At 39.0% G+C, this 72,089-nt stretch overlaps 2 protein-coding genes across 3 annotated transcripts in view; both read left to right on the forward strand.

The window, feature by feature from the left end:
• Positions 1 to 592, forward strand: part of TMPRSS7 (transmembrane serine protease 7) — an 85,360-nt gene extending 84,768 nt beyond the window's left edge. The window contains exon 18 of the mRNA XM_027868215.1: positions 393 to 592. Within this exon, the coding sequence (XP_027724016.1) occupies positions 393 to 563 (171 nt within the window). The 3' untranslated portion in view covers positions 564 to 592. The remainder of the gene's footprint in view (positions 1 to 392) is intronic.
• Positions 593 to 16,735: 16,143 nt separating this feature from the next.
• CUNH3orf52 (chromosome unknown C3orf52 homolog) lies at positions 16,736 to 60,319 on the forward strand. 2 transcript variants are annotated; one of them, XM_027868142.1, is made up of 6 exons: positions 16,736 to 16,936; positions 31,898 to 32,027; positions 42,378 to 42,508; positions 47,826 to 47,896; positions 55,024 to 55,229; positions 59,391 to 60,319. In XM_027868142.1, coding segments are annotated over exons 1-6 (648 nt in total). In that variant the 5' UTR covers positions 16,736 to 16,828; the 3' UTR covers positions 59,393 to 60,319. The 2 variants fall into 2 exon arrangements, with proteins under 2 accessions (XP_027723943.1, XP_027723950.1); XM_027868149.1 differs by having other exon boundaries at positions 55,048 to 55,229.
• Positions 60,320 to 72,089: the final 11,770 nt, after the last annotated feature.

Here is a 72,089-nt window from a genome sequence, read left to right on the forward strand (position 1 = left end):
CCTGCCATCAATGTCACAAACAAACATTGACATTTAAAGGTTCATTTTCCTTCCCGACATTTCAGTGACACATCAAGAAACTGTACTAGCCAAGAGTAATGTGGTCAAAATAATGCCTAAACTAGGTTACTTTTGAAATAAATGCTCTTAAAACATTAATAAAAGGCGCAGCTAGGTGGCACAGTGGATAGAGCACCAGCCCCGAAATCAGGAGGACCTGAGTTCAAAGCCAGCCTCAGGCTAAACACTTGACACTTACTAGCTATGTGACCCTGGACAAGTCACTTTAACCCCAATTGCCTAAAAGTAAAAAAAAAAAAAATACATTAATAAAACAACTAACAATTACTTGTGGGACAAATGTGACTGACACAGACATGATCTTGTTGCAGGGGGATTCGGGTGGACCCTTATCATGTCAAAGAAAAAGTGATGGAAAATGGATTTTGACTGGCATTGTTAGTTGGGGACGTGGATGTGGAAGAGCCAACTTTCCTGGTGTTTACACGAGGGTGTCAAATTTTGTTCCCTGGATTCACAGATACGTACCTTCTCTTTTATGAGTCTGGGTATGATTGCCCTGGAATTTTGAATGTGCACTATGTGAGAATACCATTAAAACGATTTAGTAATTACTAACGGCACATGTCCATTTTTCTTCAGGAAATGTCATAGAGGGCGGGGTAACAAGCAGTTTTATTCAAACAGGATTTTCCTGTAGGCATTCATTTATTCACTAACTCTTTCATGCAATAAGCATATATTTAGTACTTATTGTGTATGAGGCACTATGATAGATACTAGGACTAAAATGATAAATAGGACACAGATCTTATTGTCAAGGAATCTATCACCTCCCTGTGTACATGTACACTAGTAATTATGATATGAAAGCTCCAAGTAAGTGGCAAGGAGCAGTTTAGGCAAAGTGCTATCAGAAGAGGTCACTTTTCACTTTCACAGGAGGCACCAGGGAAGCCTTCATGGAAGAAGTGCTACTCGAACTGAGGTTTTACGCATGTGTGTTTGTGTGTGTGTGTGTGTGTGTGTGTGTGTGTGTGTGTGTGGCAATTGGGATTAAGTGACTTGCCTAGGGTCACACAGCTAGTAAGTATCATGTGTTTGAGGCTGGATTTGAACTCAGGACCTCCTCATTCCAGGGCTGGTGCTCTATCAACTGTGCCATCTAACTACCCTGCAAGGTATTTCTTATAGCACAACAGTATTCCATCACAATCATATACCACAAGTTTTTCAGCCATTTTCCAATTGACGGGCATCTGCTCAGTTTCCAAGTGTTTGCTATCACAAAAAGAGCTGCTATGAATATTTCTATACAAATAAGTCCTTTTTCCTTTTCTTTGATCTCTTTGGGGTACAGACCTAGTGGTCGTATTGATAGGTCAAAGGTATGTACAGTTTTATAGCCCTTTGGGCATGAAAGATATTTCTGAGGTAGAATCAATAGAACTTTGTAACTGATTAGACATATGGGATGGGAGGGGAAAGGTGTGGAGAGACAGAGCTAAAGATACAGAGAGAGAGAGAGACAAAGAGACAGACAGAGAAGACAGACAGACAGACACACACACATACACACACGACTAAGGACAAAATGTGGAAGACATCCATGCTCAAGGAGTAAAAGGAAATTGCCGAAGGAGACAGAAAAGTGGTCACAAAGAGGAAAGACATGAGAATGTCAGGAACCAAGGAAGGAAGGGGTATCAGGAAAAAGAAGGAAAAAGAAGACATGATTCACTGTGTCAAATGTTTTTACATAGATTAGAACACAAAAGGAGCTATTGGGGTCAATGATAAGTTTTCCAGGGACCTTCAAGAGAGCTATTTCATTGTGGGAGAGGGAGAGGATGGAAACCAGATTGTAAGGAGATGAGTTTTGAGGAGTAAGTGAGTAGTGAGGAAGTAAAGACAGTTAAGTGTAAACTATTCCCTCTAGAAGTTCATTCTGAAATGGAGAAGAGAGATTTGGCATGACAACTTGAGAGTAGCAGGGTCAAAGGAACTTTTTCTTTTTTTTAGGCAGCTGGGTAGTGCAATGGGTAGAATGTTGAACTTAGAGTCAGGAAAACCTAAGTTCAAATCCTGCCTGAGACACATACTAACTTTGGGCAAGTCATTTAACCTCCCTCATCCTCCATTTCCTCATCTTAATAGGGATAATAATAGCACCTATCTCTTTGGGTTGTAAGGATTAAATGAGATGTCATATCTGGAGCATTTTGGAAACAAAGTACTATATAAATGCTAATTATTATCATCATCATCATCATTATCATCATTAGGATGGGAGGAGGCCCGTGCATGTTTGTAGGCAGATAGGAAGAATCATTTAACAGTCATAGAACTGGAAGAGGGCAGTTAGGTGGCACAGTGGATAGAATGCTGGGCATGGATTCTGGAAGACTCATCTTCCTGAGTTCAAATCAGACCTCAGAAACTTATTAGCTATGTGATCCTGGACAAGCCACTTAACCTTGTTTGCCTCAGTTTCCTCATCTGTAAAATGAGCTGGAGAAGGAAATAGAAAACCATGACAGTATCTTTGTCAAGAAAATCCCAGTTGGGGTCAGGAAGAGACTGAAATGACTGAACAACAAAAATTTGGTCTTTTGATAGTGTGTATTTTCAGTTTTTGAAAGTATTCCACTATTTTTTTTTTGTGTGTTCTTAGTTTTGTTGGCATATAATTATGTATAGTATGTTTTTATTATTCTTTTTTATTTCTACTGGCATTATTTAGATTTCACCTTGCTCATTTCTTATTTTATTGATCTGATTTGCTCTTTTCTTATTTTACATTAGCTAAAGGTTTATTCATTTTATTAGTCTTTTCAAAGAACCAGTTATTAGTTTTATTTATCATTTCTATTTTTTGTTTCCAATTTATTTCTCTTCTAATTTTCAATATCTTTTCTTTTGTGCTGATTTTATGTTTATTTATTGGTTTTCTATTTTTTTAATGCTATATAGTTCATTAATTCTTACTTTTTCTATCTTGTCAATGTGTGTTTGTAGAGATATGATTTTTCCACTGAGGAATGCTTTAGCTGCATCCTAGAAATGTTAGTATGTTGTTTCACATAATAATTTTATTTTATATAATTATTAGTTGTTTCCATATTTGTTTTTTGACACATTATTTAGGATTCACTGTTAAGTTCAATCTGAGTTCATGTCTTTTGTTTGTGATCCCTGAAACAATGGCTATTTTTATTGTGTTATGGTCTGTAAGGGCTGTATTAACCATTTCTGCCTTTTTGCATTTGTTTGTAATATCTCTGTGCCCAATACATGGTCAATTTTTGTAACAGTTCCATGTGGTGTTGAGAAAAATGTATTTTTTTTGTGTCTCATTTCAAAAACACCATAAGACTTTTAGCTGTAGTTTCTCCATCAATTTGTTCAGTTTCATATTTTCTGCTTTTTTTAATCTTTCTGTTTCATATAGCCAAAACTGAGAAAGGGATATTGAAGTCTTCTATTACTATTTTGTTACTGTCTATGTCTTCCTGCAGCTCAGTTAATAATTCCTTTATGAATCTGAATGCTAAGACATTTAAAGCATATAAATGTATAACTGATACTGGTTTGCTGTCTATGATTCCTTTCAGCATAACTTAGTTTCCTTCTTGGTACCTTATTTTTTTAATGTTTATGTTTAATTTTTCACATAGCATGATTGCATCTCCTACTTCTTTGGATTTGCTTGATGCATAATAGACTTTTTTCTATCCCTTTAGTTTTATTTTTTACATGTCTTTGTTTTTCTATCTATCTATCATTTTTTTCATTTTGTTAGATTATTTAATCCATTCACATTTACAGTTATGAGAATTAGGTTTGTATTTTCTTCCATTTGTTTGAATATTTTTTCAAGTTACAATTTTCCTCTCATTTGCTGTAAATACAGTACTATATCTCTTCCGTTAATATACTTTAATCTTTCTTTCTTTCTTTTTTAACATGTCGCTATTCCCACTAGCTCTCTTTCCCTCATCCTCAATCCTCCCTACCTATCTTTTATCCTTTCTCTTTGGAGTTTTGATTATTAGCTCCTTTGTCTTTCCTTATTTTATCTGATTATTTGATTCTTCCCCCATCTTCTTTCCTCTCAGTCAGTAGATGTCCCCCTCTTCTCCTCCCCTTCAACTAGTCCTATTCATTATTTTTAAATTTTCATTTTTTTGCACATCTTTGCAGCTAGGATTTCTCTTCTTTACTCTCTTCCTTTTCCATCATCTCTCTGTCTATTCTGAACTCCCCTTACCTGGTTAATGATCCTGTTCTTATCTAGTCTTTCTATATTCTCTACATTCCTTATGGAGTAAAAACTTCTGAGGTGTCCATTACTTGATGCACAGTAAATTTTAAGCAGTTCTTTCTCAGGCCTTGTAGAGTTTGTCCAATGAATTTCCTTTTTTTCATTGTGCCTCCCTCCCAGAAAAATATCAATTCCTGCAGATGACAGAAAGGGCACTGTTCAGGACCTCTCCACTCCACACCCCTGATTGTGCTGTCTACCTCTGACCTTGGTAAATTCTTCCCCATTTTCCTCAAAATTTCCTATTTGGGCCTTCTTCTCCTGCTCTCCCAGGCTCCAGTTGCCCCTAGGAGTTCCAACTCCCTCCCTCTGGAGGCAGATCAAATGGTCTATTCAAGTACCAAATACCCACAGACAATACCCAGTACTTGGTCCCCATTTCCCCTCACAGAACATCTCTTCACCCACAGGAGCATTCAACAGTGGAGCTCCCTTTCGCCATCAAAACAAGGCCTCCCTCTTTCCCCTTTCCAATTTCTCCCACGCCCCTCTTTCTCACCTGTAGGTTCTCCTCTTCCTGAAAGTCCACAGGGATCACACTCCCCTCACTGCTAGCCCTCGACTCGACCTAGGCACATCACCCTCCTCTCTCCCCCCGAAGCTTCCCTGCACCCTGCCATTTTGTAACATAGAAGACATTGATTCACCTGCAGGTGAAGTGTTGTGACATTCTTTCCATGACGCCCTAGGGCCACTCGCCTCCACCTGACTATGGCCTTCACCCTCTCTCTTTGTACACATTCAGAAAGAGGTCTCTTACTAATTTCTCTGCCATCAATCTGTTGCTGCTGCTGCTTTTGGCTGCTGCATTCATCTATCTCTCTCGAATTTCTACTGTCTGAGAGGTTCAAAAAGCAAATAATCTCTTTAGGCCTGCTTTTCTTTCTAAGAATATTTTGGATATCTCCATATTACTGAACATCCATCTTTTTTCCTTTGCAGTTAAACTCAGATTTATAGGATAGTTGACCAAGGTCTATACCAGGATCTTGGAGGCCACGTGTGGCCCTCTAGGTCCTCAAGTGTGGCCCTTTGGCTGAATCCAAACTTCACAGAACAAATCCCCTTAATAAAAGGATTTCTTCTGTAAAACTTGGACTCAGTCAAAAGGCCGAACCCAAGGATCTAGAAGGCCACATGTGGCCTCGAGGCTGCGGGTTCCCCACGCCTGGCCTACACCCTCAGTTCCACAGTTCTTTGAAATGTATAATTCCATTGCCTGCTGTGTTTCCTGGTGGATGCAGAATAGTTTTTGTGTCATTCTAATTTCCTTTCCTTTGTATTTGAAGGTCTTTCTTCTGTTCACTTGTAGAATTTGTTGTTTCTGAATTGAATTGTTAAATTTCACCACCTTGTATCTTGGAGTTTGGAGCCTTGGGCTTTTTTCTGGAGGCAATCTGTGAATTCTTTCAATTGCTATTTCCATTTTTGTGTTCACAAGTTCTGGGCGATTTTCTATTATTTCTAGCAATCTGTAATCCAGGCTTTTGGACTTATCATGTTCTTTTGGGAGACTGATAATCCTTAAATCAGGTTTAAACCTCTTTTCTTCAAGAACAATATGTTTTGCTTGAATAGAGAGTATCTTTTCTTCCATTGTTATGTTTTTTTGCTTTTCTTCTCCTAGATCATCCTTCACTTCTGTATATGTGCATTCCCAATCTGTTGTTCTTTTTTGTTTCTTTGGTGTGATGCTATTGCAAATTCAAGTCTATTATTCTGCCATTATTTCTGCTACAAAAGCCATACATTCTGCTCTAATAATTCTCATTTCTCTTTTAGACCACTCATAAATAGTGGGCTGTGGTTCCATGTTCTCCTCATATTCCACAGGGTCCTCTGTCTCATCAAATATTGGAGCCATTTTTTTGCAGGTATTGGAGGGGTTTGGGGGAGAGCTTAAGCAAGTCACTGTTTTCACTCCACCATCTTTGTCTCATCAAATATTGATTCATTTTCCTTTGTTTTGCTGCATTTATTCATAGAGGCCTTGTTTACTAGATATGGAGGTCATATTTTTTTTTCTGCTCTTAGTGTTTTCCCTTAGTGTTTATTTATCATCTACTCATGCTCAAGCTCTTTGATTTTTCTTCCTCTTGAGATCTTTGGAAGTTCTAGTCTCTTTCCACCCTACTATTCACTTTCTGACTCCTTTCTCTCTCACAATGTTTTCCCTTGAGACTGGATCTCAGGGTATCTCCACCTCCACCCATACTGGGCAATCCATTGTTCACCAACTCACTGTTCTGCCCCCAGTAACTTTTGTGGGGACATAAGGGCCTCAGTTGGATGCTGAATTCTTTCCCTCAGGCTTAGTGTTGTGCTGCATAGCCCCTTACACATGTTTTGTTCCCTCTGTCCTGATTTGCTGAATGGTAAGGTCAGAAGTCAAATTGTATTGGGTTAGGAAAAGGGTGAGTTAGGAAAAGGGAGATGAAGTAAAGGCACCTTTTATAGAAAATCTTTTCAAGGAGTTTAGCCACAAAAGGAGGGAGAGAGATGGCATGATATCCAGTGGGAATGGAAGGATCAAGTGAAAGTTTTTTGAGGATGAAGGGCACATTGGCATATATGTAGGCATTATAAAACAGCTAATTGACAGTGAGAGATTGAAGATAAGTAATAGGGTGGGGATGAGAGAGGGTGCAATTTGCTAGGAGTTTGCGTTGGTAAGGGGTAAGGCTATCTCTTCATGTGAGACAAAGGTGAAGGAGGAGGTAATAGCGGAAAGCATCTGTGTGATATGAGATGAGGGGGAGAAGAGAAGGAGTTCTTGGCAAAAATCCTTAATTCTTTCAGTAAAATTTAAGCAAGGTATTCAGTTGAGAGGGTGAGGAGAAGAAACCTGAGGAAGGTTTGAGGAGGAAAGAAAATGTTTGGAAGTTCTGCTATGGTGAGTGAGATGAGTTCATTAAGGAGGTGTAGAAATATTGCCTAACAGCAGAGAGGGCCCATTAATGCTACGTACCATAAATTTATAGTAGATCTGGTCAAAATGGTTGCACATCCCCATCAGGAACAATAATATAGTTGATTTGACCACAGTTTATGGTTTCTGAGCTAGAGAGTAAGTGAGTAGGTGAGTGGGTAAGGGGCAGAAGTTGATCAGGAGGTCAGTCAGTCAGTTAACAAGCACTTATTAAGTGCTTACTGTGGCATTGTGCCAAGTTCTTAGTGAATTCCAGGCATGTGTTAAGTGCTGGTAATATGAATATAAATAGAAAGACAATCCTTACCCTCAAAGGGCTTAATATTCTAATAGGGGAAGACAGTATAAAAAAGGAAGCTGAAAAGGGGTTGGAGTAGGGGGAAAGACAAAGGTACCAGGTAAAGGGAGTGTGGTAGAAAAAGTCTAGAGTGTAGTCTGGTGAGAAATGAAGAGATAGTTGTCCTGGGAGCCCTCCTTAAATGAAAGTTCTAGGTGGAACCATCCAATAAGAGAGTAAGGCCAGAGGGGTGCATGATACTTTCAATGTGTGAATCCCAGGGCTAGAGGAAGAGCCTTGGCATAGTAAAGGAGGTTGTGGAGAAAGTGGTTGGAAAGGAGGAAGTGAAGTATGGCTGGGGCTAGTCTGAAATAATATTCTGTGAGAGGCAGTCACCAAACAGGTGAGCTGGGGCCTGAGGATAAAAATGCCTCTGATGCATAGTCTCTGGTGTGGGTAGTGAGCCAAAATACCATTAAACTGGGAGGCAGGACAGCTGGATTGCAGTCTGCACTCTTCTAGTAAACTCACTTTACAACTTTAGGGAAGTCAATTGACTTCTTTGGAGCTCAGTTTCCTTATCATTCAATAAGTACTTATTAAGTGCCTACTATATTCATGGGGCATTTTCTTGTTTACTATTTTATATGATTCCCACTATTGAAGAGCAATACATCTTAATGATAAACTACAAGTATCTATGAAAGTGACTGCATCACAGAATGAATCAATCAGGCAAATGAGCCACTTACTCCACAAATGGGAAAAACCACTATTTCCAGCATGTAGATATAAAATTTCACTATATAGATGAACCTTGAAAAACTGGTCTGACACAGATCAATGACTACAGTTCATTTTTGCCTATAATATGTAGATATAGTCCAAGGTTCATTCATTGAACATGGGAGTCTTAATTTTATCTTGTTGTCCATTTGCCATTTTAAGACTATTTCTATACTCATCTCCACACACATAAATGCATGTAGAACAACTGGATTGTTAGGACAACTATCCAGAAAAGACAAAGAAAATCTTGATATGGTCTGGATTATCTTGTGGACTAAGTCAAAGGCAAAATTGGAGCAGACTGGAGACATTCCTGCGATGCCAGGCGACCAGAAGTTCTCTAGGCGAGTGCTGAATTTAGAACTAGAGGACTGGGGTTTGTGTCTTAGCTCTGCCATTTACTGCCTCGTGACCGTGTCACTTAACCTCTCTTAACTTGAGTTTCCTCACGTGTCAAAATAATGATGGTAACTAACATTTACATGGCACTTTTAAGTTACCAAAGTTCTATATATAAAATACATATATATGTATATATAGTCATACATATTCATGTATATGTACATAGGGTTGTATGGGATATTCAGGGAGGACAAGTACCTCTTGGGTGAAGGCTGCCGAGCCTTCTCAGGGCTGCTCATCCACCTCTGGTGTCCACCTTCATCCAGCTCTCACCTGTGGCTCCAAGAAGCCATAGCATGTGCAGTGGCCACACCCCAGTAAAATTGTCATGACAGATGGGCTGAACCAGGTAGAGGGTAACTGACAGGTCTCAAATCCATTGGTGAGTTAGGGGGATGTCTACCCCAAGCAAGTGAAGACTCTCCCAGTAGAATGGGCAGATAATAATTTGTTCCAACGTCCATGAAGGCAGCTGAAGTAGGTGCTGTGGAGCACTTAGGGTTTGGTTAGACATCAGAGATGCCAAGGTCATCCACTGTATCCTGGGCCATCACCAGTCATCTTGACTTTTGTCTTGCCACTGGTCTTCAATGACTCTGAAGGAGAGAGTAAAGTAGAGGACTTTGTACAAATCTGCCTCACTTAAATCCAACTCACAAACAAGTTAAGATATCACTCCATGATGTCATTGGCCCTCTTCTAAAGGAAGGACAAACAACACTTATAATTATGCATGTATATGTATATGTATATGCACATGTGTATGTGTGTGTGTAAGTATATATACACATATATAGGACAACTAGGTAGTACAGTGAGTAAAGTGCCAGGCCTGGAGTCAGGAAGACCTGAGTTCAAATCCAGCCTCAGACATCTAATAACTGTGTGACCCTGGGCAAGTCACTTAACCCTGTTTGCCTCAGTTTCTCATCTGTCAAATGAGTTGGAGAACAAAATGGCAAACCATTCCAGGATCTTTGCCAAGAAAAATCTCAAACGGGGTCACAAAGAGTCAGACATGACTGAACAACAATAACACATGCATATGCACGTATATTTTGTATGTATAAAACACTCTTTAGAACCTCAAAATAGCCTTGTGATGTAGGTTCTAGAGAAATTACCCCATCATACAGAAGAGAAGACTGACACTCAGAAAAGTTATATGATTCGCCCATGATCACAAAGCTAGTACCGGAAGTGGAACCTGAACCAAGATCTTCTTGTTTATAAGTCCAGCACCTCTAAAATCTCTTCCAGCTCTAAACCTATGATCCTATTATTTTCCCTCCTACTTCAAACACTGTGAAAAAATGGCCACACTCACTTAACCCCATTGCCTAGTCAAAAAAAAAAAAAATGGACACACTGCACCATGGAGTTTTTTCTCAAATGCCCTCTGCTTACTCACCAACCTGTGAATCTCAATATAACTACAATCATCCCTTCCACATTGTGACTTTCCCCATCATGGTTTCAATATAACAGGTCAGCATAAGAAATTAAATGGGAATTTTGAGGGATTTGTATGGAAGCTGCAGATGACATGAGAAGGCCAGCACACAACATAGAAAAAGTTTAGAAACTCAGAAATGTATAAAATACATGTATAGTATTGTATAATATCAATGTATTTTATCTTTTAATCACATAAATATACACAATTTCTTTTTTAAAGTTAAACTAAATAAAAGTTAAAGTTTATGAAAAGAATGTGAAAGCCGGCATATGATACCCAAAGGCTAGAAATGTACAGATATCTTAAAAAGTTTATTAACTCATAAATGCATGAAATGTATATACTGTTATATATAATATTATCTGTATAGTATGTATTTTACTGTTTAATAACATAGATGAACAGCTATGCATTTTTTTTCCTTAAAATTAAATTTGTATGGTTCTATGCGCTGGTTTGGGGATGCCAAGCGTGTTTATGGCAATCTCTCATGTGATATCTCACGGTGATCTAGCGGTGACCTTTGCATCTTGAGTTTCTTGTATCTTGTGTCATTTAAACAGCTATTAAAATAAATGTCTATTAAAATCATAGGTCCCAAGCATAGTATTCCTAATGGTTTGAAAACTGCTCCCAAGAAACACAGGAAAGCAATGAACTTGAAGGAAAAAAAGTAGAATTGTTAGATGTGCTTCTTTCAGGCAAAACAACTGCTGAGGTTGCCACCTTATTTATGGCATTAATGAGTTGACCATAAGGCATATCAAGATAAAAAAGAGAAGAAAATCTTCACTGCAGCTACACCAGTGTCTGCAGAACATTTGCATAAACCATGAGATCCACATCTCTCTCTTATGTAGAAAGTGCAACATTCTTTTGGGTTCAGGATTGTCATAAATAAGGCATTCTGATAGATTCTGGCATTATACAAGAAAAGGCTACATTTTTATATGATTTCCTAAAGGAAAATGAAAGTGAAGGGTCTATTCCTACAGATATTTAGGACAGCAAAGACTGGTTTGAAAATTTTTTTTAAAAATGGTTTAGCCTACACAATGTAAAAGTAATGGGAGAGGCAGCGTCTGCCTATCAAGAGGAAGCTAGGGAATTTCCTGAAACCCTGAACAAAGTAATTGAAAAGAAAGGCTACGGAATATCTCCAGAATAGATATTCAGTCCTAAAACTGTTCTATAGTTGGAGGTAAAAAAAATGCCTCAGAGGACATACATCAACCAAGAAGAGAAGCGAACTGAGGTTTTAAAGACACAAGGGATAGAGTAATCCCACTCTTTTGTGCCAATGTCATAGGGTTCATAATAAAGACAGCCCTGATATACAATATTTCCTGAAGTTAAAACCCAGTATCCCTTTGGAACCCACTCCTTCCACCTCTGGTGTTACTCCAGTCACTCCATCAACCCGTACCACCCCTGCCCATTCTCATTCTTTCAGGCCATGGAAGATGATGATGATGAAGAACTCTATAATGATCCACCTCCGTGACAAGAATACTGTACAATTAATAAATTCATATTAATTTAGTGATGATATTAATAATAGGTTAGTGATAATATGTAATAAGGTGCTATATACAGTATACAGTATAATAAATAGGTTAGAGGTATATTATGCCTGTATATGTGTGTGTCTTTACTATACAGCAAGAATCGTATGTCTGATACATGAATGTATGTGGTCATGAGCTTTTGTCATCACCATCATCAACCAGCATTCAACTTCTTCATTTCAAGGAAGATCATAGAGATATACCACAGGCTGATGAAGAATATGAGTAGGGAATTTCAAAGGTTGTCTAAGGTGGGTTGATCCCAGGTTGGAAATAGAGAGGTCACAACTTCCATGCCAACCATAGTAGTGTAAAGCCTGTGAATTGTCTTTGAATTTCTAGCCTGGGCAAAATTAGGAGACTCAGTTTTTATAAATAAACTGACAAATAAATAAAAGAATAATGGATGGATAATAGTTAAATTAATAAATATCTAAACTAATAAATAAAGGAATATATATATACATATACAGTATGGATATGTGTATATACACATACACGCGCATTCACACACACACAAGCACACACACACATATATATATAAAATTTTTAAAAGAAGTATTCAGTTCTAGCATGGAGAAAAACCAGAGACGGATTAGGTAGTCATTCCTTTACTAATGTGGAGAAAAGGCAGGATTAGATTAGATTGAATGCTTCCTTCTAATTCACTCTGGATCTTTTTTTTGCAGTTAGATTCCCCTCCTCCCCTGCCCCATCACACTGAGCTTGTGAATGGCAGCTGGATACAGATTTCCTCACTGGTGACAAGGCAAGAAAAATTGGGAAAATCAAATAAATGATAGTGATTAGGAACAAGAAAGAGATTAGGAATCCAGGTTTATAGACCAGCTCCATTTATCATCAGTAATCAAAACAAAGAGATGTAAATCTGATATTGTTGGGCTGTATTTATGGAGTTGTGGGTACATTTCAGGGTCTGGTTTACAGAGCTTAGAGAAGACGGAAAGACTTTGTTTATAGAACTCTGGAAGCATTTATGGATCTAGTTTATGGAGCTCATGTGGCATGGAGACAAGGTTGTATGGAAAGGGTTGGGGATTTCTGGGGGGTTTCCACAAAGTCCCCATGACTCAGAGGGAACAGATTTGGCATACATCTGAGGGAAAAGGTACACAAATGGGTTGAGTCTTATTGTCCAGGGCAATATTGCTGGGACTGGGTTACTAGGTTTAGGTAAGGACCTACCAATGATGAAATCAGGGCAGGAACAAGGCTTCTTTCTCTAAATTACAGGTCTGTAACTCAATTCTTAAGATGGCTATCTTGGTCAGCAGGCTCAAGGAAAAGAGCCTCTGGTGTTCTTAATTGGATCTTTTATTAGGCACTAGGTTCAGTATAGTATCAATGCTGGGGCTTGGGCAGCAACAAGATTCATCTATTTGTTCATTCAGCAGATATTTTATTAAACACCTAGTATGTATAGTATGGGGTAGCTAGGTGGTACAGTGGATAGAGTGCCCTGGAGTCAGGAAAACCTGAGTTCAAATCTGGCCTGAGACACTGACTAGCTATGCAACCCTGGGCAAATCACTTCATACTATTTTTCTTGGTTTCCTCATTTGTCAAATGAGCTAGTGAAGGAAATGGCAAACCATTGCAGTATCTTTGTCAAGAAAAACCCAAATGGAGTCATGAACAGTTGGACACTACTGAACAACAACAAATGTATTATGTTGGGTGCTAGGGCAGATATAAAGTTAAGTAAGAAATGGTCCCAAAGAATATACCTAGAAAAGTAGAACATGGCAAATAAGAAAGCATACAGAGAAACTTTCAAAGGGTAGTGCCCTCAGGATCTTGAGTCATGTGATTCAACTCCTCATTTTTCCAATGAGGAAAGTGAAGCTCAGAGAGGGACTGAAGTGAATTGTCCAAGGTCACATGATGCATTAGAAGGAGCAAGGGGAAAAGCCACATTCCTGACCCTCAATCTAGACCTTGTTTCACTTTACCATGATTATTTTAAATTGTTCTGTTAATCTCAACTAAAGTCATTATATAAATATGAGCAGCAATGAAGAACATAGAATCATTTATTGTTGAGGCAAAAATCTCTTTGTAAACCTGGTATCCAGAAGTGTTATCCTGTCTCTTAAGTATTATAAATTCTCAGTCTCTGACTGGTTTTTAATACATGGAACTCCCTCATATGACAATTGGCTCTAACCATACTATTTTTTAAAGCATCTTCCATTGTTGGCATTTGGTATATCCAATCAGAGTTATTTTTATTGAGTTCAAAGCTGGTCAGTTGCCAGATGGTCTGAAGCCAGGGAAAGAATATATGGTGGTCAGATAGAGAACGGTATTTACCAGGGAGCCAGAGCAAGGAAAGGACTTTAAATAGGCTCATAGTGATCAAAACTGAGGGTGAAAGAGGAAACTAGACTCCTGGCTAGCCTGACATATCAGTGATACTCAAGTATTAAGGAATGATTAGGCATCTTTAACAAGGGAGATGGGAAAGGTTGCAGGCAAAGTTGAGAATCAAAGAATCCAAGTTGGGAGAGGTAGTAGCATCAGGAAACCTGTAGGCCTGTAGTAGGCATATGGCATCACATCCTAGCTAGAAGATAGTTAGAAGAAACTTGACCTTTTCCCATTTTTCTAGCCCCTTGTTTTTTTTTCTTTATGAGACCCACATCTTTGGCATTAAACTCCCATCCTCAGTGGTAGGATACAAATGATCTGACTAAAGTACAGCAGTGTTTTAGTGTCTGAGGCTAGATTTGAACTCAGACTGACTTGTTTGTGTTTTGCTTAATCTATCAATACCTTAAGCTTTAAGAAATTTGGAAAAAAAGAAAAAAACATTCCCTTGACTTAACAATGACCTTAAACCAAGGTGAGGAAGAGTCAAGATTGGGGGAACTGAGTGTAAGGCACTGATGAGGGGATTGGAATTTATTGATTTTGGATTTATTGATATTGCCATGACTTTATCAGCCAGGCTTCCTATGCCACCTGACCAGGGACAGAAGTGATGTCAGAATATGGGTGGACCTTACCCCACTGCTAGAGATAAGAGCATTCCTGTCTGGAGAAGAAGTACTGAGTGGGTAGAGAGCAAGGCAGGGCAGTATCTGTGCCAGGCTGCCCTACCCACTTACTGAGCATACCATCTAAAGCAGAATTTGAGCTTCATATTGAACTGAGGGTGTACACAAGGCTCTGTCCTGGGCCCTTTTGTCTCTATGTGTAAAAATAGCACTATCTTTCAGTGGCACCATTAGCTCCCATGGTATAATAATTACTTTTATGTAGATGACTCTAGTTCTATATATATTTAGTTCCAAGCTCTCTTAAAGTCCAACTCTGCATCACAAACTACTTATTAGACATTTCAAACTGGTTGTCCCGTTCAACTATGTCCAAAACAGAACTCATTACCTTCTCCCCTAAATTGGATGATCTCTAAGTGAGATCTTTTGAACATTACTATATGTAACAGGGTTGCCGCATAAGCATGCAGTCAAGGGTCATCCAGGTTGAACCCCTTGGAGTCATAATTGATTCCTGGATCTCCGTTGTCCCACATACCCAAACCATTTCTACATAACAGCTCTCACATTAGTCCCCTTCTCTCCACCCATAAGACAGTCTCTTCAGTTCAAATCCTCATCATAACTGGCCTACATTATTTCAATAGTCTCCTAATCAGTGTCCTTGCCTCAAGCCTTTCCCCATTCTAATTTATCCTTCATAGGGCTGCCAAAGTGATTTTCCTAAAGTATAGGTTGCACTATGTCAGTCACTATGTGAATCCCTACTGTATCTGCTCCTCTTTTTGGTATTTAAAGCCCTTCATAATCTGCCTCAACAGACCTTTCCAACTTCATTATACATTATTCCCCTTTACAGACTGTGGGATCAAATTGGCCTTTTAGCAGCTCCTTATACACTGCAATGCTATTTCCATGTCTTTGCACACACTGCCTCCCCACACCTGGCAGTGACTCCCTCCTCATTTCTGCCTCTTGGAATCCCTCCTTTCCTTTAAAGACCAACTCAAATGCTAGCTTCTACATAAAGCCCTTTCTGATCACCCCAGCTGCTATTGATGCCTTCTCTTCAAAACCTTTTATTTAATTCATATATGCTTCTCAAAGGCAGTGTGCCTTATTGAATAGGAAGTATAAACTTCAGCCTTAAAAAGTGCTGAGTTCAAGTTCCACTTGATACAAATTGGTTGTGTGACTACAAGTCACTTAAATGCTCAGCGTCTGTCCTATGTAATTCTCTAAGATCTGTATGTTGCTGAGAAGATGATAACCTGCATTTGTTGCAAGATTTTCCTCAAATAGAAGTTCCCTGTGACATTTAAATCACAGATCCAGTTCCTATCTCTTGTAGGGTTATACGTGCATATGTTATTAAACCTGATAAACCTAATCAAGAATTTTTATCTTTGTATCTCTAACACCTAGCCCAGTCCTGGGCATATAGTAGGTGCTTCTTAAGTGTTCGTTGATTATCTGTTTGATTGAAAGACTGTCAACAGGACAGAATGAAGCCAAAGTCCATAGTTTCAGAATGCCGTACCTTAGGAAGGCAAGCATTCAGATTTCTTCCGCCCATGGCAGTTTTTCTGGTTCTTTCAGCACTGCCAGGTCTTTCCGCCTATTCAGGAGGGTAATCTGACTGTCCGGGGTTAGGTTGGAGCCAGGCGCACATTGAGAAAACCAGAAAAACAGTCCTCGGGAGGAGGCGACATGTTCAAGCTCTCCCTTCACCAGGATGGGCACAGCAAAAGTTCCCAAGACAGAGACTTTGGCCCCGAGTGTAGTTCCCAAGACAAGAGACTTTGGCCCTGGGTTTCGACTGCATGACCCGCCCATCCCAGCCTTGCTCACACCCGGCCCCAAACACGTCACTGCTCATGGGCGGGGTGGGAGGGATCCTGCACAGGTGAGCGCCGGACCTCGGCCCAGAGACTTCAGTTTTCCTGGTGTCTCCCGCTCTGCCGCCTCCTGCCCGTCCGTAGCTTTCCTCTGCTCTCTCACTGGGTAGAGGAGACTGCCAGCGCCCGGCTGATGCTATGATTGAGCTCTCCAGGCTCGAACAAAACCTTGATGAGGCAGTGCCTCTGAACGGGACGGTTCCTCTAGAGACCAGTGTCCAGGTGGAGTACCCCGAGCCAGCCCAGGTAGGAAGATGAGCTTTGAGTCTCCCTTGCCTAACGCAGTTATATGAAGTTCCTGAGTTGTGGAGGTAACAGACTCAGGGATAGATTTCCTATAAAGTACTTAAAAAAAAAAAGTTTAACCATACTAAGTTGACCAAAAACAAACGAATATAAAGTATGTTGCGTATTCGAATAGTGCCATTGGAAACCCCAGGGAAGAAAGTTTGAACTCTTTAAAGAGGTACCACATCTAACGCGTCCCACAGCCTCCAGGTTTAAATTGACAAGGAAGTGACTTCTCGGCTGATCTCCCTAAGTAGATAGAGGGAGGCTAGGTTTTACGGACCAGAACTCTGAGGTTTGGAAACCCTTTTCTTCCTCAATATTGTAGGTGAATGGTGTTCTGTGTACTATCCTGGAACATTTTTAATGTTTCTTCAAAGCTGTTGAATAATTGTCTATTTGGATATAAAGGCGATGCCACAGGGCAGATCTGACATATATTAGATGTGCTTTGAAATGTAGCTGTCTACAGTTACTAAAACAAATATTTTCCTTTTATCACAATACTCTCTGTTAGAGCTACCAGATATTTTTTTAATGTGTTTTTGAAACTATGGGTGCCAGATAATTGCCATTTTAGTATAATTGTTTGTAACAGTATCAGTAAACTACGGAATTTTTCTGTTTGGGCATTGATTGGAAAATGACATTTTCATTTCTATGGTAAGTAAATGTTAAATAGAATAGACAATAAATCATCATCTTTTACATTGAACAACAGCAAGAAATAACCCAGTAACCACAACCAAAAGGGAAGCCAGAGGGTTGTGGGCTAAGAGTTGATTCTTTTTCTATTCTATCCCCCTACTCCCACCCCAGCTTTCAGTCAACAACGCTTTATTAAGCACTTAGAGCAGGCCAGTCAACACTTTCTATCCCTGGACCAGTCCACATCTCCTTCCCCACACAATCCCACAGAAGAAGACAGGGAAGGAAGATGAGATGGGAGGAAGAGCAAGAGTTATGGAGGGGATTAGTACACATTTTTCACCTGCTTAGAAGAATTGAAATGAATTTGAAGTATTCCATTTCAACCTTAGTCCTTGGCAATTTTCAGTCAGGAATTGTCTTTCTCTTGAGTTCAGCCTTAATTGTGTCTCATACATCATTAGTTTTCAATAACTGGTTATAAGACAACCATGATGGAATTTTGTGCCAAATGCCTTCTTAAACAGAGAAAAAAAATAGAGCTGTTAGAGAGCTCTCCACTTATCAGTCTAAGAATCCCTTTTTCTGTCATTGGTTCTTGCCCCACCCCCCACTCCCTGAACCCCCAAGCAGGGAGTTCAAATGTGGAAGTTCCCTTAGCAACGTGTACTTGATGTCCTGGGGCTTATATTTCCCGGAACACATAATTCTGTTAAAAGGTTTGTGTGAGAACAAATTGGCTTCCCTCTTGAATTTGAAATAATGAGAATTCTAAGAATGTTCTAGCTATTACTACATGTGGTTACAAGTACGCCTTTGGTATATCAGTAATCGAAGCTAGTGACTGGGACTGGGACTCTGAATCTTAGAAAAAAAAGATTGTCTGCCACTTCAGTCTAATATTTATTGAGTATCTATTCACGTCAAACACCATATAAACTTGTGTTTTCTCTCTGTTTTTCTTTCTGTCTCATGGTGTATGTGTGTGTGTGTGTGTGTGTGTGTGTGTGTGTGGTTGTGTATTCCAGAGATACGAGTTTCAGTCCCAGAATATCTAAGAAGCTATAATCACTTAAATTAAAATAGCTCATATTTAGCCTATATACATGTATTGTCTGTATTTGAGCTTGGACAAGCCACTTAACTTCTTTGTATCTATTTCCCCCCATTAAAAAAAATTTTTTTTTAATTTTTTTTTAAGGTAACTGGGGTCACACAGCTAGTAAGTGTCAAGTGTTTGGTTTGAGGTCAGATTTGAACTCAGGTCCTCCTGACTTCAGGGCCGGTGCTCTATCCACTATGCCACTTAGCTTCCCCTATTTCCACCCATTTTAAAAATTAGGAATAATATTTAACAGAGATGTTATAGAACTGATTTATGTATAAGATTGGACTGAGTACCTCCAACGCCCCTTCCAACTTTAAGATTCCACAATACCTGCCTACGGGTGCAGCTGAGAAGTCTGGAATCTGTGATGGAAAAAAACAAGGATAGTCATCATAATTCCTATGGGAAAGGAAAGAAGATCTTCCTGTCCCTTTCCTTATGTGGGTCTAGGAGGGCAAGAATTCTTAATCTAGGGTCTATAGCTCCCAAAGACATACATGGGTAGATTTCATGGGGTTCATGAACTATTTTTTTTCAATGTTTTGATAACTGTATTTCAATATATAGTAATTTCTTTCCTTTGTAATCCTGTATATTTTACTTAAAAGCATTATTTTCAGAAAGACCATAGGCTTTGCCAGACATTAAAAAAAACAAAGGTCAAGAATGCCCTGGTGTAATTGAAAGAGGAAACCATGACTGAAAGCTATTCTGTCTATGATCAAACAATCAATCAACCAATCAATAAATATTTAGTAAGTGTCTGCTATGTGCCAGGCATACCCTCTCAACTGGTATTTTGAAATGCTGTCACCCCAAGGATGACAACAATGCAAATAATAATAATGTAATTTTAAGGAAGTTGTCTTTTAGCATTTTCTTTTTTTAAACAAATTATTGATATCTTTGTGACATCACCAGTATTTCATCCAATATCCTTTTTCCCCACCCCTCCACCTTGCCAAAGAACCATCTCATATAACAAAAAATTGTTTTTTAAACTGACCTATCACCATTTCAATAAGAAATTTAGACTAGATGCATTCCTGTACATTTCTTCCTCTAGTGAGACTACAATAGGAGTAAATAACAACAAAAGGTGAAGGAGAATACCATCCAGTTCTAGGTTCTCTCAAATAACTCTAAGTGTCTCTGGTTAGATAAGCCTGTCACATACCCTGCAGTCATAAATACTAGAGTCTGCTACTCATGGGACTCAATTAGTGCTGGACTTGGTTTCAGGAAGGCCTTAATTCAAATCTGGCTTCAGACAGTGACTAGCTATGTGATCCTGGGCAAGTCATTGAATTTCTCAGTCTCAGTTTTCTCATCTGCAAAATGGGATAGCACCTACCTCTTCAGATTGTCATGAGGATCAAAAAAAATAAAATTTGTTAAGTGCTTTTCAAACTTCAAAGCACTTTATACACACCAGCTGGTATCATTACTGTTATTAAAATTATTGTCTATTATTGTTGTTGTTATAGCTATGGATCCAAAGAAGCAACATGGCAGAATGGAAGGAGCATTACTCTCAGAGTCAGATGACCAGAGATTGAATCTTACCTCAGACACTTACTAGATGTATGATCCTTGGCAAGTCACTCAGCCACTTTCAGCCTCAGTTTTATTATCTGTAGAATAGGCATAATTGCCCTTTCCTTACCAGGTTGTGAGGCTCAATATACATATATATGATGCGGCCGCTGCAGTGGTGAGCATGAGACCAGCTCAATGCTCTGTAACCCCGAGACGCATAGATGAGGCGGGAGACAGCAAGGTGGCAGAAGCTCCGTTTATTGAGTGCAGTTAGCTGACTTTTATGGCCCTAGTGATGCATGTTCAAAGTGTGATCCCCCTGTGATAGCCAATCATCAGGTCTGCTGGAGCTCGTGTCAGGACTCATCTCCCAGTGACAGGAGAGCCGAACCAACCGTGGGAGCTGCATGTCAGCAAAGGAGAGGTCCTGGGAGACTTCCTTATTTTTGCCACGCAACTATGTTGTGACCCTCAGCTTCTACTGATAGAAGCTAGAACTCCCATGGGAAAGTTCCCTCAACAGAGCTCTCATGAGACCGTGAGACATTCAGCCTAACATATATATATATACATATTTTATATATATATATATATACACACATATATGCATATATACATATATGTGCCTTGCAAAATTTAAAGTAGTTAATAAATATTAGCTATCAGTAAGCACTGGCTTTCCTTCCTCTATCAATCAACAAATATTTATAAGTGCCTGTATGTGAGGTGGGGAAGTGTAGGTGGTACAGTGCATAGAGTGCCAGGCCTGGAGTTAGGAAGACTCATGTTCCAAGTTCAAATCCAGCCTGAGACACTTACAGCTCTGCGACCTTACGCAAGTCACTTAACCCTGTTTGCCTCCGTTTCCTTGTCTGTAAAATGAACTGGATAAGGAAATGGCAAACCACTATAGTATGTTTGCCAAGAAAACCCCAAATGGGGTCATGAAGAGTCAGACACAATGGAAACGGCAACAACAATATACCAGGCACCATGCTAGGTGCTGGGAATAAATACAAATACAAAAGCAAGACAATAACTGCCCTAAGGCACCTTGCATTCTCTCAGAGGAGACAACATGTACATGTGTATGCATGTATGTATGTATGAAAGCATGTATGGACATGTACATACAAAACAGATCAAAATTAAATGCAAGGTGATTAAAGAGTAAGGAAGGAAAGAGACATTTACTAAACACCTACTATATACCAGGCACTTTACAAATATTATCTCATTTGATCTTCACAACAACCCTGGGAGGTAGATGCTATTATTCCCATTTTACAGGTGAGAAAACTGAGGCAAAGGTTAAGTGACTTTCCTGGGGTCACACAACTACTATCTGAGGTCAAAATTTGAACTCAGGTCTTCCTGACTTCACAGCCCCAACTTGCTGCTCTTCTGTATTAGGATGTTAAGTCATATGCCAACATGTTCACCCATCTCTAAGTTGTTGAGAAGAAGTGGGCATCCCCACTTCTTTGTTCTAGACTGTCACACAGAGACCAATAAAAATCAAGTTTTGGTATTTTTATTTAATGGGGGGAAGCCTTTGAATAAGCAGTGCATATTTTACCATCCCAAATAGTAATTCTCTGTATCTTCAGATAGGCATGAGAGCTAATGTTTTTGCTTCCAGTCTATGTACATTGCTTATCTGTCCTGATATTCTCTTTCAACTTGTTTATACTACAAGGACCATCCCACTAATCATCATAGAGCTTTTCTTCATTTCCCTTAGGGGACTCTATTTAAGAAACACTGCCTTAAGGGGATATAAAATATGTAATTTCCTTTTTCTATTCAACCCTCTTCAAGAAGTGTGACTTTTAGGGCAAAAAAATTTCTTTTTGTATGTGAACTTTTATTTCCAAGTAAGTAAATTCATAAAACTATTCACCTTAGGAGGTTATGTGTTCACTTCTCTGCCACCAGCATGGCACAAAGTGTTTTGGGAGTTCTTTAGAGATACGTTAAATGATAACTCTATCCAAGTATTTGAAAATCTATCTTGTAATGAGGGGTTAGACTTGTTCTGTCTGGGCCAGAGGGCAGAACCAGGAGTGACAGGTGAAAGTTGCAAAGTAGTCAAGTGAGGTTTGATGTTGGTAAGAACTCCCTAATACTTAGAGAGATCAAAAAGTGGAAGTGGTTTCCCCAGGCAGCAATGGTTCCTACTTCACTGGAGTCTCCATTGGAGTCCAGAGGCTGGACAAAGGGGGGCACTCCCTTTCAGTGGACTTTCCTTGGGTTGGACTTCAAGGCTGCTGAGGCCATGCAGATCCAGAATTCTCTGATTCTGTTCCAAAAGCCTGTGGTATGTCTTTTGAAATAACCTCAATGGTACAAAATCTTCAGCCTTTGAGGGTGGATTTGATGTTTTCTAGGCAACCCAGAGGCAGACACAGAGCTAGTGAAACAAGTGGGTAATTTCCCTAAGAAATTTGGCTTTGGGTCAAGAGTAGGCTATAATTAAAAAGTGATGAGATAAGGGACAGCTAGGTGGCACAGCAGATAGAGCACTGGTCCTGGAGTCAGAAGGACCTGAGTTCAAATGTGACCTCAGACAAATGACACTTACTAGCTGTGTGACCCTGGGCAAGTCACTTAACCCCAACTGCCTCACCAAAAAGCAAAAACAATAAAAAAAATAAAAAAAATTATGAGTCTGGCCGGTCTCATGGAGTGTTCAAACTGCTTCTTAAGGCCATTCCAAAAGAGGAATTCCCAAAAGGTTTTGGAACAATGGCAGAATAGCTGGAATGAGTAAGTTTATAATTCCTTAAAACCACGGGATCATAGATTTAGACTTGGATGATTCCTCAAAGATCCTCTAATCCAGTCTAGAACAAATTTTGTTTTCTGAAGTTGGGATTCAGTCAAAAGGCCGAACTTGAGGACCTAGAGGGCCACATATAGACTCGAGGTTGCAGGTTCCTCACTCCTGCTGTAGTTCAATCCTCTGTCATTTTCAGTCCCTTTTATGCACCAGCCCCTTCTAAATTGCCTGCAAATATGGTTGTTTCCTCCGTCACAGCCCTCTCCTCCAGTCGTTGACCGATGTCTCTTCTCTCTCACTGTTAAGCTCTTACAGACATCTTAATTCATGGACTCCATTTAGTTCCTCAAATGCTTCACAGAGATAAATTTTGTCTTGATGTCAGGAAAAGTATTCTAACATTTAGAGCAGTCTAAAAATGGAAGAGGTTTCCTAAGGAAATAGTGGGTTTTTCTTCACTGACAATCTTCAAACAACCTGACTTCAGACCCCACCATGCTATTGATATGGTTCTCTCGGTTTAGTGTTATTACTCAGTCATTTTTCAGTCCTATCTAACTCTTTGTGACCCCATTTGGGGTTTTGGAGATACTGGGGTGGTTTGTCATTTCCTTTTCTAGCTCATTTTACAGATGAGGAAACTGAGGCAGAGTTAAGTGACTTGCCCATGGGTTACACAGCTAGTAAGTGTCTCACGCTGAGTATGAACTCAGGAAGATGAATCTTCATGATTCCACCTCACTGCCCTAATTATTAAATCTGGTGCTCTTTTCTCAACTCTCATCTTCCTTGAACTTTCTGCAGTTTTTTGACTTTGTCATCTGCTCTGTTCCATCCTTTATTTTTTCTGTTGCATTGTTTCTGTTCTAGTTTTCCCATCTGTCTGACCATTCCTTTTCAGTATCTCCTTTTTTGAATTATTACCTAGTTTCTATTCCACAGCCCTGTCCTGGGCTCTTTTCTCTCTACTCATCTGTTCTTATGGGTATCTTTCCACAACGGATATGTGTGTGTGTGTGTGTGTGTGTGTGTGTGTGTGTGTGTAGCTAGCCCAGATCTCTCTTCTGAATCCCAGTTTTACATTTGAACATTCCTCCTAGAGACTTCCATTTCAATTTCTTATTGATACCTCAACCTCAATGTGTCTAAAACTCAATTCAGCTTCTTTGCTAACCCATTCATTTTCCAAATTTCCTTCACCCCATTGAAGGTACCATCAACTATTCTCCTGTTCATCTATATGCCTAATGTTACTGTAATTTTTATTTCATTTTTCTTCCCTTTCCACTCTCAGACAAATATCCATTCAATTACAATTTCTTCTTGATTTTATCATGACATCTCTAGCATTAATCTCTTCCCTAACCATACCACATTAGTCTTGACCCTTATTTTCTCTCATCTAGACTAGTAGTATTAAACAGTTCGACAGGTAAATATACTAACTATGCCATTTCTTAGGAAAGAGACACAGGAGGACTTCCAGCACCTCTCTCACTAACAGATTTACTTTTGATCCGGTCAGATAGGAGGACAGGAATGAAGTCATAATAAGTCATAAATAAGCTTGCTTTATTCTAGTCCAGTCTTCTGAAAGGGAATTTGCCGATAATGGGAGCACCAACTCCTACAGCATTCCCTAACAACCCTTCTTTCGGGGGCCAGGGAGAAGGGGGGGTACAACTACCCCTCATCTCAATGGGGTCAGTCGAGACCAGCACAACTTGTGCACTCCCCTAAATCCCCGCAAGCCTCAATGGGGGAAGGTTGAGGCAAACACACAGATTCCCCCTCCCAAGCCTTGATGGGGGCCGATCAAGGCACACACAGCATTCAGACTGCACATTCACCCCTATGGGGTTCCCCAGTCACTGATCAGTGCCCACTTGCTTTATAGGGCAGCAGACAAAGAAGGTATATTGCCAGCAATAGCCTCACAATTTTACATCACTTCATCCCTATATCTACCTCAACTATGCAGTAGAAACTGTTTTCCACCTTGATAGTGAGAACTCATATCTAATACCTGGAAACTAGAGATTATTATGGCTATGGATCCTGGGAAAGGAGACTGTAAGAAAGAATAACAAAAAGCCACCTTACACATACTAAAATTCACAATACTTACACTGTCTTAACTAGAAATGGGCTGTTACACTGTATATAAGGATCCCTGCAGCCGCATATTGACTTAGAAAACCACAAATTAGCATTGTGCTGTATTTTTATTTATTTTGTTAAGCATTATTTCGGGCAGCCTCAGGGAGTGGTGCAGGTCCTGTGTTTGCCCTCTCTGATCTGCTGTTTCATAGTTTACTAATTGGTCTCCTGCCACCTGACTTCTCTCTTCTAAGATTCTTTCTCCACGTGGCTACCGGAATCATCTTCTGAGGGAGCATTTCTTAGTCTTCTCCTCATTCCCCCTGCTCAGAAAGCTATCTTTTGTGACTTCCTTTTGCTTCTAGAATAAAATATGAACACCTTAGCCAGGGATTTAAAGCCACAGAGGCTATCCTTTAAGCCTAGAACGCACTCTATCCTCATCTATGACTTCAAAATTCTTTTCTGTTCAAAGCTCACTTTAGCCTCCACTTCTCTCGTGACACCTTCTCTAATCTTAAACATATCCCAGCCTTGCACTTTCTATCAGCTGAAATCTTTCCTGATTTCTCCTTTGCCTCTCTAAAGTTTCATTTGCTCCCTATTACCCCCAGGATCCAATAGAAAGCCCTTTGATGCTTTAAACTCTTTCAACCTGGCCCCTTCTACCTTTCCTTCTTCTAACACCACTCCCCTTCACCCACTCTATGATCCAGCTCTTTGTTGTTCCTCACACTTGGTAATCCATTGCTGTCCCCAAAGCCTACAAGGCTCTCCTTCCTCTTGTCAGTCTCTTAGCCTCAATTACCTTTCATACTCTCTCTCTCTCTCTCTCTCTCTCTCTCTCTCTGTCTCTCTCATTGCACCTAGTTATTTACGTGTTGTCTCTCCTATTAGAATGTGAGCTCCTTGAGGGCATAGATCAAGTTTTTGATGTTCTTTGTATCCTGGGTGCTTAGCACTGTGTCTGACCCATGCTAAGTTCTTAATGAACTTGGGGTTCTGTCGTTTGAGCAGCTCTGCCTCACTCAAATCCAATTCACCAGCAAGTCAAGACATCACGCTCATGATGTCCTTGGTCCTCTTCAAGAATGAAGGATGAACAAACCCCAACATGTGTTTGACTACTCATGACTCTTCATGACCCCATTTGGTGTTTTCTTAGCAAAAATACTGGAGTGCTTTACCATTTCCTTCTCCAGTTCCTTTTACAGATGAGGAAACTGAGGCAAACAGGGTTACATGACTGGTCCAGAGTTACACAGTAAGTATCTGAAGCCAGATTTGAACTCAGATCCTCCTAACTCCAGGGCCAATGCTCTATCCACTATACTACCTCTTAATGACTGCCCCTCTTAATGAATACTTATTAGTTAATTGAGTTTACTTATCTGTGTTCCTGTTGATTGCCATTACAGAGAATAAGATCTTTGAGGGCAGAGATGGTTTCATTTTTGTCCTTCCTTCCTCAGCACCTAACAATACCTTGTATATAAGAAGTGTTTAATAAATGTTGTTGAACTAGAAAAATACAAAAGAGGAAATTGTGGCACAAAACAATTAATTCACACAATTAATAAACAACAGAAGCAAGATTTTTTTTGTGGGAGGCAAGGCAATCAGGGGGTAAGTGACTTGCCCAGGGTCACACAGCTAGTGTGAAGTGGCAGAAGCTGAATTTGAACTCAGGTCTTCCTGGCTCCAGGGCCAATGCCCTATCTACTGTACCACCTAGCTGTCCCTAGAAGCAAGATTTAATCTCAAATCCTCTGAAATAAAACCCTCTGTTCTGTATTAATTTTTAAATAGATATTCTAATGTCTTTGATTTTAAAAAAAATCATCATACAATGTCACAGTCACATCACATAAATGTCAGAATTTGTAAGTTTATAGATAGATAAATGGATAGATAGAGTATTTATTAAATGCTCAGTCTGTGCCAGACACTGTGGTATGTTCTGGGATATAGATATAAGCAAACAAGATAGTCTCTACCCTCAGAGGACTTGCATTCCAATGGGGAAAGACAGCATATAAACAGAGCTGGAACAGGGAGGAGCTATGGTTGGTAGGAGGGAACCTGAGAGGGGGCAAGGTAGATGAGGAGGAGGTAGAGAAATCCAGAGAGAGTCAAGCCAGGAGTGATGTGACCATGGCTAGTGCCCTTCATACAATGGTGGTCTGGGCTAGGGAGTCTCCAATCAGGAGAATGGACCTTAGGGTAGAGGTTTCTCCAGGGCTGGGGAAGTGGTGGGGAAGGAGGTGGAGAACTTGGGAGAGTGAGTCAACCAGGAGGCAATACTGTATACTCGGACGAGAAATGAAATGGCTAATCGGTGGAAACTCAGAAAGATTGATGTGGAAATAAAGATATGTTCCTATGTGTCAGGAAACTCACTTGTTTAATGTCTGCTTCTGAGGCGGTATATACAGAACAGGATAGCTTGTTTGAGCTTCTAGTCAGCCTTCGTTAGACTATCCAGGGCACTCTGAGAGTTGAGTCTAACTAAAGGTTTGTGTGGGGAACTTGGAGGGCATTCAGAGGACACGATGATAAAACATGACTCTCCCGGCAACAGGGTGCACACCCAGTCTACACAAACTTTGAAAGTTTGTGAGTTTGGTGAAGGATTTCTTCTTTCTTATCACCCCAATCCGATAAAATGGAATACCATCTTGTGGCCGCTGCATTGGCTTAGAATGCAAGCTGAAACAGAAAAGGTCCCGGTGGGAAGGAAGAAGGAAGTGGCATTTCTCCTTTGGATGTTGCAGGACTGTGCAATTTCCAGTGTGGAGAGAGAAGTTAAGTGACTTAAAGGGGATTGAAAATAATAGCAACAGGCTTATTTAGTTAAGTGAAAGCGCAAAGGCTGAATAATAAACCTTCTTAGATTTGAAAATACCATGAAATTAAAACAAGTTATCGGCTCTTCTCTGTGACAACTTAGAGCAAGACACAAAGAAATGAATTTAAGCTGTATCATCAGGGATTTAAGTTGAATATAAGGAAGAGTTACTGTTGGTAAGGGTTATTAAATTCTTGTAAGAGTTACAAAAAGACCCAGGTTGAAGTGCCACCTCTGGCATATATTAGTTATGTATTTCTAGGTAAGTCATTAGTGCCCTTAGCAACTGTCTAAAACTAATTTAGCCAGGAGTGTAGACAAGTTGATGATATATATTGGTGAAGTAAGTTACCACAATGGAAATTCCCTATACTGATTAAATCTGAGGTCCATACCTCTGTTGCTGTGTACTTTCACTCATGTCTGATTCTTTGTGACCTCATTTGCGGTTCTTGGCAGATACTGGAGCCGTTTACCATTTCCTTCTCCAGCTCATTTTACAGATGAGGGTTTGACTTTGACTTTCCCAGGGTCACACAGCTAATAAATGTCTGAGGCCAGATTTGAACTTAGTAATATGAGTCTTCCTGACTTTAGGCTCAGCACCCTATCCACTGCACTACCTAGCTGCCATACCTCTTACCCAATCAAAGAAAACCAAGGTAAAACAAAATAAGACAAAAGAAAATAAGATTTCTAACAGAAATTGTTAAGTGAATGTCTTTAAAACCAGACAAGACTTTTCTTCAATTAAAAATACATTTTATTGTTAACATTTTTTTAATATCTCCTAGATTTCTACCTCTCTCCCTCCTTCTTTCCTTTCCTCACAGAGAACCATCTCTTGTAACAAATATTTTTTAAGAAAAAAGAGTAAGGGAAAAAATCAGCAAAACCAGGTGATACATCTAAAAACACCTGACTTGATGTGTAATGTTCTACACCTGTGAACCCCTTAGTTATTTCTTCAGGAGAATTGGGAGAGATATGTAGAAGTTCTTCTGTACCTGACAGAATGAAGGTATGTTATTATTTGGAATCAAAGAAATGAACTACATAACCTTCAATATCTTGGACTTTCCCTGGCCCAAGATCTTATGGGTCTATTCTGATTTTAATGACCCCAAGTCTCTCTTATTCAAGTACCCAAAACAATAACATCTTCCCACATCTGAGATTCTGACTTCCTATGTATTGTGCAAGATATTATTTGCATCCTCCAAGAATATAAGGGCTCAGTTACAAAAATTTCCACTCTGAGAAGCCTCTTGTCTAGCAAATTGTCTGTAGTTTTAGGTAGTGTTGATCTAAAAGGTGATTTCTTTTTTTCTTTTTTTGAATAATATTTTTCCCAAATACATATAAAAACAATTTTTAAGATTCATTTTTTTTAAATTTTGAGTTCCAAATTATCTTCCTCCCTCCCCTCTCTGAGATGGTAAGCAATCTGATATTGGTTATACGTGTGCAATCATGCAAATCATGTTTCTGTATTAGTCATGTTGCGGAAGACCATACAGACCAAAAAAAAAAACCCACAAAAAAAAATAAAGTGAAAAATAGTATGCTTCCATCTGCATTCAGACTCCATCAGTTCTTTCTCTGGAAGTAGATAGCATTTTTCATCACTGAGTCCTTTGGAATTGTCTTGGATTTTTGTGTTGCTGAGAATAGCCAAATCATTCACAGTTGATCACCTTACAATATTGATGTTACTATAAACAGTGTTCCCCTGGCTCTGCTCACTTCTCTTTGCGTCAGTTCACGTAAGTCTTTCCTGAAATCGTTCCCTTTGTCATTTCTTATAGCACAATAGTATTCAATTACAATCATATACCACAACTTGTACAGTCATTCCCCAATTGATGGACATCCCTTTAATTTCCAATTTTTTTTTGCCACCACAAAAAGAGCTGTTATAAATACTATACAAATAAGTCCTTTTCCCTTTTTTTGATCTCTTTGGGACACAAACCTAATAGTGGTATTTCTGAATCAAAGAGTATAGTTCCAAATTGCTCTTCAGAATGGTTGGATTAGTTCACAACCCCACCAACAGTGCAATAGTGTCCCAATTTTCTGACATACCCTCTAACATTTATCATTTTACATTTCTGTTATATTAGCCAATCTGATAGGTGTGAGGTGATACTTCAGAGCTGTTTTAATTTGCATTTCTCTAATCAATAGTGATTTAGAGCATTTTTCATATGACTATAGATAGCTTTGATTTCTTCATCTGAAAACTGCCTGTTTATATCCTTTGACCCTTTATCATTTGGGGAAAGACTTGTATTCTTATAAATTTGACTCTATATATTTGAGAAATGAGGCCTTTATCAGAGACACTTGATATAAAAAAAATTTCCCTGGCTTTCTGCTTTCCTTCTAATCGTGGTTATGCTGGTTTTGTTTGTGCAAAAACTTTTAGATTTAATATAATCAAAAATATCCATTTTACATCTTGTAATGCTCTTTATCTCTTATTTGATCATAAATTCTTTCCTTCTCCATAGATCTGACAGGTAAATTATTCCATGCTCCCCTAATTTGCCTATGGTATTACCCTTTTACGTCTAAATCATGTACCCATTTTGACCTTATCTTGGTACGCTGTGTGAGATGTTGGTCTATACCTACTTTCTGCCATACTGTTTTCCAGTTTTACCAGAACTTTTTGTCAAATAGTGAGTTCTTGTTCCAAAAGCTTGGCTCTTAGGGCTTATCAAACACTGGGTTACCATGGTCATCGACTACTGTGTATTGTATACCTAAGCTATTCCTCTAATCTACCATTTTATTTCTTCAGAAGGTGATTTCTATGACAGGACCTCTATGCAGTCCTGTACAGTAGGGATATAACACTAACCTCTAAGAAGTGTTCTTAATACAGAAGAGTTTCCCTGTATCCATTCCACCCCAGTCCCCTGTTCCAGCATGCTTATTCCTTATGATACTTCAGGCTTCACTTTGTGACTAAAGGCCAAGATGAGGTAAACTCAGTGAATAGTTTCTTGAAGAGGGACTGTAGGGGCCTTTGGGGGGGTCCTCTGATATTCTATTGAAGACTCAAGAAATATTAAATGTCTACTACATGAGGTAGGCTTTGGGAGAAGGTGAGGCAAGGATACAGAGAAGTATAGCCTTCAGTCTTTACCTTCAAAGAGTTTGGGGACAGCTAGTTGTTCTCTGTAATATAAGAATTCAGAAGGGATGCTCTCTTAGGACTGAGCGGTTAAGGATGTGCCCTTAAGGTAGTGGAATTTGAGCTGAGTCTTGAAGTTTAGATAGAATTTGGATGGTCAGGAGAGAAGAGAGGGTTTTTCAGTCAAGAGAAATGGTTCAAGCCTAAAGCTGCTGCTGTCCTCCAACATTTTCCATTCTTGAATATGGCAGAACCATAACTAGCAACACTGGTGCCCAAAACAAGAAATACTAAATGTATCCTCAAATCAACTGGTAGAGGTAGGGAGACACATATCCTGACACATCCATGTTGGGGAAGGTTAAAGATCTTAAGTTATCAGCAGGCTGAGTTAGGGAGCTCACTTGGTATACATTTGTATACTCTCAATATTTCAGGATCCTAGGGTAAAGCACAGGTTACCTAGCCGTACTTATGACTTTGGCTGCAAGGATGACCCCTTTCCCAAAAGATCAAAAGCCTGAGAGATGGTGGTAATCCTAGTATTAGCATGGTGCTTATGACTCCTGATACTCTTCATCAGAGATAAGTTTATTCTGCAGAATGTAAATTCTATGTGTGAAAATTTTCTGTTAGGTAAGTGTAAACTATGGGAAAGTCTGATAAACATTTTTGTAGATAGGTAAATTTTTGGAAGACCCCTAAAAGTCTACTTCAATCTTAGCTGATAATGCCCTTCTATTTTCTAGGCTAGACGACAAAATTGCTGGAAATTCTTCAATGAACCTGTGAAGAGGAAGTATAAACTGTGGATGGCAATTGTTTCTATCTTCATAGGCCTCATTGTAGTAATTTTTATAAGCTTGATTATCCATGAAGGTAAGAATCTAAAAAAAAAGATAATTTGATTCATATATGTATAGAGATGTATCTATATCCATACATATACTATGTATATGTGTATTCTTGAGTCTGTGTATGTATATATATATATAATTCTTACTCATCTAGGTTGGGTTGTCTTATGTTTTTTCAATGGCCTTGAAAAGGAGCTCATGATTACATAATGTGGATATGGAAGTGGTTTGGAAATTAGAGGCTTGACAAATTTATTGAGCCATTCCCCAATTGATAAATGGTTAAAGGACATGAATAGACAGTTTTCAGAATAAGAAATCAAAGCTTTCAATGATCATATAAAATGCTCTAAATTACTAATAGAGAATGTGAATTAAAATACCTCTGAGGTACTACCTCACATACATCAGATTGGCTAATATGAAAGAAAAGGAAAATGACAAATGTTGTAATGGATATGGAAAAATAGGGACACTAAGCTGTTGGTGGAGTTGTGAACTTCTCCAACCATTCTGGGAATAATTTGGAACTATGCCCAAAGGGCTATAAAACTATGTATAGCTTTTGACACAGAAATATCACAACTGGGTTTTTACCCCCAAAGAGATAAAAAAAAAAGGAAAAGGACCCATATATACAAAAATATTTATAGCAGCTCTTTCTGTGGTGGCAAAGAAATGGGAAAGTGAAAGGATACCTGTCAAATGGGGGATGACTGAACTAGATATGGTATATGAATATTCATGGAATACTATTGTGCTGTGAGAAATGGCAAAGGGAATGGTTTCAGGAAAAACTTGGAAAGACTTATATGAATTAATGCAAAATGAAGTGAGCAGAACTAGGTGAACGTGTATATGGTAACAGCAATATTGTAATGATGACCAGCTATGAAAGACTTAGTTACTCTGATCAATATAATAATCCACAAAAAATCCAAAGGACTGTGAAAAATGTTATCCATCTCTAGAGAGGTAACTGCTGAACTGTGAATGAAGACTGAAGCATAATTTTTCCACTTTATTTTTCTTTCTTTTTTTTTCACAACACGACTAATGTGAAAATATGTTTTGCATGATTTCATATGTATAATGGGTATGGTATTTCTTGTGTTCTCAATAGGTGGGGGAGGGAATAGAGGAAAGAAGAGAATTTAGAACAGGAAATAAAAATTTAAAAATGAAGAACACAGTATGCCATGGGGAGGGGATAGTGGGAGGAAAGGCAGTTAGGGACTTGGCATCATCATGTAGAATATGTTTGAGTGATTGGTTTATTTGAGCATCAGAGAAAGAGTCAGAAATTCTCCTGTTGCAACCTTTGTGTAACCTGGAAAATGTCACTTAAGCTTTCTGAAATTATTTCCTCATCTGTACAATCACGATGATATCATCTGTCCTGCCTCCTTCATAGGGTAGTTGAGAGGTTAAGATTATGTAACAGGTGAAACCATTTTGAAAACTGCAAAACTATAAAAACCAAGAAATTAAAAAGATAAGAAAGATGGGGGTGGTGAATAAATGCATATCAAATCATTAATCAATTTAATATCAATGTAGAAAGGAATAAAGACTTTTTGTAGGGAGTAACAAAAACATTCTGCTTTTCCTTAGGGATCTAATAGCTGTTTTCAGACATTCAAAGGGTCCTCATGAGGAAGAGGATCCAATTTGTTATGTTTAACCCCAGAGGTCGGAGCTAGAGTAATGAGCAAAAGTTGCAGAAAGGCAAATTTTGGTTTGATTTCAGGAAAAACCTCCTAACAATTGAAGCTGTCTGAAAGTAGAATGGGATGTACCTGGAATTGGAGTCCCCTTCCAGGAATCTTCAGGTTGAAGCTAGGTAGCTACTGGTTAGGCAGGTCAAGGTGAAGCCGGTTGGATGGTTGCTGAGTTCTATTCCAACTCAAAAAAGTGTTGTGATGTCCTAAGAATCACTGACCTTCCCTAGGAATCACAATGCATTTCAATCAATCAATCAGCATTTTTTTTTTAAAAAAAAAGTTTACTACGTACCATTTTGCCTCACGTAGTTGAACTACAGCTCTGGGGGGAAAAAGGCTTTGAAAGAGCCTGTGGTAATTCAAATGGAGCTACTACATGCCTTTAAATCCAAATCACTCTGGCTCTCCCTAATTGGCCAATAATAGGTCCCAGCCCAAGCCTCATTTGCTTACTCCTCGAATGGCTCAGAGTGAGTCAAATAGCAATTGTTTTCTGTTCTGGCCAGAACCTCTAAGGGTCTTCCCCTCCCAGATTGTTGTTTCTTTTGGGAAAGCAAAGGAGGCTGTCTTTTGTCTCAATTCTAACCTAACCTTTAATCACTGAATGGGTGTTACCTCAGACAAACTGGAGACCTAGATAGACCTTAGTTTAAAAAGACTAAGGTCTTCCGCTGCATTCTGACCCATGTCTAGTCATCTTGATTCATATTTTGCCACCGGACTCCAGTGACTCCAGAGGAGAGAGAGAGGCCAATGACTGCACTGCTCTGCCTCACTTAAATCCAATTCACTTGCAAGTCAATACATCACCTTCCCGGCGTCATTGGTCCTCTTTATTTTGTATTTGGTACCATGCTAAGCGCTGGAAGTACAAAGAAAAAGCAAAAACAATCCCTGCCTTCTAGGACCCTGCATTCTAATGGGAGAGTCTATGTATGCATATGTAACTAAACAAGATCCAAACATATAGGGATGCACTGAGAGTAGGGAGCCAACCTTTACATTTTCAGTGCAATGATTTACACCTCAAAAATCACAGCTACAAATCAGGACTTGATTTATTGTTTTGTTGATTGTCTAGCCTAAAAAAAGTGATGGAGAAAATGTTAATAATACTGTTCATTGTGTATTGTGTATTATGTACACACACACACACACACACACACACACACACACATATTCCCCCCACCCCTTTTTGAGAGCTGGTTGCCAGACACTGAATAGCACATGCCTGCATATATACTTTGTATACTAGAGGGGAAGGTATTAGTAGTTGGGGAACTGGGAAAGAACTTCTGCAGACAATAGCCTTTGAGCTAAGTCTTGAAGGAAGGTAGGGAATTCTAAGAGACTGGAGGTGAGGAAGAAGAGCGTTCCAGGCATTGGAGAGAGGGTGCAACAGCATGGAGATTATAGGAAGAGCTCCATGTAGAAGAATGGCATGTAGGCTAATATGGCTGGACCCAAAAGTAGGTGGAGGTGAGTAATGTGCAGTTTCCAAAAGTCTTAGTGTAGTTTTCAGCAATTAAAGTTTGAAGTTAAAACTGTACCAAGGGGCAGCTAGGTGGCGCAGCGGATAGAGCACCAGCTCTGGAGTCAGGAGGACTTGAGTTCAAATGCAGCCTCAGACATGTAACACTCACTAGCTGTATGACTCTGGGTAAGTCACTTAATTTCAATTGCCTCACCAAAAACAAAACAAAACAAAACAAAACAAAACTGTACCAAGATTTTTGGAATATCTTATATAAGAAAGATAAGAAGGGGGCAATTCTGTAAATGTCAAACAGAGTAGTTTATTTTTTATCCTAGAGGTAATAGGGAGCCACTGAAGTTAATTGAATGAGGAAATGATAGGAATAATATGGTCAGATTTGTCGTTTAGGAAAATTACTTTGAAGCGTGTAGAGGATAAATTGGAGTAGGCAGAGATGTGAGGCACTTGCTTGTCTTCTTCAGATACTCCTAAAAAGCATAAGAAAATAAAGAGAGGAAACATGGTAGTCTTGGGATGGTCTGGAGAGTCTCACTGGCCTCTTGTTTTGAAGATCCATTTATTTTTATGTGGTTGAATGTTCAGTCCATTTAGGGAAACATCTGTGTAGCATATCTCTACTTTATGTAAGAGACAATTATTTTCTTGCCTCAAAATAAATCCTCCCCAGTCTATGTAAGGGATAGAATCGATCATGTCACTGCAGAGTATTAACACTGTATAATTCAAAGTGTAGGCAGATATTGAATACAAATGATCTGATGATGTCACACGTTCCAAACTGTGCTCCCTTCCTCACCCCAGAGAATGGTTTGGGGATTTTATTTTTTATGACGTGTTTAAGTGATACTATGAGAAATAGATCTGTTTTCTTTTTGAAGAGGGAGTGAGTCTCAGAAGATAGCTTATGACATCACACTTTATTAGTAGACAGACAAGTTTCACAAGTCTAAAAGTCCTAGTATAGGGTGACTCATGGGAAAAATTCTAGTCTGTTGGCAGAGGTTGATGCCAGATTGCTAAGATGTTGGATAACTGGGACTAGGTCTTATAGTTTTGTAGCTTCCATAGCCCCCAGCACAATACCTCACATATTGTAGATGTTTCTGTAGCCATGCCTATTGCATTACCTCAGGGAATCAGGTTATCCTTCTCTGAGGGCCTTTGTCAACCTTAGCGCTATATAAACGAGTAATGATTTTTACTCATCCTCACCATTCAATAATATTATGCAGCTTTCTTCTTTCCCTCCTGTTGCAGGGAAGCTGGGTCTCCTTTCCAAGGCTAATCCCTACCCCAACTTCTCCTGGACCATGTTCTACCATCTTAACAGTTATCCCCCTCTCACTACTCCATTCCTTCCTTCCTTCCTTCCTTCCTTCCTTCCTTCCTTCCTTCCTTCCTTCCTTCCTTCCTTCCCTCCTTCCCTCCTTCCTTCCTTCCCTCCTTCCCTCCTTCCCTCCTTCCTTCCTTCTTTTGTTCTTTCCTTCCTTCCCTCCCTCCCTCCATCCTTCTTTCCTTCCTTCCTTCAACATTTATTGAACACCTACTGTATAGGGCAATGTGTGAGGCATTGAGGGGGAGAATATAGTCTCTTTCTGGTCTCCTTGGGTCTCCTGAGCTAAGCCATCCTGGAAGTGCTGGAACTCCTTATGGGCCTGATTTCACTGCTGATCATCATGGGAGCTTTGACCCACTCTTACTGATGTGGACCAGTTTCCTCTCCTTGGGCAATCTGGTGGTCCTCCAGTCTTCAATGCTGGGTAAATGCAGATACTTGATTGTCTTAACCCTATTGCAGTTCAGAACTCCTGAGTTCAGGGGATCTACCGGTGTCAGCCTCCAAAGTAGCAGTCATGTGCCACCATGCCCAGCCACCTTCAACAGTTTTATAAATCAAATTCGGCAAACATTTATGAAACATCTGTCATATACTGGACACACTGAAACATGCTATGGATATAAAGATGCAACAAGATACAGTTTTTGTCCTGAAAAATCTTATTTTTATAGTGGAGGACATAAGATATATTCAAATAACTGTATTACCAGTTTGAATACAGGGTGTCCCAAAAGTCTTAGTGTAATTTTAACATTAAAACTGCTTTTGGAACAGATAAACACATATACACATATATGTATACATATACACATATGCATATATACATACATATACATATGATTATAAATATATAAATACATGTATAAATAAAACACAATTCCAGCTAAAAACTTACCTGAGTTGGGCCTTGATGAACCTTGGATAATTAATATGATCTCTGGGTCTCAGTTTCCTCATTTGTAAAATAAGGAGTTAGGTATATATTGTCTCTGAAGTTCCTTCCAACTCTAAATATGTCATACCAGGAGAGGGAAGATTTCAGTGTATATTTTATGTGTCTCTGTGGTGATGGTGTAAGTCCATGCCAATCATGGGGATTGACATGAACAAATCAGAGATGGGAGAGAGCGGGTTAAAAAAAAGAGATGGCAGGTGGTCACTGTATAATCATTTTTTAAAATTCTGATTTTAACAAATACCAAATAAAATAAGCATTTATATAGACATGGAAAAACAGAAAAAAGGGACTATACACAAACCCAGCATCAAATTTGCAGGTATTGTACAGCATGTGAAGGAGAGCCATGTGAGATAAGCCTGGAAAGTGATGTTGGAGCTAGATAATGGAAGGCTTTGAATGTTAGGTTAACAAGGTTGTGCTTTGTTCAATGCCTTCTAGCATCATGACCTTGGGCAAATCATTTAACCTCACTCAGCCTCAGTTTCTTCATCTGTAAATGGGAGATAATAACAGCATTTACCCCTCAGAGCTTGGTTGCTTAATTTTGTTGTTGTTATTGTTAGGATCAAAGGAGATAATATAGGTAAACCTTAAAGTACTATATAAATCCTAGCTCTTATATGATCACCCATAGTAAGCATCAGAGGCTAGATTTGAACTTGGATCCTCTAACTCCAGATCCAATGTTGTTTCCTCTGTAGGACATGACCTACCAAGAACATTGGTCTTCTTTTGGACTCGCTCCTCAGCTCTTTTCACTCTCATCTCCCTCCTAAATGTCGTCTATGCTTAAACCTTCAACTACCACCTCTCTACAGATAGTACCCATATAGATCTATCTAGCTCCCAAGCACTTCAGTTCCCAATCTCCAAGTGTCTGCTAAACATCTTAGCTTCAAGGTCCCATCACCATTTAAAAATGAACATGTCTAAAAGCAAACTCATCATTTTTTCCTCCCAAACCTAGGCTTCTTCCATCCCCCCACCCTTCCCTCTCATTAAATAGGGAGACCTGGGTTCTGATCTCCGCTGAGTGACCATGGATAAATCTTCTAACTTCTTGAGGTCTTAGTTTCATCTACAAAACGAAAGCACTGGACCAGACGGTCTCCAAGCTTCCTTCTAACTCTCAAAATTGCTGTCTCTCAATTTCTGTCCGTGGTGCCGTCATTCTTGTCTTCCCTGGCTCCTCTTTAAACATCTCCACACCCTGCCAGTTGCCAAGTCCTGTCATTCCGTCCTTGGCAATGTTCATTGTGTCCATTCTTATTTTCCATTCCTGCTGCGGACTAGTTGAGATTCTCATTACCTCATGTTTGTACTTTTGCAATGGGCTCCAAAATGGCATCTATCTCTACCTCTAATCTTTTCCCCCTTTCAATATATTCTACGGGCCCCCGCCGGGTAATTTTCCTAAAACATCACTTGGCACATTTTACCCTGCTGCTCATGAATTGTTAGTGCTTCTTCATTGCCTAAAGGATAAACTACTTGGTCCGGCCCCTACCTAAGTCTTTAATCTTTTTTCCTATTACTACTACTTCCCACTACGAAGGATATTATGAATCCTTACTTTAGACAAACTGGTCTTCTCATTTTTTTTTTGTCTTGAAATTGTGCCTTTATACCTTTGCACAAACTTTCTCCTTTCTTGAATGTCATTCCCCTCCATTCCCTCCCCCTCTCTCCTTTCTACTCCCAGCTTGTTTAAGGCCTAACTTTCCTTTAAGGTCCATCTTATCAAATGAGATAATTTAAGTAAAGTACTTTGCAAACCTTAAAATGCCATATAAATGCTAGATGCTTTGTTATTGTTATTATCATTGTCATCATCCTTATTGTTGTTATTATCTGGGGTCCCCTTTCCTCCATGAAATCTTTTCCAATCACCAATTTCCTCTTCTCTTCACTATTGTGGCATTTATCGATTACATCATTCTCTGGGCACTTAGCACTGAACATCTTTTTGTGCATATGGCCTATCTTGTCTACTACATTTTGAGTCCATACAGAATAGGGACTCTGTCTTCCAACTTGTATTCTCTGTGCTGATGTCTAGCACATTTCCCAATACATAGGAGACATTTAATAAATGTTTGCTGAATGAATGCATGAAGTCCTATATGTGTAGTCCATTCAGTGTGGAAGACGTAATCAGGGCCTATTGGAGATTCCTCTTTAACCTTGGGCCTGTATTTGACCTTTGAAGTCATAGGATTCAAGGTTCCTAGATTTACAGGTGGAAAGGACCTTAGGTGTCCTTGAGTCTAATGCCCAGAAGATTGAGTTTTAGAGAGATGAAGTTGCCCAAGGTCAAAGATGAGATTGGAACCCAGGCCTTCCTGACTCCAAGTTCAGCATGCTGTGTATTCTATCACACTGCCTTGGAATCCATTGGAATCCTGCACATAGTCTATGTTCATTACATTTCCTATAGAAGCAATGTGACTCAAGAAAGGTACAAAGTTATCATTCTTCCTTTTTATGTCTCCTATTTGCCATTTTCCTAAGGAACTGATAAAATATTCTTTTGGGTTTCTTTACTAGATTTTTGTTACACTGAGGTTTATTCTGCTATGGGCAGCTTGCCTTTTTAATGGCCACTGCAGGTCATCACTGCCAAGTTTAATGGCTAGGTTTTGTTAAATGGGGTCACCTATAAGTGGGAACTGAGCTCCTACTACCCATTTATTTCCCATTGTCCAAGAGACAGTAAACCATAGTACCCTATTCCACTAGGGTAATGTTGAGCTAAGGGTGAATAACTGGTTATTCAACCACAGTGGCAGCTCCCAGATTTAAGCTTTGTTTTTCCTTTAAACTGAACAGATTAAAAAACAATTAGGTAATAGCAGGAGCTCGTTAGAACATAAGTAGAAACACAGAACTCATTGTCTTCAAGAATATAATTCCTAAACACTGCAGAGCCAGAGGCCAAGTTCAAAGTCTGTTTTCTGTCTGGCAAGTATTTTGTCAACATTCTAATTCCATGTATCAGTCCAAGGCAAAGACTGGTTTAAAAACAAATAAACAAACAACCCTCTCCATTTTTAAAGGTATGTTGGGGGATGGAGTGGAGTGGACAGATTTTATAAAAGCCTTTCATCTACATTCTAGCTTTAATTTTGTGGTCAAAGTAACTTCTTTATCCTGACTCCCAAATGATACAAAAGTGAGTCATATAAAATTAATTTTTTATGATAAATACATACAGCCTTTAAGAAATATCATTTCCACATACAAACAACAGAAAAAAACTTTGCATATGAAACTGTGAGGTTGAATTATACACAACTTGTTTTATGTACATAATAAATTTACCACTGTAATTCCTATACTATTCTGCCTGTTCCTGTCACTTTCAGAACTTTTCTCTCTCTGCTATATATATTTACAAATATTTAATTAAGATTCTTTTCTTTCTTTTCTTTTTCTTTCTTTTTCTTTTTTTAAATCCCTATCACTATCCTCTCCCCTCATAGCTCTGCTGCCCTAAGCAAAAAAACAAAAAACACACAACAACAACAAAAAACAGAAAAAAAACAAAAGTCTTCTTTTGTAACAAATAAGTATATTCCAGCAAGACAGATCCACACCTTAGCTGTGTCAGAAAATGTGTGTCTCATTCCGCACTTTTAGTCCATCACTTCTCTGTTAACATGTGCAAAGTATGATTTATGTATTATTAGTCTTATAGAGTCATGATGATTTACTGAATTGATCCGAGTTCTTAAATCTTTCAAAGTTGTTTTTCTTTGTTGTTAACTTGTTTCAGTTGTGTCTGACTCTTCGTGACACCATTTTGTGTTTTCTTGGCAGAGGTAGTGGGGGGGGGGTGCCATTTCCTTCTCCAGATCATTTTACAGATGAGGAACTGAGGCAAATAGTTGCCTAGGGTCACCCAGTTACTAAGTGTCTGAGCCAGATTTAAACTCAGGAAGATGAGTCTTCCTGACTCCAGACTTGGCATTCTATCCACTGTGCCACCTAGCTGCCCTATTTTTTCTTTACAGTGTAGTTATTGTGTAAATTATTTTTCTGGTTCAGTTACTTTGCTCTGATATCTTCTCATGTTTCTCTAAATCCACCTCTTTTACTTACTTATGACACAGTAACATTCCATTACATTCCTATACTATACTGTAGTATGTTCAATCATTCCCCCAGTGATGGGCATTCGTTTCTTTCCAAACAAAAAGTTATGCTATAAAGGTTTTGGGGTGGTTTTTTTGTACATACGGGTCTTTTCCTAATTTCCCTATTTATTTGATCTTTTGGGAAATCTAAGCCTACTAGTAGTATCACTGGCTTAGTGATTTGAACAGTTTAGTGACTTTTTGGGTGAAGTTCCAAATTCTTTTTCAGAATGGTTGGACCAATTCATATTTCCAGGATATTAGTGACATATAACATTTAGATACAGATTCTCCTCTCCTGGCCCTATGATACTCTACCCTGATTTTGCCATTATATCTTTGGACAGTTTTTAAATTCAGCCTGTGCTGTGGGCATCCATTAGCTAAGCTGAGTTAATACCTTTCATCCCAGAATCTGTTGTATGTGGGGTATCAGAGAATCAAAATGGGTGAGGCTCAACATTCACAAAGTGACCTTGTAGGTGAGCCTTCCTGGTGCCCTTTAGGGTCATTCATTCAATTTAAGCCTATTTCTGTTACTTGTGTTTCTAGATATACTCACTATATACAAACTCTGGCCTAACTTTGTGTTCTTTCATCATAACATAATACTTTACCTTCCTTCTTCACAATAGCCATTAGAATGTATAGGTTCTTTTAATTTGTTCTCAATGTCTATTTTGATTTGATTTCCTTTTTGTTTTTCCATTTCAGCAAGCTACATAGATGAGGATGAAAATGAAATACTTGAATTAGCATCTAATAAAACATTCTTGGTCACACTAAAGATTCCAGAAGAGTGTATGGCTGAAGAGGACACATTATTTAATGAGCTCAGTAAAAGGGTAATTGTACCTTTTCATACTCTCTAATTTAGCTGTTAATAGTTAAAATGAAGCAGCTCCATAACTGCATAACTCTGAAACTTGCTTTGGCCTTGCACATTTCCTTTTGATTTGGGTAGAAATCAAAGTTTGGAAGTGCTCTTTATAGATTTTTAAATGCCATTTAAGTATGTTTATTATTATTGTAATGAATCCCCACAATAATCTCTCTTCATTCTTTCCTCTCCCCTTTGTTCCATACTAGGTGAACAATGAATGATAGTGATTGACTTGTAGCCAAATGCATCAAGACTTCCTTGATAGGCTGGGATTGGGACTGATATTGGACTGGCCTAGAGTTTGTTCTCTTAGAACCCTTGCTACTTCTGGACCAATTCTAGAAAATCCCTAGGTCTAAAGATCTGAGGAAAATCAGATTTTTACAAAGTGAATTGATATCTTTTGTTTTTATATCACCTCCTCTTCCTTACTCAGCAAGCCATCTCTTGTAATAAAGATTAAAAGAAGAAAAAAAAATCAGTTCAGTAAAATTAAATAACATAGGAAGGTATGTTATTTAATTTGAATTTATTTAATATTTAATCTGAAGGTATTTGTGATTTTTCCCACCCATAAACCAACCCTACCACCCCCACCATCACCTGTGTGAAAAAAGGAGGAAGAAAGTATATTTTCTTATCTCTTCTCTTGAACCAGGTTTGGTTATTATAATTACACAGAGGTCCCTACAATCCAATTACTTTCTTCCTTGATAATAATTTGGAAGTTCTGATCTGTTAATCTAACCCACAGGTGGGGAACCTGTGACCTCGGGGGCTTTCTATGTCCTTGGATGTGACTTTTGACTGAGTCTAAGTTTTACAAAACAAATCCTTTTATTAAGGGGATTTGTTCTGTGAAGTTTGGATTCAGTCAAAGGACCGAACTTGAGGACCTAGAGGGCCACATGTGGCCTGGAGGCCGCAGGTTCCCCAATCCTGATCTAACCTAACACCCAAACTGATATTAATTTAGTCTCCTTAAGATGGGGAATTTCCAGAATTGGATCAGGTACCCTATGCATCACTTCTATGAGAATAGATTCTACCTGGAAGTTATGGTTTTGACCACTATCCACTCCTGAATAGTCACTTAAGAAGTTAAACAAAAACTAGACTGGATTTGGGAATGTAGTGAGACTGAATTATCATTTGACTTCAATTTGGCTCCATGTGAGGCTTCCTTTAAAGGGTAATTTCTTTTAGATTACCCTATAGACCATCCCCTTGTGCTCCTAACAATGACATTTCATGGCTCCTTTTGTGGTAATATTTGTCTCTTTGGGTAATTTGTTTTTCTTTCTCATTATTTTGTATTTCCTGTTGATAGTCTTTACTATGAAATGCTCCTTGTCATTTGTCTATTCATAACTCCTTTAGTTTAAGCTTGTATTATCTAGAAAATCTAGGCAGGAACTGAATCTGGAAACACACCCGTGGTATTTACCTTCTAAGAGTAAAATCCTGCCCTGGATTGATAACCCTCCAGGTTAAAGGCAAAAGAAATGTGAATATGTGTCACACCTTGTCTCAATGATACAGAAAACTGGCACTGCCATGAGACAACTCATTTATTGCCATCACATCCCTGTGAAGGGCATGATGGGTAGGGTGTTTCATCATTATTCCTAGTTTATAGATGGGAAAAGAAAACAAACCTAAGCCTAGAGACTCGTCCCTTCATCCCAACAGTGAAATAGGAGCAGAGAAGGGAACTAGACCCCGTTGACCTTTCTGAATGTCCAGGGAAATCGTTACAGACCCAGCCTAAGAGGTGAAAGGAGTAGAGAGGAGTGGAAGCTCTATAGATTTGGAGTCAGGGGTGGGGATGGGGCGGGAGGCGGGTGCCAAATCTTGGCCCTACCACTTACTAGCTGTGTGATGTTGGACTAGTTATTTTGCCTCTCTGGACCTCATATTGCTCTTCTGTAAAATGAAGGAAGTTGAACTAGATAACTTCTGAAGTCCCTTCCAGCTTTTAACCTATAATTCCATGTCTGCTTTTTTCTTTAAAATTTTTTCTTTCCCCAATTACTTGTAAAAACAATTTTTAACACTCATTTAAAAATTTTTTTGAGTTTCAAATTCTCTCCCTCCCTCCTTCCTATTCTCCCTTATTGAAAAGGACAGCAATTTGATATAGGTTATACATGTGCAGTCATGCAAAACATATTTTCATATTAGTCATGTTGCAAAAGAAAACCCAGACTCTCCCCCTCCAAAAAAAAAAGAAAAAGAAAGTAAAAAAAAAAAGGTTGCTTCAATCTGCATTCAGACTCCATAGTTCTTTCTCTGGAGGTGGATAGCATTTTTCATCCTAAGTCCTTTGGAACTGTCTTGGATCATTGTATTGGTGAGACTAGCTAGGTCATTCACGGCTGATCATTATAAAATATTACTGTTATTATGGGTACTCTTCTCCGGGTTCTGCTCACTTTGCTTTGTAAGTTCTTTCAGGTTTTTTTGAGAGCATCCTACTCATCCTTTTTTACAGCACAATAGTATTCCATTCCATTCATATTCCACAACGTGTTCAGCCATTCCCCAATTGATTTCCAATTTCCCTCAATTTCCAATTCTTTGCTACCACAAAAGAGCTATGTATAGCTTCTTTTGTTTCTTTCTTTCCTTTCCTTTTTCTTTCTTTTCCTTTTTCTTTCTTTTCCTCTCTTTCTTTCTTTCTTTCTTCCTTCCTTCCTTCCTTCCTTCCTTTCTTTCTTTCTTTCTTTCTTTCTTTCTTTCTTTCTTTCTTTCTTTCTTTCTTTCTTTCTTTCTTTCTTTCTTTCTTTCTTTCTTTCTTTCTTTCTTTCCTTCTTGTCTCCTTGGGATATAGACCTAATAATACTGGTATTGCTGGGTCAAAGGGTATACACAGTTTTATAGCCCTTTGGGCATAGTTTCTAGTGAGTCTCTTTTTTTGCCTTCTTTCCCTTCTTATGCCAGTTTCTAGGTAGTCTTGGAGATAGATGATTAATGGGAATTCGGGGGGAATGTAGGGGTTTCCCCTTCATGGCTTAATATACTTTTCAAGATGCAATATTCCTTAACTTTATCCCAATTACCTGCCAGGTTTTTATTCCCTCTACTATTAGTGGCTTGGTCTAAGATTCTTATATCATTTTGAACACTATTCTAAACATTCAACTGGGTACATACACCATTTTTTTGTTTTTTAGGCAATTGGGGTTAAGTGACTTGCCCAGGGTCACACAGCTAGTAAGTATCAAGTGTTTGGTCTGAGGCCCCATTTGAACTCAGGTCCTCCTGACTTCAAGAGTACATACTCCATTTTAAAGATAAGATATCAAAAAATTAGTTCCACTTAATTTCCCCACCAGTTCTTTGCACTCCCTGTATTAAGGCAAAGTCCAACCTGTCTCCGCCTTGACTAGAAAGCTGGTGATGAAATCTCTGATAGCTAGAGAGAGTCCTGGGGTAGTTTTCTAATTATCCTTTGAGTCAGAGTGAGTAACACTCTCCTTGCTTCACACTCTCGGTTAGCTATCTGGGAGAGTTTTGTCTGATTTACACACATACGTGTATATGTTTGAGAGCTAGCATGGTATGTTAGAGAGCTGGCCTCAAAGTCTTCCAGACTTGGATTCAAAACCTGCCTCTGACATGTGTACTAGCTGTGTGACCCTGGGCAAATCATTTAACTTCTAGGTGTTCTGGGCAACTTCCTAACACTACAAGTTTCAGAAAAGTTGCCCAACTTCATTGGTAGAGAGAGTTTCCTTACCTGGGAGTTCCCTAGATCAATGAAATCATGCATCTAGTCCCTATCCCTATCCCATATGTCTGTTTATCAACTGCTCCTCTCCCAGGAAACCAATATGCTTGGATTTCAGCTATAAATATGATAGCTAAAGGATCTTAATAATTCCAGGTTCTGTGATGATCTCTTATTCTGGGGAGTAAGTGGAATGTCCTGGGATATTCTGTATTGGGCTGGGAATAGAGTATGAGGCAGATTCTTCTCCTCAGGCACTATCACCCCTAGAAGTTTCTTCTTCAATGCTCTCACTAAGCCAGTGGGTCTATGGCATGTGGTCCTGAGGGCCATCCCGGCCGCCTCTTTCCCTATCTCAACCACAGGCACCTCTGTGGATGCTAGGAGGATGATTCCAGAAAAAGTCAGAGATGTGGATGCAGGCTGGGGCAAGTCTGGGAGCTAACCTGGTCCCTCATAGAGATAGAGAATAGACAGACCATATAGGAAAGTACTTTAGAGGGCCAGATAAACATAAGCTGGTCTTTATAATGATTGCTCCCAGGGTTTGGCTATGGGTCCACTTAAGTCTGAGAGGCAGAAACTATTCAGGAGAAACTTGAGGACAGCCATGGAGTAAGTACAGGGTTTAAGGGAATGCTTAGGTTGGATCCAGGAACCAAACAGGAAGGCCTTAAGTGCAAATTTAGACCAAATAAAATGTAAATGAATGTTTTGGCCGTAAGTATTAAAAAACACTAAGCTCAGTTTTGTTTTTTGTTTTTTTTTTTTTTGAAGTAGTGATCTATAAAATGCTCTGGTGCTAAAAAAGATAGAAATATAATTAATGCAGCTCCTTTCCTTCAAATTTTAGGGAATTTTTCTAATAGAGTGAAAAATACTTGATCAAAAGGTTTATCTCCTTTTCTGGCCCCAGAGAAGCAGTGTGACTCAGGTTCTGGAGAATGAGGTAGACTGAAGTCTTTTGTTAGCTGGGTCACTGCCCTTTTGTGACTTTCCATCCTATCTCTGTATTTCTGTTCTTCCTGTGGTCATGGGGTGCTCTCAATTCCAATCAACAACACTACTAAGCTGATAAGATGTCATTGTGCTGTATAAAGGATGTCATGTTGGTTACTTGGTCCCATTGGATTCAGTAGGAAATGAAATTTTTTTTAAATTGCTTTTTCTTAAATTGTTCTGACCTTATGTAATATTAATAACAACAATAGTAGTAGTAATAACAATAATAGCAATATTAGCATTTGTATAGTGCTTTAAGATTTGTAAAAGGTAAGAGTTATTATTATCATCCCTATTTTTACAGATGAGGAAGCTAAAGCAGAGAAAGGTTAAGTGACTTGCCCAGGGTCAAACAGCTAAGGATCCGAGGCTGAATTTGAATTTGGATCTTCCTGATTTCAGATCCATTGCTCTGTCCACGGTATCACCTAGCTTATGAACTTATAAATACACTGACACGTGACTAAAGTAGAATTTCTTTGGGAAGAAATAGTTTTGCATTTTAGAATGAGGAAATAATCTGACATTTCTCTTCCCTCCACAGCTCACAAATCTGTACAGTTCCTCTCCAGCTCTGAGTCGATATTTTGCTTCAGTTGAAATAGCTGACTCTAGGTAAGAATGTGGAGCAGTCTTTAGAAATTTCGGGCTCATAATGACTTTCTATAAAGGCATGGTGGCATAGTAGATAGAGGCCTGGCCTTGGAGTCAGGAAGACCTACCTTTTTCTGAAACATGTTGGTTGTGTGACCCTAGGCAAGTCATTTAACCAACCTTTCAGTGCTCCAGGCAATTTAAGAAGATGCATAGAATTTGAAGACTGACATAGGTAAGAGTTCTAAATCTAGAAGTTCCCTATACCAATGAAAATCACAGATATAGGGGCAGCTAGGTGGCACAGTGGATAGAGCTCTGGTCTTAGAGTCAGAAGGACCTGAGTTCAAATCTGGCCTCAGACACTTGACGCTTAGTAGCTGTGTGACCCTGGGTAAGTCACTTAATCCTGATTGTCTCAACATCCCCCCCCCAAAAAAAAACAGATTTAGTCCCTATTTCTTACTCCCTGTGGCATTGTTTATTTTTCCTCAAAGTTCAACCGAACGAAGGTTTTCCTCTTTGCAAGGGTCTTGTGAAGTAGATTCTTGAGTTTTTCCTGGGAAATTTAAAAATATGAAATAGCTACTAGATTATCTGAGATGATGCTTTGGCAGGAAAGTAGACTGTGAGGTCCCTTGCAGTCCAAAACTGATGTGATTGACAAGTGTTTTGGAAATGTCATTGGGTCAGGGATGTGAACATCCAATAGATGTAAGTGCTTATGAAGGGCAGAAATAGTAATACCACTGGGGAGGCAGCATAATAATGACATAATTCTGGAAATTATATGTGCTTTTGAGGAACTCAGGCATTTCTTTACCCAATATATTCAACACCCCTGGGACCTATGTGAAGGGATAGGAACGACTTTCCATTTTCCTGGAGGACTAATGGAGACCCAAAAAAGTTTACAAGCAAAAGTCCTAGTTTCTCAATATTTCAATAGCCCCTAATCGTGGCCTTCTCTGAGAAGACACAGGAGAAAAAGAAAAGATTTTTAAGGCAGGAAAGAACCTTCTTGAGAATCTAATCCAAATGGGCAGAATGGGCATTGAGGCAATGTAATATTCCCAAAGGAGTGCTCTAGTGTTGGAGTCAAGATTTAAAACCTAGCTCTGGCGCACGCTGGCTGTCATCTCTCAGTACCTCAGTTTCCTCATCTGTACTTCCCAAGGTGGTCACAAGAAAAAACACTTTGTAAGTCTTTGAATACTGATGAAATGTTGCTACTGTTGTTATTTTGCTAGACTTTGCTAGGGACTTTGGAAGAGCAGGATTGCATCGCTAGGGGGAGCTCCATAGGATCTGAGGCACTTACACATAAAAAAACAGTGTTCTACCCTGCTATAACCCTCTTCCCATTTTCATCTTACCTCACAAGGTGAAATATTGTCCTTTTAAAAAAATAGTTAAATTGTTTAAGAGACGGCTAAGAAGTGAAGTAGATGGAGTTCTGGGTCTAAAGTCAGGAAGACTCAAGTTCCAGTCTGACCATACTAGCTGTGTGACCCTGTCACTTAACCTCTGTCTGCCTCAGTTTCCTCAACTATAAAATAGGGGTAATAATAGCACCTACTTCCTATGGTTATTGTGAAGATCAAATGAAGTTATATTTGTAAAGCACTGAGCACAGTGCATGGCATATGTTAGGGGCTTAGTAAATGCTTGTTTCGTCTTATTGGGTTTTTTTTACCCAAACTTCATTTATCTCCTGTCACATTGGGGAAATGTTTTGCTGCTTCACCTGTAAGTAGAATTTCTTCTTTAATTTTAATATTTTATTTTTTCTAATTACATATAAAAGTAATTTTAACCTTCATTTTTTGTAATTTTGAGTTCCAAATTTCCCCGCGTTCTCTCTCCTCTCCTCCTTCTTTGAGAAGGCAAGCAATATGATAAAGATTACACATGTGCATTCATGCACAAATATTTCCATATTAGTCATGTTGTGAAAGAAAACTCAAACCAAAAAAAAAAAACAAGAAAAAAAGTTAAAAATAAAAAACCAGCATGCTTCAATCCGCTTTCAGATTTCATCAGTTCTTTCTCTGGAGGTGGATAGCATTTTTCATCACAAGTCCTTCAGAATTGTTATAAGTGGAATTTCCAAAAAACACCCAAAACACCCCCTAGCATTTATTCAGCACTTAATTACTTATTCAGCTTGGTGCTAAGGACATGCTGATAATAAGCAACATAGTCCTTGTTCTCCAGGACTTTCCAGTCCAGTGATGGGTAGAGGAATGTACACAAATGATTACAATAGAAAGGACTGTGGTATGCTGGGAAGAGAATTGACTTGGGAACCCTGAAAGACCTGAGTTCAAATATCACCTCCTACATTTATTAGTAGTTCAAATATAAGGAAGTCGTTTAACTTCTGAGCCTGAAATGCTTCACTTTTTAATCATTTCTCCTTCTATTATTTTCCCCTCTAAGGCTGCCCTTGATGTTCACTTTGACCAGATAGCATCTATACCAAAATGGTACAGGATGACTTTACACTGATGTTCTCTTCCTAGGACAGATTGTTCCATATAATGTTTCATAGGATTAGTGTAGGTTTCAGAACTGGAAAGGACCTCATGAGGTTAAATGACTTGTCCAAGGTCACATGGGTGGTAAGTAGCAGAGCTAGGATTCAAACCCAGGTCCTCTGATTCCAAATCAGTTGTTCTCAACACTGGATCATTTCCTCACCAATGTGGTTTCACAGCATTGTTGTTATTCAGTCATGTTCAGTCTTTGTAACCCCATTTAGAGTTTTCTTGGTAAGGATACTGGAGTGGTTTGCCATTCCCTTCTCCAGATCGTTTTACAGATAAGGAAATGAGGCAAACAGGATTAAGTGACGTGCCCAGGGTCACACAGCTAGTAAGTGTCTGAAACTAGATTTGAACTCAGGAGATTAACGTTCCTAACTCCAGGCCCAGAACTCCTTCCACTGTGCCACCTAGCTACCCAACATTATTGGTACATTGTAATATGATTCAGTGGAGAGAGGGCTGTCCTAAAGTTAGGAAGATGTGTTCAGGTTCTGACTTTGACAAATGATGTGTGACCGACCCTATGTACTGGTCAACTTTTATTGCCTCAGGCAATTCTAAAACCATAAGTTACCTACTGGTTTTAATCAGCTTGAATGGTGAAAGGTGAAAGTTTCCCATCTGGGTCTGAACCTAAAACAACCCAAAAACAAACCCTACTTTAGCTTTGCAAAACTCTACTGTGACATTCACCCTATTGTCTGAAATACAAATTGCATAATAGGTGAAAATCTTGGCTAATTCCCCCCAGAACCATTTAAGGATGATGGGTAGGTGGGCCTATAAACCCTTCAACTGAAAGACTTGAGAAAGCTGAGTCTCATTTAAGTTCACAGATATTCCCTGGTCCAAGCTCTTTTCTTATCTGGGGTTTGGGTGACAACTGAGGATGGATTACTGTGCTGAATGAAAGAGAATAGAAGATACTGCCATAGATCTCTCTAGGCAACATTTAGAGTAGGTGGAAAGAAAAACTGAACTAGATTTGGAAAAAAAGAATGAGAGCATTTTATGCATTTTCGTTAAGAAAGCTTTTTTGTGTAAGTTGCCCAATTTTTAGTTTTTCTCAGAGAAGAAAATAGAGGAAGAAAAAAGTCACAGCCTCCCCAAATGGTACCTTTACTACCCAAGCAAAAGGAAGTTAAACCTTTATTTTCTGTAAGTTCATTCGCTCTAACTCTAATACTCAAGTGGGTTTTGTCTTCTCGTCTTCTATTGAGCCGTTCTCACCTGTGATTAAGATCAGAACCCAAGCCATGCCTTTCCATCCTTGGTGACTCTTTTTGCTTTTCTTAATATCTCCAGTGTTTGCCTGGTGCATAGTAGGCACTTTAAAAATGCTTGTTGACTTGCTTACTACCTATGTGACTTTGGGGAAATCACGTAACCTCACTTGGACTTAGTTCTTCATCTGTAAAATGAGGGTGTTATACTAAAATGACCTCGAAGATCCCTTATACCTTTAAATCTCTGATGTCCGATCCTCCATCACCATTACTGTTTAAGCCCTCTATCTTCTCTGGCCAGTCCTGCCCTCCTGAAATTCTACCCAATGGCCTCGCCTTAGGGGAATTTGAATTATGCCTGAGTAGTAGGCACCCTGACACTCCCAGCTACATCTTTCCCTTTTGCTCCTGCACGGATCTTCGAGGTAGAAAGCTTTGCTTTGTGATTGCTTTGCTTAGTTAGTGCCCAACCCTATTCATAACTCAGCCTGTACCTTTGGTGGGTGAAAGTTCAAGTCCAAGGCCAGAGGAGGAAATGAAGCCCAGAGAAAGGAGGGGACTTCCTCAACGTTGGGCAGAATTAGCAGCAGAGCTGAAACTAGAATCTAGATCTGTTTTCTGAATATGCCAGTCTTCTCCAATAGGATATTCGTTGTTCTCTGGGAGAATTAAAGATAAGGCCAGGGACCTGAAGGATGGTAAGGAGGTGGTGGTGGAGATTTGAACAGGCTGTCTAGAGTTGCCTTTTACTCCCACTTCTTTAGTTAACTAGCCACTGCACAGCCTGCAAGAATCTCCCAGCTGGCCAAGCCCCTGACAAAGAGAATGGTGTCATCAGCTCCCATTGCTTTATTATGTCACAACCATTATTGCATCTGATCCTCCAGGCAGCCCTTGAGGTAAATGAGGCAAGAATGATGGTCCTGGTAGCGCCTCTTAAAGGGTTGGATATTATTAAAACTAATTAGAGGAAGGAAGAGATTTCATGAGACGTGAAACTCTCATTGGTAATTGGATTCCAAAGTCCAAAGCAGAATAAAGCTTAGGAGCAGTGGGTGAGAAAGTACAAAGAGGCAAATTGAAGCTTTTGAGTCAATAAAAATTGATTAAGCACCCACAATGTTGCAGGCACTATACTAAGCAGCAGGGATACAAAGAAAGGTACAATACTGTTTCTGCTCCCGGCTCTTCCAGCAAAAAGAGCTGGAGGACCTTTTCTCCTAAAGCTGTGATTCTGTGTAGTCATTTAGTTTAGGCCTCATTGTTTGTAAAAGGCCAATGGGAATGTGACCACTAGAGGATGCCATTTACCTATTCATCTTAAGCCTCAAATCCTTCTAATAGGAATTTAAATACTGCTTGCATTTCTGCAAGATATTTTCTTGAGAGGGTACTCCCAAGTGGAAGGATCTGTACTATTCTTAATTGTGATCGCTGATATTCTGTTTGAGTCATCTTGAACAAATGGAACAAGATAGGAGTTGCAGCTAGTGTTAAATATTTAGGCCACATTTAACTAGGAGTTCAAACCATTAATTAACTCATCCCCACAGTATCTCTCAGCACATTCATACATGTATCCTCATTTTAGAATCAGGAAATAAGTTGAAGGAAGGGTGAGATGCTTGCCTTAAGGCATATGGCCAACACTTACAAAGCTGAGCTCCTGCTCATGGTGACAGTCATAGATTGAGAGCTAGAAGGGGCTGTAAAGGCGTCAACCCACTTATTTTATAGGTTGAGGCTGAAGCCCTGAGAAATTAAATAACTTTTAAGAGGTCACACAGGCAGGTAAGTAGCAGAGCTGGGAAGTTGAACTCAGATCTTTTGACTCCAAATCCAAAGTTCTTCCCACTATACCACACTGCGTATTTGCCTCCAGTCCAGTTTGAAAAATATATGAAAAACCATAGGAATCTATTATTACACTGGCAAGGAGTTCCCTATTTTGAAACAAACTACTCAGTATGTTGGATGCTGCCATACTGTTTTGAGTTGAGGGTGTACATTTCCTCCGGAGGACTTCCTTCTCCCTATCCTCATGCCATACCCCTCCAACATCTGTCAGGGAAGAAGGAAGACTTACCCTTCAGTAATAAGGACCCAGTTTAGGCTGGGTCGGCTTACATTGTGGGCCCTGCCTCCAGGACACTTACTCTAACTCTGAATCAGGTTAAAAGGTACATTAAGTTAAAGTGTGTAATTGATATCATATTGTTTGCCTTCCCAATGGGTGGGGGAGTGCCTGGAGAGAGAGAGAGAATTTGAAACTCAAAATTTTTAAAAATCAATGCTAAATATAAATTTTAAAAAGTTTTTCAAAAAGGTGCATTAAGGGGAAAAATGGAGAGGAAGAGACATTGCAGTTGGCAGTATTGTGGCTAATTATACATATGAGTGATATTGAGATGAATGAAAAACCCTGAGAGACAGTTTCTGGATAATTAATAATCAATTTATTAATTAGGCTACTTGGCAATCAATAAATTGATGGTCAGTGGTTTCTCTGGTAACCAAAGACGCCAAGGGAGACCTAGAGATGCCTTAAATACCTTCTGAAAGGGACTTCTCCTGACCAGTGAAAATCAGTCTTGATTGGTAGACATTGGACTAGATCATGAGACTCAGCAGCCTCCAGCAATCTAGAGAAGGAGTAGCCATCTTCATCTGTACCTGCTTTATGAGCTGGGTCACCCAAAACTCTAGTGGAGAGGGCCATGGAAAAGGGTTCCTTCCCTCAGGGGAAGGGCATGTCCAGACTGGATTTTGTTTATGCTCTAAACAGAAATTAGGTCTCCTAATTGGGTGGAGTCCTGCCCAAGATCGACTAGCTTGTTCCTTGAAGGTTAGGAATAATTTCATCAATCTGTCCTTCAGAGACTGACTTTAATAAGAACTGGGCCTTAATGAGGAAATAGGAGAAAAGCCTGGATCACAAATTAATAATTAGTTATTGATATAATAGTACAATAATAATTTCTCTCAATATATTTTACTTATTATAGAGGTGTAAGCTAAGTCACTTCACCTCTACTCCAACCCAGCTAGGGCAGAGATGGAGCATGAATAGTATAGCTCATGCCCTAATGAATGTGGTTTCTTCTCAAGAAAAGGCATTTTTGACATCTCCTTTCACACATGTGTATGCTACTTAGAAGGCATCACGGAGTAATAGAGAAAGCTTTGGACTTTGGATCCCCGTCTTTAAAATGGGGAAACTCATAGGTATTTCACAAGGTTTATTGGGGAGGAGGGAATCTAGTGATATGATGTGTATGAGTACCTTTTCAACTTTAAAATATTTTAGAAATAAGAAATAAGAAAAATTAAAAGGGATTTTATAGTTCAGTTGTGTTTTCTGTGTGTTTACCAGCTCTGTATTTGAATTGTTGTTCAGTAGTGACAATTCCACGGTGGCATACCACCTGTACTTTGCAGTTCCTTCGGAGGATGACATCTTCATGAAGTATATGATGAGTGAGGAGTTGGTGCTGGGCATTCTACGTCAAAATTTTCATGATCGGACTGTATCAGGCTGTGAAACTCTGGGAATTGACCCAGCTTCTCTGTCACTCTCCTGTAAGTATAGTGGGCATCACAGAGTATAAGTGTGGAAAAATATAGAGAAAAACAGGGGTGCTGAGCCTAAATATTAAGATTTAGGATTTGCAAAGAGCTTTATAAATATCTCATTTTATCTCACAACAACCATGGGGCATAGATATAATCATTATCCTCATTTTACAGATGAAATAGCTGAAGCAGGCAGAGGTTAAGTGACTTGCCCAGGGTCACACAGTTAGTAAGTATCTGAGGTCATATTTGAACTTGGGTATCCCCAACCAGTGGTCTAGACACTGGACCACTTGACTGCCTCACAGAGACCTGCATTCTATTCAATTAGTCCTACATTCTAAGACATGAACCAATCCACTTATGTTATCCATGATTTAATATCACCAGTAACTTTTCTAAGCAAACAGTGGGGAAAGGAAAAAGAAGAAACTAGAGGCAGGAAAACCAATCAGGTGGTTAAGATAGTAGTAATCTAAATATAAAGTTATGGATCTAGATATGAAGATGGGCAGCAAGGGGTCGCCATAGTGCACAGAATGCCAGGCCTGGAGTCAGGAAGACTCATCTTCCTAAGTTCAAATCTGGCCTCAGATACTTATTGTATTAGTAACTCAGGGGGCAAGTCACTTAACCCTGTTTGCCTCAGTTTCCTCCTCTGTAAAATGAGTTGGAGAAGGAAATGGCAAACCACTCCAGCATCTTTACCAAGAAAACCCCAAATGGGATCACTGAAGAATGACTGAACAACAACAAGATATGAAGAAATAGGAGCTTGAATTAGACTGAGTTGCAAAGAGGGAACAGCTGTAAGAAATATTTTAGAGACAGAATATACAAAATCTGTCACTGATTAAATGTGTGGGGATGAGAGAGAAGGAAAGAAACCAAAAGTTAGGAGCCTGGATGACTGCAGAAATAGTAGTGCTTGAAAAACAAATGTTAGGATGAGGGTTAGATGTTTTATTTTCTAAAAAGGGTGAAGAATTCAGCTTTGGACAAAATCATCTTTGAGGGGCTAGTAGGCCATCCAAGTGGAAATGTCTTCATATCATGGCAAAAATTTATTGTATCTGCTTTAAATTAAGTCACTGTGCACAGTCAGACCACTAGAATCCAGCTGGTTTGGATTAACTCAGCAGCAGAAAAACTTAATTTGGGGGCAGCTAGGTAGTGCAGTGGATAGAGCGCAGGCTGGGGATTAGGAGGACATGAGTTCAAATCCAGCCTCAGACACATAACACTTACTAGCTGGTGACCCTGGGCAAGTCACTTAACCCTATTACCTAGCCAAAAAACAAACAAACAGAACAACTTAATTTACTCTTTAGTAATCCAAACACTAACACAATCTCACATCTGTGAAAATCAAGGTGATTGATTGTAAACACAGGCTTTCTCTCCTAGACAGTGTTTAAAGTTAACAGAGTGTCTTTGGAAACTTGTTAAAAGCTGAGTGCAAGGATCCAGGGGATCAAGCTCTTGCTCTGTGATTAATGAACTTTGTGACCTTGGGCTAGTCACTTAACCCCTTTAGTCTTTAGTCCCTATATATGTGAGAGGTGGTAGTGAGGGCTACTTTCAGCTCTAATAATCTGTAGACCTTTCACCTGGGCAGCTAGGTGGTGAAGTCAATACATCGCCAGGCCTAGGAGTAATGCTTACTAGCAGTATGACCCTGGGCAAGTCACTTAATCCTGTTTGCCTCAGTTTTCTCATTTGTAAAATGAGCTGGAGAAGGAAACGGCAAACCACCTCAGTATATTTGCCAAGAAAACCCCAAATGGGGTCATGAAGAGTCAGACACGACTGAACAACAAAATCTTTCAACCTCTTTGTTTTTTAGTTGGTTTTTAGTTGTGCCCAACTCTTCATGACCCCTTTTGGGGTTTTCTTGGCTAATTAGTGTCTGAGACAGGACTTGAACCAGGATTGATTTCAGTCCCGGCACTCTATCCACTGGGCCACCTAGCTGTCCCTTTTTCTTTACATTCCAATAATTCTATTAAACTTTTTTTTCTTATCACTCTAACCAATACAATCCTTTTCTAGTTCTTCCTACAATTCTCTTCTCTGGTTATTCTACCACAAATTTAAATTCATCTTCCTTGTATAGACACATCACTCCTCCACCTCAGCTTGAATTTCTTCTGCCATTTTGTCAAAATCTTTTTTTTTCTAAATGGAAGCATGACTCCTATCTTCTACTTATATATTATTGAAATAGGGGTTTTTGATTATATACTGGAAAGCCTGATAATTCAGGCCTATTAGGATTATACATTAATCAAAAGTTCTCTAGCTATAAGAAAATTCTTGACTTTAAATCATTGGTCCTATGAACCTGTCTTCAGTCAATAGTCAGTCAACAAACATTTATCAAGTATCTACTATGTACCCAGCACAATGCTAACATTTGGACACACAAAGATAGGTAAATGACAGCCCTTGCTATCAAGGAGCTTACAATCAAATCCTTGATATTTCTTTTTCTCTTTTGTAATTGATCTGTGTATGTGCCTTTGCCACATCTTAGATGGCAAGCTTCTTGAGGGTAGATTCCTCATTATATCTATATTTATATTCTTAGTGCCTAATAGATTGTACTGCATGTAGCAGATGCTCAAACATGTTAATTTGATCAACATTCAAGCATCATAATGCTGGCCGGCAAAAAGCCCACTTGGTCCACAGAGCAGTGAATCTTCTTAGCCAAAAAGGAGAAGTGATTTGGAGCTTAATCATGAGAGATCATTGATAGGAAGAAAATCCATTTAATTGCTATTTATGGATGAAATAGCAGTATTTTCTGATTGCCTCATTGAGGAGACAAAAGATTTATGCATTAAAGACGAATTAAGATTTTGTATACGGGAGCAGAGGGGAAAGAAAAAATTGGGGGAGGTCTGGAAAGCCTTAGGCAAAAGAAATACAAAATTCTAGGGTAACAAAAAATAAGTTATTAAGGGTATCTCTGAAGATTAGTGAAAAAAGTTATGATGAGGGTTATTGGAGGCAATATAGCATGGTAGAAAGAGCAGTGGAGCTAGGAGTAAGAAGATCTGGGTTTGAGTCCCACCTCTGACAATTTACTAAGAGTCTGATAATGGTAAGTTCCTTAACTTCCCTTAACCTTAGTTTCCTCATCTGTAAAATGGGCTAATACTTGAACTACCCACCTCAACTTTATTACAAATATACTTTCTAAGGTTCAAAGCACTATATAAATATGAAATGTTTTTTATTGAGGAAAATTACTATACATGTGTATGTATACATATATGTGTGTATATGTGTGTGTGTGTGTATATATATATAGTTGTGGTGGTTTAGTCATATTTGATTCTTCATGACCCTGTGGATCAAGCCAATATTGTCCATGGGATTTTTTTGGTTCTCCATTTCTTTCTCCGACTCATTTTACAAATGAGGAAACTGAAGCAAACAGGATTAAATGGCTTGCCCAGGGTCACACAGCTAGTAAGTATCTGAGGCTGGATTTGAACTCGGGTCTTCCTGACTCCAGGTCCTACATTCTATCCACTGAGCCACCTAGCTGTCTCCTATTATGTATATTAGGGGTTTAGACCAAGTTTCTTGAGAGCAGGGACTGTGTTTTGCCTTTCTTTATGCATACATTTCTTAGCATGGTACTGACACATAGTAGGCACTTAATAAATGCTGACTACTTAGATTGTAGAAGTCTATATGTTTTAATCTGTCATAAAATACTGTGCACGTTAGCCACATGATAATTTTTTTAGAGTTTATTTTTCAATTTTGTTATCTATTTTACTCATCTATTTGGGCACTGACAAAGTTTAAATATTTTAAAAATAGTTATGATTTGGATTCTAGGTCTTAGATTATGCACTGTTATACTTTTGCAGACTATTTGGTACATATATAGGGTGTCCCAAAAGTCTTAGTGCAGTTTTCTGTCATTAAAAAAAAAAGCTTAAAATTGCATTAAAACTTTTGGGACACCTAGCACACTAGAAGTGTGGGTGTGGAGTGGAGAAGAAACTTTTGATTTTTGTTCAGGAGTTGAGGTTAGGAAAAACTGAGTAAATAAAAAATGAAAATACTTTTAAAAAACTGACTCCTTTTAAAAAAAATAATAGTGGAACTTTGATAATGGAACTTTTTCTTTTTTTTCTTTTCCAGAGTGAAATGGAGTCAGACCCTTGGTTTCTGAAGGTCATAGTCTTCTAAGTATCTGTTACTTTTCTGGAAAGAGAAAACTCATTTCATTTCAGAGACAGAAATCTGCTAACACCGTCATTCTGAAGATGGCATTAACTAGAGGCTGACGCTGTCCTTTGGAATCCTTATCCTGCCATGGTTGAGCAGTCCACTTGACTCTTCCTGTTCTGGGGCAGAAGAACACATTGTTATTACAGCCACAGAGATGCCCTCTCCGCCGTATGGAGGACAAAGAAGACGTCGTCTCCTGCAGCTAGCAGGATGGTGTGTCTCTGGGAATAGCAGCATAGCGCCTGAGCAGCCCTAGCTGTACAAGCTTGTAAAGGCGGATGGAAGTGGGAGGAAACGCTTGTGCATGCATTCAGTGGCCTGTCTCCTCACCAAACAGGAGCATTTCTCATGCACATTTTTTCCCCTAGTATGTGGCAGCTGCATTTCCAATTGTCATTTGAAACAACCCTTATAGGCAATTGGTAGCTCATTCCTCCACCAGGCCCCTGACAGGGGAAAGAAGGCTTGAAATTTCCTAGTGGTGAGGGAAGAATTGAGTCAATTTGTCTGTAGGTTTCTGGACCACAGATGAGGATGATGTGCTCTACCTCCTAGTACGGGTGTGCTTTACTTTGGGGTAGTGCAAAGCACTGAGTGATAAAGCTATGATCACATACATGAGATAGGAGGCCATAGTGTACTATTTGCCATGCTAATTTAATCTTTGGGTTTGTTTTTTTTTTTTTCTATAACACAGCATTCTTTTGCTACTATAGGTCAGTATATTGATTCTGGTATATGGGTTACCCTGTTTGGGAACTGAGGGCAGTAAGGTGGCACAGTGGATAGAGTGTTGGGCTTAGAGTCAGGAAGACTTCTTTCCCTAAGTTCAAATCTGGCCTCAGACACTTACTAGATCTGTGACCCTGGGCAAGTCACTTAACCCTGTTTGCCTCAATTTCTTCATCTGTAAAATGAGCTGGAGAAGGAAATGGCAAACCATTTCAGTATCTCTGCCAAGAAAACCCCAAATGGGGTCATGGAGAGTCAGACACAACTGAAATGAATGAACAACAACAATACTGAGTTGTGGTGGGGATCAAATGGGCAAATGTATGTGAAGTGCTTTGAAAAACTTGATTTGATAAATGAGATCTGCTATTGTTCAGTGAAAGATAATCTCTCATAAATACATCACATGATTGATTATTCAGTACCTCCAGATACTGAGGTATTGGCATTGGCTTGAAGAGGTAAACTGCCGCCATTGTAAAATAGAGGCATTCTCCAATTGCACTAGATTCACTTTAGAAGCTTATTAACCTGTGACTCAGCAGCACCACCTGGTGGTTGTCACTAGAAACAGGGTCTCCAGTTTATCATACTGTGATTTCATATTGTTGAAGAGATTCCTTTAGTGTTTTCCACAAAGAAATGTTTCATGGTTAAAAAATGAAGGATACTTGGTCTTGTCTTAGAGTTAAGTTGAAACTTAAGCAGAAGTCAGTGAGATGGACAGAGTTTGTGTATCTCTCGCTATTTGCTTGTATATTTCTTCTCTACTCTCCCTGAAATAAATGTGTCTGCAAAACTGAGGTCAAATTTGGGCAGCTTTTTATGTACGTTAAAGGTAGCATTGTGTGATAGATAGATGGCTGGCCTCGGAGTCAGTAAGATTTGGGTTTAAGTCCCACCCTGACACATACTAGCTGAGTTACCCTGGGCAAGTCACTTAACCTCATGGTGCTCTGGGCAATTCTCTAGGATTATAACTTGTAGAGAAGGTGCCAATACACATTGGTGGAGGAAGTTTTCTCACAGGAAAACTTACCGACAACCAATGAAATCTACAGGTTCATCTCCTATCCCTATTTATATATGTTGCAAGATTGTGTGGAATATGAATGTTCTTTTTCATCCTTAAGAAGATAGTTACTTTAATTTGGAGTTGTCATTTCAGGGACAGCACCTTAATTAAATTATATGGAATTTTTCTTCTTTGTCATATTTTTGTATGTATTACATGTAAAATGCAAAGTTTGTGAATTTTAGAAGGTGAAACTTGTTTTTTTAAGGGAGGATGATTTAAGAAAGTATTTCTTGCAGTAAATTATTTTATGTGATATTCCCAGTTATCTTTCTTTTTTTTTTCTTTTTAGCTCTTAAAGGTTTGGTATTTGGGTAGGGAAAGAGAGAAACAGAGACAGAGAGAGAGAGAGAGAGAGAATATTCATGCTACAAAGAACTTGTTAGAACCAAAGGCTTAATTTCCCTGACAGGTAAATTCTTCTAGGGGCAGCTAGATGATGTAGTGAATAGAAGGCCAAGCCTGGAGTCATGAAGATTAATCTTCCTGGGTTCAAATGTGACCTCAGACACTTAGTAGCTGTGTGACCCTGGGCAAGTCACTTAACCCTGTTTGCCTCAGTTTCCTCATCTGTAAAATGAGCAGAAGAAGGAAATAGCAAACCACTCCATTATCTTTGCCAAGAAAAGCCCCAATGAAGTCACAAAGAGTTAGACCGAAAAACAACTCAACAACAATAAATTCGTCTAAGAATATGGTAAAGGTGCAATAGGCTTAGATCTCTGATTCAGCGTCAGTATTTGAGGACTTTCTTGTTGAGCTATGGCTGGGAGAAGGGACCCATTTATATTTAAGTATACACAATTTTCTCCTCTCCTCACTCACGGGATGAGCAACAGAATCGGCAAACTACTCACTTTGATCTATGCTTCCTTTGGGAGTCATGTCCTTGAAGCCTGGCACAAATGGAACTGGGCTGTAAGATAGATATCACTTTTGTGAAGAGGGGGACGGCTATGTTCTCTTCGCTACCCCCACCACATTCATCTAGAGAGGGACTCCTAGAGTTTTGTACCAGTCTTCTACCCACACAATTAGAACGAGGGGGGCAGCTAGGTGGCACAGTAAATAGTGACTCTAGAGTCAGGAGGACCTGAGTTCAAATGTGACCTCAGACACTTACTAGCTGTGTGACCCTGAGCAAGTCACTTAACCCTGATTGCCTCCAAAAAAGAAAAAGAAGAAGAAGAAGAAGAAGAAGAAGATGAAGATGATGATGATGATGACTTAGATTCAGGAAGAGGTCCAAGTTCAAATGCTTTACCCTAGATTATAAAACAAATTAGTAGGAGAGACAGGAGCAGAACCCAGATCTCATGACTCCTAGGCCAGTGGTGAAAATCAAGTGTGAAGGCTCTTTAGGTGGTAAGGTAAATAGAGCACTGGACTTGGAGTCAGGAAGACCCAGGCCCAAATCTAGTCATAGATACTTACTAGCTAAGTGACCCTGGGCAAGTCATTTAACCTCTGTTTGCCTTAGTGTCTTCACCTGTAGAATGAGAATAATAATAGCCCCTATCTTCCAGGGTTCTTGGGAGGATAAAAGGTGATATTTGTAAAATGCTTTGCAAACCTTAGAGAGCTATGTAAAAGCTGGTTAGTATAGGTATTGAGAAATCAAATGCCCCAACAGTAACATCCTGGCCTGGAAATGACAAGGTTATGAACACTTCAGACTTGGTCCCCTATGACAACAGTGACTGAAAGTAAGTGGTAAGCAGAGTAACTGCTGCTCTTTGTGGCATGGGGATGCTAAATGTATAGTTGCACAGAGAGTTTGTAGAATGCTTGGAAGAAAATTTAGGGAGAGAAGTGTAGGTTGTGCTTATTCTCTTAATAAATTGTTAAAAACCAAGATGGATCTTGTGATCAGCTTAGGTTCTCACACTGAGCCAGGAATAGAATAATTCAACCACCAAACAAACACCAACATACACCGGTCCTCATTTTCTTAGGAAGCAGGTGCAATCTCCGTGCGTCACCTTCAGTGGTCTCTTCTGGCACATAGTGGGTTTCGCCCAAGCCGGCTGGGCTTGGAAATGTTAAACCAAACTTTAAAATTGGTGATAGGTTCTCTTGTTTTCACTTGGCTTCGGTTCTCTTCTTTGCACTCTGTTTAAAACAAAGATTTATTTATTTGTGAACATGTGGTTACCTATAGGTTATAGGTATGAGACCAAAAAGGAAACCACAAGAAGGCCTGTGTGCCATAGAGCTGCATTTATAAGAACTTGGGGAAAGAACCCTAGCGTGGAGATTATAGAGTCTAGAGCCAGAAGTTAGAGATGAATCTAGTCCAGCCCATCATTTTGGAGATAGATGAGGAAACTAAGACCCAGAGGACAGGCAACTTAGTCAAGGCCACATAGGTAGCAAGAATGAGAGTTAGCATTTGAAATGCTACATGCAGGGCTATTTCAACTTACCATGCTGCTAGCCGACTGAAAAGCCAGTTTGGGAAATATTTATGACCTTGAGAAAGTCATTTAAACTCAGCTTCCATTTTATTCATCTGGAAGGTAGAGTAGAGAACAGAACTGATATTCTGTGCAGAGTAGGAGGTACTACTTCAAGGTTAAAATGGAATGGTCATGGATTAGGTAAAGATATCTGAAAAGAGCTTGTATGGTTTTCTGGGTCATGTGTTTCCAACTTAAAAGCTATCTAGTTTCCAATTTCAACTATTTTTTGTCATATTTATTAAGTAATGAAGTTTGTGCTTTTTATTTTGTAATATTTTTTGTTTTTTAAACTTTTTACATATTTGTATAATAAGACTATTCTCAGCTGATAGAATGAACCAATTTTAATGGTTAAAAATGTGGTTTGGGGGATCCTAGGAAGGTTTTCCTTATCCAAAATTAACTCCCTTACTTGTTAGCCATAGTGCTTAAAACTCTGCTGGGGAAAGTGCATTGGATTGGAAAATGGGAGGCCCAAGTTCTACTTCCAGTTTGGCCAACAACTAACTGTGTGACTTTGTGCAAGTCCTTTCTCTCCCTGGGCCCCTGTACCCTTCTCTACCGTCTTGTGATACTTAGCATTTTTCCATGGCTAAACCATCTCCCAGATGTCACCAATAAATAGAATGAGAATGTTATCTATGGGTTGTTATTTGTACTTCATTTTTGAAGAGGACAATCAATATTTGTTGTATTGTGGTATGATCAGTGGTATGCCGGCAAACGTTTAACAACCAGTTCTTAAAACGAGACAAAACAAAATACAACGTACACACTTTGAGCTTTAATCTACATTATACTTTCTCTAGACGACAAAACAATAAAATCAAGCCCTGATTTGTAGTATTCTGCCAATTTCTGAGGTGTAAATCTTTACACTGAAAATTTATCAGTCAGGTTTCCAAGCCAGTAAAGCTGAAATCTAGCCTATACTTGAGTGGAACAATCATTCATAAGATCGAAGACCTGGATCTGGGGCAGGAAGGGATTATAGACACTGCCAATATTGAAAGTATCAGTAAATTAGGTCTCATTTTATGCAAATGAGTAAATTTGCTGTTTAGCAATTTAAAATTTAATAAAAATTTTAGTAAAAAAGTTCATATCAGTGAATTAGGTCTCATTTTAAGAAAATTAATAAATTTGCTATTTAGTAATAGCAACTTACTCAAGATCACATAGGAAATAAATGTCAAGAGAGGGATTGCTGGTTCCCTTTCTCCCCAAAACTAAAGTATAAACAGAGTAAAACCTTCAAAAAATGTATACTACTTGTGGCTTTTGAGACGTTAAAGACAAGACAACTCAGTCCTGGGATGTTCCCCAGTAACAGCAAAGACAATAGTTTTGTTGCGGTCTGAGAGGTTGAGACCCCCTCAAAGACCGGAGTAGAGGACAGGGTCATCTGGAATGAATTCACAGACTCAAGCATTCTTTCAGTCAAGTTGGCAAAGATTTATTGTTACACTGTTCAGCGGGCAAGTATTCTTAAGGAACCTGCGAGAGACTGAGGATGGAGCTGGGGTTTATATGGGAAAGGAATGCCAGGGATACTAATTAGGTAATCTAAAGGTCCAGGTGTCATGGGAAAGTGTAGAGAGTATACCAGACAGGGAGGGAGATATCAGAGGCATCTTGGGAATCTGGAGGGAGGAAGAGTCCCTGGGCTAGCCAAGGACCAAACTCCTTGGTCCAGACAAGACACCCCTCTTTCTCTGTCCTGATTAGAGAATGCTCTGTAACAAGTGAAAATTTTCTCATAAGATAGGAGCTTACTAAGGAATTGGGAGGCTTCCAGAGACATGATCTTAGGTCTGGGAGCAGCCCAGCACTCTGTCACCCAGCTTTGTGTAATTGTACCAGGGAGAGAGATGAGTGTTTTGCTGAGGCCCACTCATGAGTAATTGCTAGGCAGTGTCCTTGGGCTGGGGAAAAACTGCCAGGGACAGTGTTTCTGAGGCCAGGGAGAAATTGGGGTCCAAGCACAGGCACCCAAGTACCCCTTCAGTTTCATGTTGTGGCCTTGGGTAAGGGCTCGGGACCTGCGGAGATTTTGCCCCATTGAATCAGAACAGAGAGGTGAGTGAGCAAGTGGCAATATGTTGACATTGATTCATTTACAATGGTCCAATACAACAGACATTTATTAAGCACCTATGATATACACAGCATTGTGTTGAGTGCTGGTGAAGACAGAAAGTTTAAACAAGGCATAGTCTCTGACACCAAGGAGATAACATTCCTGCAGGGGGTGAGATCTCAGCATACACAGCTGTCATAATAGATAATAAAATGCTTCAGAGAGTTACGGAACAGTGTTATGTAAGATCTGATTGAAGAAGTTATCAGCAACGATTGGGATAGTGAGGGGTGAGGGAAGGACAGGAAAGGCTTTCTTGGAGAAGGTGGCATTTGAGTTTTAAAGAATGGTTGGAATTTAGTGGGTAAGTAAGGGCTCTCAGGATTGAGAGCCGGAAGTGATTTAGCCAGCATTTGGTTGACTCCCTTATTCTGAGGCCCAGAAACATTACTTGCCTAAGCTCAAAGAGGGAGTAAATCGTAGATGCCAGAAAAAAGAGAACAATGTGAATATGGTACATGCTACCTCTGCAGGGCAGTGCCCATGTTTGTCTTGTTGACCTTCTACCCAGGGCTCATCCCTATCTGGCAAGAAGTGAGGCATCCAGCGTATGAAGGAAGACGCTATCTTCGTCCAGAGAAAGAACTGATAAATAGAATTATGTGCGGAATGATTTTACATATACATATATGTCTGTGCACACACACACACACACACACAAACACATTTGTGCTTAATGGTGGCCATCTTGGGAGAAGGAAGAAAAAAGAAAAGAAAGTTACATGATAACTTTACTATATATTTAAAAGGAAAGCAAGTTGTGCATAGTAGATTTGCAGTTTCATGAATAATCATCTCTTTTTCCTCTATTCTACTATGTTATGGAAATGCTTGTTTTATTTCCTAAATTCAGAATAAAATAAACAAAATTTAAAAAAAGAAGCAAGGCATATAGCAACTAGGAGGAGTTGTTAAAAGAAAGAGGAACAAGAATCCAAGCCTTTGTGTTTACAAAATTCCCAGGTTCCTGCTGAAGCCCATAAACCAACCATCCAAAGTCCATTAGTGTTTAGTGAAGTGTAATTCTGCTGATAGTTCTATTCCCAACTCAACACTTTTTTCTATTTAATAAATTATTGAAGGTCCTATTTGGGGGCTCAGCACATTATTTTATTTTCGAAAAATATATGATATTTTATTTTCCCCCAATTACATGTTAAAACAATTTTTTAAAAACATTTGGCATTATTTATTTATTTTAATCTTGTTTAATATTTTATTTTCCCATTTACATGTAAAAACAATTTTAACATTCTTTTTCTTTTCATATTTGAGTTCCAAATTCTCTTCCTTCCTCCCCTCCTGTCTCATTGAGAAAGCAAGCAATTTAATATAGGTTATACATGTATAGTCAGGCAAAACACATTTCCATGTAAGCCATTCTGTGAAAGGAGACACAGACAAAAAAAAAAAAACAAGAGAAAGAAAGAAAATAAAGAAAAAATATCTTTGATCTGAAATCAGGTCTACCAGTTCTTTCTCTGGAGATGGATACTACCTTTCATCATAAGTCCTACAGAATTGTCTTGGATCATTGTATTGCTGAGAACAGCTAAGTTATTCATAGTAGATCATCATACGATATTGCTTTTACTCTGCACAATGTTCTCCTGTTTCTATTCACTTCACTTTGCATCAGGTCATGTAAGTTCTTCCATGTTTTTCTGAGAGTATCCTGCTCATCATTTCTTATAACACAATGGTATTCCATTACATTCATATACCACAACTTGTTCAGCCATTCTGGACATCCCCTCAATTTCCAATTCTTTACCATTACTAAAAGAGCTGCTATAAATATTTTTCCACACATAAGTTCTTTTACTTTTTTTTTTAATCTCTTTGGGATACAGACCTAGTAGTGGTATTGCTGGATCAAAGGGCATGCACGGTTTTATAGCCCTTTGGGCATAGTTCCAAATCGGTTCCAGAATGGATGAATAAGTATACAACTTCATCAATAGTAAATTAGTGTTTAATTTTCCCACATCCCCTCCAACATTTGTTATTTTCCTTTTCTGTCACGTTTGCCAGTCTGACAGCTGTGAGGTAGTAAATCAGAGTTGTTTTAATTTGCATTTCTCTCATCAATAGTGATTTAGAGCACTTTTTTCATATGACTATAGATAGCTTTGATTACTTTGTCTGAAAACTGCCTGTTTATATCCTTTGACCACTTATCAATTGAGGAATGGCTCTTATTTCTATAAATTTGATTCCATTTTCTACATGTTTGAGAAATGAAGTCTTTATTAGAGAAACTCATTGTAAAAAATTTTTTTCACAGTAATGATTACCAACTATGTATTTCCCTCCATCCTATTTTCCCCTGTTTATCCTACTCTCTCACTCTCCTTTTATCCTGTCCATTCTCAGAAGTGTTTTGCTTCTGACTTTCCCCCCCTCCAAACTGCCCTCCCTTCCATCAGCTCTCCCCCTTCCCCCACTTCTCTCAGCCCCTTCCCTTCCTGCTTTCTTGTGTGGTAAGGTAGATTTCCACACCCAATTGAGTGTGTACATTATTCCCTCTTTGAGCCAATCCCAATGAGAGTAAGGCTCATGTCCTCCCCTCCCCACTTCCCCATTTTCCCTCCACTGTAAAATCTCTTTCAGGCCTCTTTGATGTCAGATAATTTACCCCATTCTACCTCTCCATTTCACCTTCTCCTAGTACATTCTTCTTTCTCATTCCTTAATTTTACTTTTTTAGATAATTATACCATCATATTCAACTCACATCTCTGCTTTGTGTCTGCGTATACTTCTAACTGGCCTAATAATGAGAGTTTTTAGAATTGTAAATATCATTTTCTCATGTAGGCATATAAACAGTTTACCCTTATCAAATTCCCTATGATTTCTCTTTCCTTTTTATGCTTCTTTTGCATCTTGTATTTGAAAATCAAATTTTCTATTCAGCTCTGGTCTTTTCATCAGGAATGCTTGACAGTCCTCTTTTTCATTGAATGTTCATTTCCCCCCTGAAGGATCATACTCAGTTTTGCTGGGTAGGTGATTTTTGGTTGTAATCCTAGCTCATTTGCCCTCTGGAATATCATATTGTAAACCCTCTGATCCTTTAATGTAGAAGCTGCTAATAAATCTTGTGTTATCCTGACTATGGCTCTATGACATTTGAAAAGTTTCTTTTTAACTGCTTACAGTATTTTCTCCTTGATCTGGGAAGTCTGGAATGTTGCTACAATATTTCTGGTAGTTTTCATTTTGGGATCTCTTTCAGGAGGTGATCAGTGGATTCTTTCAATTTCTATTTTAGCCTCTGGTTCTAGAATATCAGGGCAGTTTTCCTTGATAATTTCTTGAAAGATGTTATCTAGACTTTTTTTTTGATCATGACATTCAGGTAGTCCAATAATTCTTAAATTATCTCTCTTGAATCTATTTTCCAAGTCAGTTATTTTTCCAATGAAATATTTCACATCATCTTCTATTTTTTCATTCTTTTAGTTTTGTTTGATTGTTTCTAGATGTCTCATAAAGTCATTAGCTTACATTTGTCCAATTCTAACTTTTAAGGAATTATTTTCTTCAGTGAGCTTTTGTATCTCTTTTCCAATTGGCCAATTCCACTTTTTAAGGAGTTCTTATCAGTGAAATTTTATACATCTTCCATTTGGCCAATTCTGCTTTTCAAGGCATTCTTCTCTTTGGGGGATTTCTGTGCTTCTCTTAGCATTTGGCCTGTTCTGTTTTTAAGGTGTTATTTTCTTCAGTACTTTTTGTGCCTCTTTTACCAATCTGTTGACCCTTTTTTCATGATTTTCTTTCATCACTCTCATTTCTCTTCCCAATTTTTCATCTACTTCTCTTACTTGATTTTTAAAATCCTTGTTGAGCTCTTCCATGGCCTAAGACCAATTCGTATTTTTCTTTGAGGTTTTGGATGCAAGAATTTTGACATTGTTGTCTTCTGAGTGTGCTTTGATCTTCCTTGTAACCATAGTAACTTTCTATGGTGAGAATTTTTTTCTATTGTTTGCTCATTTTCTAGCCTATTTCTTGATTTTTAATTCTAGGATGAAGTGGGGCTCTGCTTTCCAAGTGGAGGGGGCACTGTCCCAAGCTTCAGGTTTTTTGTGCAGCTGTTTTCAAAGGTAATTCTGGGCACCTGTGAATTTTTGGCTCTTCCAAGGTGGTATGATGTAGGGAGAGGTGTGTTTACTATTCTCCTGTACTGTGCACTGGTTTATGAGCAGCCACAAACACTCTTTTCTACCCTGGAACTGTGACCAGGTGCCTGGTCCCTTGCAGTGGAAAGCTTTGTTCTGCTAATGCTCTTCTTCTCACTGGGACTAAGACCCAGCACTGTGACCCAGATCCAAGTATAGGCAATGGTGCCAGTAAAGGAAACTCTGTAAGTCTCCTTCTGATCCTTTGTCCAGTCCCCTTACCATCAGTAGGCATAAAGGTCTGGAACCCATTGCTGCTGCCACTGACTCAGTTGCTCTGAGGTCAGCTTCTGGTTTGCTGGGGCCTGGTCTGCACTGGCATGGCCTGCACTGGACTGCACTCCTCTCTCATCCTGGTGCAACAGACCTTTCCTACCAACCTTCTAAATTGTCTTGGGCTAGAAAACTGTTTCACTCCATCTTTTTGTGGGTTCTGCCACTCTAGAATTTGTTTAGAGTCATTATTTAAAGGTATTTGGAGGGGTGTGGTGGAGAAAAGAGGCAAGTCCCTGCCTTTCCTCTGCCATCTTGGCTCCAAACATTTGTTTTTGTTTTTTAAAGTTTTGAGTTCTAAATTGTATCCCTTTTTCTCCCCCCTCCTCTTTCCCCTCCCTGAAACAGTAAGCAATCTGATATGTTATACATGTGCAATCATGTAAAACATTTCCATATTAGTCATTTTGTATAAGAAAACTCAAAGAAAAAGAATGAAAGAAAGTGAAAAATAGCATGCTTCAGTCTGTATTCAAACAATATCAGTTCTTTCTCTGGAGGTGGACAGTATGCTTCATCATTAGTCCTTTGGGATTCTCTTTAATTATTGTATTGCTGAGAATAGCTAAGTCATTCATAATTGATCACCATACAATATTGCTGTTACTGTGTACAATGTTTTCCTGTTTCTACTCACTTCACTTTACATCAGTTCATATGAGTCTTTCCAGGTTTTTCTGAAATCATCCTGCTTGTCATTTCTTACAGCAAAATACTATTCCATCACAATCATATACCACAACTTGTTTAGCCATTCCCCAATTGATGGGCATCCCCTCAATTTCCACTTCTCAGCTACCACAAAAAGAGCTGCATAAATATTTTTGTACAGATAGGTCCTATTCCTTTGTTTTTCTTTTTGATATCTTTAGGATATAGACCTACCAGTCAGCACATTATTTTAAATGAATTACATTTTGGAACAAAAACATAAATATAAGCAGGACTATTGGTGTGCTAGTAAATGATTAATAACTGCCTCTCTGAAAAAAATGTAAGTATGACACACTTTTAAGTTTATATATTGGCATTAATAACATTTTCTCCATCATTTTCTTAAGGTTTAGAACAGACAAAACAATAAATCAGCCATATTTTTTTAACATTTTCTGATTTCTGAGGTGTAAAGCTCACACTGAAAATTTTAACCATTGCTCTGTTGACCATTTAGACTTGGCCCTAGCACACCCTCTACCTTCTTGAATGACTCAATTTGTTAAAAAAAAAAAAAAGTCTCCAAGACTATGTAACATACCTAAAAGGGTCAGTCAGCTTAATGACAGTTCAGTGTAACAACAGTGGAGGACTGAGAATCTTTCTGCTCCTTCCTTAAGCTCTGGTTAGTGGACTTAATCATCTGATGCATTGGATTTTATTTCTATCACTGCTGTAGCTTTCAACTCCTGCCCTCAGAGTAGCTAGCCTATGTCAGCAAATATCTCAAGATACTTCCATTCTCATCCCAAGCTGACCTAAGATGCTGCTATTAATAGAACAAGCATGATTGCAAAACACCTTAAGGGCAGAGGATTTTACCTTAAGTTACCAAAAAAGAGGATTAATCAGATAGGCAGGAGCTGTACAAGTATTTCCATTAGTGTTTTTTTTTTTAAAAACTTTCCTGTACATGATTTTCTTTTGGTTCTTGGATATCATCACACTTAGGACATTCTGTAGATGGGGTGTAAAAAGTGCTGGGCCAGGAGTCAGGAGAACAGAGTTATAGTTCCAGCTCCA

Source organism: Vombatus ursinus, unplaced genomic scaffold (assembly GCF_900497805.2).
Source record: "Vombatus ursinus unplaced genomic scaffold, bare-nosed wombat genome assembly UNPS02001419.1, whole genome shotgun sequence".
Lineage (NCBI taxonomy): Eukaryota > Metazoa > Chordata > Mammalia > Diprotodontia > Vombatidae > Vombatus > Vombatus ursinus.

What these genes read in the sequence shown, in the direction of transcription:
- CUNH3orf52 (XM_027868142.1), top strand. Translation starts at nt 16,829, where the DNA reads ATGATTGAGCTCTCCAGGCTCGAACAAAACCTTGATGAGGCAGTGCCT. An exon ending in AGTACCCCGAGCCAGCCCAG is followed by an intron (nt 16,937 to 31,897) that starts GTAGGAAGATGA and finishes TCTATTTTCTAG; the next exon opens with GCTAGACGACAAAATTGCTG. An exon ending in TTAATGAGCTCAGTAAAAGG is followed by an intron (nt 42,509 to 47,825) that starts GTAATTGTACCT and finishes TTCCCTCCACAG; the next exon opens with CTCACAAATCTGTACAGTTC.